The 72,089-nt window shown below is 36.2% G+C and overlaps 1 protein-coding gene across 1 annotated transcript; it reads right to left on the minus strand.

Moving 5' to 3' along the window:
* Window positions 1-19,599: 19,599 nt before the first annotated feature.
* On the minus strand, window positions 19,600-28,819 carry LOC128986840 (cyclin-dependent kinase inhibitor 1). The gene is made up of 2 exons (XM_054407396.1): window positions 28,107-28,819; window positions 19,600-21,412 (listed from the first exon to the last, which is right to left on the minus strand). The coding sequence occupies exons 1-2, from the start codon at window positions 28,555-28,557 to the stop codon at window positions 21,264-21,266; spliced, it is 600 nt and encodes a 199-aa protein (XP_054263371.1). The 5' UTR covers window positions 28,558-28,819; the 3' UTR covers window positions 19,600-21,263.
* Between the last annotated feature and the right edge of the window lie 43,270 nt (window positions 28,820-72,089).

Consider the following 72,089-nt stretch of genomic DNA (forward strand, 5'->3'; position numbering starts at 1 on the left):
TTTACATTTTTTTCGTAACTTTACTCCTTAACCCCTAAAACTTAGGTTTAATGTCAAACTTTGTAGGTTTGTTACCACTTTTACGAGCCACACGTTTTTCTTATGGAGAATAGCTATGAAATTTAAAGACTTTGGTGTGCTCATCTGATTCGTTTAGAAACGTGATAGAGACTTGAAATTTGGTAGTATTGTACTATGGGATCTTAAATTAACGGTGAATTTTGCAAAAGTCCCATTTTCAAATTTTAACCACCCCAAAAATCCAAAATGGCGGACCTCTGAAAACGAGAAAACACGTTTTTTTAAGAGCTATAGCTCGAAAACGGTAAAAGCTAAAAAAGATTTGAAAGAATTTTCATGAACAGGAATTAAATTTTCTACAAAACCCTTTTAGATGTTTTCCGAAAATCGCACTCCTTCGTCTTCAAAAAACGCCCCAATTTCAAAATTTGGTAAATTTCTTTCAAATTTTTACCGGTTTTCGCTATTTTTTCATACTTAAACAATTCCTTTTAGCAAATATTATTATTGCTTTGTGTCCTCCTTACTTTACTTTAAATTTTACTCTTTACATGTTTTTTCGTAACTTTACTCCTTGACCCCTAAAACTTAGGTTTAATGTCAAAATTTTAAAGTTTTTACGAGCCCCATATTATTCTTATGGAGAATAACATTGAAATTTGTTATGGTCATCCGAATCTGTAATTTGGTAGTATTGTAGTATGGGATCCTAATTTAAGGGTGAAATTTGCAAAAGTCACATTTTAAAATTTTAGCTATAGCTCGGAAACGATTTGAAAGTATCTTTACGAACAGGAATTAAATTTTCTACAAAATCCTCTTAGGCGTTTTCAGAAAATCGCACTGCTTCAACTTCAAAAAACGCTCTACTTTCAAAATTTGTTAAATTTCCTGAAAACTTTTACCGGTTTTCGCTATTTTTTCATACTTAATTAATTCCGAAAAGTCGCATTTTCAAATTTTAACGCCCCCAAAATTTTTAATTCCCCCCCCCCATGATATCCTTATGGGAAATAACATTAAAAATGAAAACTTTGGTGTGCCCTTCTGAACCGTTTAGAAACGTGCTAGAGACTTGAAATTTGCGTAGTATTGTACTATGGGATCTTAAATTAACGGTGAATTTCGCAAAAGTCCCATTTTCCAATTTTAACCCCCCAAAAATCCAAAACGGCGGACCTCTGAAAACAAAAAACCACGTTTTTTCAACCGAATGTAGCTCGAAAACGGTAAGAGCTAGAAAAGATTTGAAAGAATCTTAGCGAAAGGAAATTAAATTTTCTACAAAACTTTCTTTTCAAAAATTTCAAAAAAACGCCCTACTTTCAAAATTTAGTAAATTTCTTTCAAATTTTTCACGGTTTTCACAATTTTTTCATATTTAAATAATTCTTTTCTGCAGATATTATTAGTGCTCTGTATTTTCCTTACTTTACTTTAAATTTTACACATTACATGTTTTTTCGTAACTTTACTCCTTAACCCTCAAAATTTAATTTTAATCTCAAAATTTGAAGGTGTTTTGCCATTTTTACGAGCCCCATGTTATTCTTATGGAGAATAAGATTGAAATTTAATTAATTGTGTTATGGTCATATGAATCGTTTAGAAACGTGCTAGAGACTTGTAATTTGGTAGTATTGTAGTAAGGGATCATAAGCTAATGGTGAATTTTGCAAAAGTCCCATTTTCAAATTTTAACTACCCTAAAAATCCAAAATGGCGGACCTCTAAAAACGACAAAACACATTTTATTTTCAATCGCCTATAGCTCGAAAACGGTAGGGATAGAAAAGATTTGAAAGGATTTTCATGAACGGGAATCAACACTCCTTAATCTTCAAAAAACGCCCTACTTTCAAAATTTGGTAAATTTCTTTAAATTTTTACCGGTTTTCGCCATTTTTTCATACTTTAATAATTTGTTTTTGCAAAAATTGATTTTGCTCTGTATTCTGCTTACTTTACTTTAAATTTTACACAGCATGTGTTTTTTCGTAACTTTACTCCTTGACCCCCAAAACTTAGGTTTAATGTCAAAATTTGAAAGTTGTTACGAGCCCCATGTTATTCTTATGGAGAATAACATTTACCCCATAAAAACCACCATAAATCCACGTTCCCATGGTCCGTTCATGCTATAGATTTACTCTGGTTTACTTAAGGTATAATCCCCCTATCGTATTTACACCCCCCCCCCCCCCGCCCCACAATATTAAATTCCCCCAATGTTATTCTTACAGGTGCATAATTCTAAATCACGTTTACCCATTTCTAGATTAACTGGATATCTGAAATTTGGCATGATTGTTGATCTTGCGCCCTTTTCGAAAAGTGACATTTTACAAATATAACTCCCCCCCCACGAAAATTAGAATCCCCCCTCAATGTTATTCCTACAGGTGCATCGGTCTAAATCAATTTTACCCACTTCTAGATTAGCTAAAGATCTGAAATTTGGCTCAATTGCAGGTCTTGCGCCATGGCCCATTTGTATTTACCCCCAACCAAAAAAGGGGGCCTGGGGGCGGAGCCCCCAGCGAGCCAAAGGCGAGTCTCATCTTATACACCCCCAAACCTACAACATCCCCCTCAAAAAAAAAAAACTCAAATCTCATGTAAAAATGTTTCTCATAGTTCTAGATATTTTTAATTTGTGTAGGTTTAATGTTGTGAAACGGGTAGTTGTTTTAATTACAATCAAGTTGAAAGTCGTTGTTTATGTCACCCACCCCCCGTAACCCCTCTTGCAGAAACTTTACAAGTGGCAATAATAATAATGTTTATAATAAAAGTATACTATTTTTTATTTTTTAATGTTTTAGCGAATTTCCCTATAGGGAAGTAGCTATTACCGTAGGTGGCACGGTAAGACCTAGACCTGGGACCGATTTATTTTTTCATTTTGATGTCCCCAGAGGCCAAAAACACCATTCGTTCAAATTTTTATATATGTATATATATATATATATATATATATAGATTTATATATATATATATATATATATATATATATATACGTCCGTGAACGCGATAACTTGAGTAATTTTGGTCCGATTTTGATGAAATTTGGTTTAAAGGTGTAAAGCGAGATAAACTTGAATGAGTTCGCGAACCAGCATGATCGGACCATGGGAACGGGGCTTTAGGGGGGGGTTTTATGGGGTAAAAATTGGTTTTTCTCACTTTTGACCCTCAAAACACAAAATTTCCCAATTTCTTTTTAGACCTTTTTAAAGACCTTAAAAAACAAATAATTTAGTATATAAAAGTATTTTTGTTCGATTATTAGTAACGGAGAAAATTAAAAAAATTTTAAATTTAAAATTCTCATGTTATTCTTATGGAGAATATTGTGAAATGTTGTAATTTGCTTGTTTATGGATATATTTTGATCAAACTTGGCAAATTTATTTATTTTGTACTAAGCTATCAATATTTTACTCAAAAACACACTTTATTAGGTTTCTTGTAGCAGCAAACCTAGGTACTCGTCAAACCTAATGTTATTAAAATATATTTAATTGAAAATCAATTCAGACAAATGGAAATTCGCTTAGTCGGCAGGTTTGCTGCGGCGGGGGTATTATTACAACAGCGTGGCTTGCCCCCGAAGGGGGCCCATTCCCTTCACCGATGATTTGAAGCCCCCACCCCGCCCCCGGTGGGGGCCTAATTTTATTTGTAATATTGTTGCCTCCCTCTTACTCCAAAGATTATAACTTTATTGCAATACTGATTGAACTCTATATAAGTTTTACAGTAAATTACCAAATTTTCAATCTTAAGAGCAGCAACTCCACATCGGGACTGTAACATGTCAAGACGTGTTTGATATTCACCACAAACGACCCTTCTATTAAAACTTTCAACTGCCTTATTTTCATTGGTTTTTTTTAACGCTGACAAAATTTACCGGAAAAATTCTTGTCCCCCGTGGAAATAACTTATGACGGCAAACACAAAAAGGGGGCTTGTGAAATACATCTTAAATTGAAATAATCTAAAATTAAAAAATGAATCAATCCATGCCGATGCTTGATGTTAAATCTTTACGTGCATACCTACAATTTGAGACCTCGATCAAGAAAATCGGTAGGGTAGAAGAGCTAAACGAACTCGGCAAAGAACCAAATTTAACTCCCATAAGAAATACATGGGGTGCAAATTTCGTTTACGTATATGCCGAGTAATATTATAGATACATTTATGCCGATGCTTGATGGCAAATCTGTACGTGCATACCTTCAATTCGAGACCTCAGTCAAGAAAATCGGTCCGGCAGAAGATCCAAACGAACTCGGCAAAGAAAACCCAAATTTAACTCCCATAAGAAATACATGGGGAACAAATTTTGTTTACGTATATGCCGAGTGGGGTTATAGATACATTTATGCCGATGCTTGATGGCAAATCTGTACGTGCATACCTTCAATTCGAGACCTCAATCAAGAAAATCGGTCGGGCAGAAGAGCCAATCGGCAAAGAAATCCCAAATTTAACTCCCATAAGAAATACATGGGGAGCAAAACACGTTTTTTTTTTCAAAGGGCTCGAGAACAGTAAGAACTAGAAAAGATGTGAAAGAATTTTCATGAACAGGAATTAAATTTTCTTCAAAAACCTCTTAGGCGGTTTCCGAAAATCGCACTCCTTCAGCTTCAAAAAACTCCCTACTTTCAAAATTTTGTAAATTTCTTTCACATTTCTTCCGGTTTTTGCTATTTTATCATACTTAAATATTTTTTTTTGCAAACATTATTATTGCTTTGTATTCTCCTTACTTTACTTTAAATTTTACTCACTGCATGTTTTTTCGTAACTTTACTCCTTGACCCCCAAAACTTAATTTTAAAGTCAAAATTTGAAAGTTTTTACGAGCCCCATGTTATTCTTATGGAGAATAACATTGAATTTTATTTACTTTGTTATGATCATCTGAATCGTTTAGAAACGTGCTAGAGACTTGAAATTTGGTAGTAACCCAAATATTAAATCCTCCCCCCCCCAATGTTATTCTTACAGGTGTATTATTAAATCACGTTTACCCACTTCTAGATTAGCTGGAGATCTGTTTTTTTTTGCAATATTGTAGGTGTTGTGCCCTTTTCGAAAAATTAAATTTTACAATGATAACCCCTCCCCCCCACGAAATATAGAATTCCCCCAATGTTATTCCTACAGGTGCATCGGTCTAAATCAATTTTACCCACTTCTAGATTAGCTAAAGATCAGAAATTTGGCTCAATTGTAGGTCTTGCGCCATGGCCCATTTGTATTTACCCCCAACCAAAAAAGGGGGGCTGGGGGCCCCCAGCGAGCCAAAGGCGAGTTGTTTACTACAGCTAGAGTTGGCGTCATACATTCCTACACAGTTTGCTCCTGTTCAGTGACAAACCTCACAGAATGACAGTGAGGCTGTTGGGTGTGTTGTGCTTGTGTAACGTGTCGGTGTCTGTTTGGCCAAATGTTGGCAGAGTTGTTTACTACAGCTAGAGTTGGCGTCACACATTCCTACACAGGTTGCTCCTGTTCAGTGGCAACCTCACAGAATGACAGTGAGGCTGTTGGGTGTGTTGTGCTTGTGTAACGTGTCGGTGTCTGTTTGGCCAAATGTTGGCAGAGTTGTTTACTACAGCTAGAGTTGGCGTCACACATTCCTACACAGGTTGCTCCTGTTCAGTGACAAACCTCACAGAATGACAGTGAGGCTGTTGAGTGTGTTGTGCTTGTGTAACGTGTCGGTGTCTGTTTGGCCAAATGTTGGCAGAGTTGTTTACTACAGCTAGAGTTGGCGTCACACATTCCTACACAGGTTGCTCCTGTTCAGTGGCAACCTCACAGAATGACAGTGAGGCTGTTGGGTGTGTTGTGCTTGTGTAACGTGTCGGTGTCTGTTTGGCCAAATGTTGGCAGAGTTGTTTACTACAGCTAGAGTTGGCGTCACACATTCCTACACAGTTTGCTCCTGTTCAGTGGCAACCTCACAGAATGACAGTGATGTTGTTGAGTGTGTTGTGCTTGTGTAATGTGTCGGTGTCTGTTTGGCCAAATGTTGGTAGAGTTGTTTACTACAGCTAGAGTTGGCGTCACACATTCCTACACAGTTTGCTCCTGTTCAGTGGAAACCTCACAGAATGACAGTGAGGCTGTTGAGTGTGTTGTGCTTGTGTAATGTGTCGGTGTCTGTTTGGCCAAATGTTGGTAGAGTTGTTTACTACAGCTAGAGTTGGCGTCACACATTCCTACACAGTTTGCTCCTGTTCAGTGGCAACCTCACAGAATGGCAGTGAGGCTGTTGAGTGTGTTGTGCTTGTGTAATGTGTCGGTGTCTGTTTGGCCAAATGTTGGCAGAGTTGTTTACTACAGCTAGAGTTGGCGTCACACATTCCTACACAGCAGCGCCTGCTCGTCTCGCAAGTCACCAGCCGTAATTACAACCAGAGGAGAAACTTCAATACGGCGTGGCGATTGATTATTCAACACTTGCTGTTTGATTAAAAAAATACGAGTAACTTTATTAAAAACAACAACTGATATGTTCGGGGAAGTTTCACATCAAGACCTTTTATTCAGTTATGCGGTTGATGGGTTAATGTATTGGTTGTCTCAAAAGTTCAAATCCAACCTAGCTTTATATACAGATGAAATCAGTAAATGTCTCGATAATAGAACATACAGGTAATATGAGGAATAATAGTTCTGTAACTTTGATAGATTATAACATATACAGTCTCAACAGTTAAGACAAGAAATAAGCTGTTTCCTAACTTGACCTTTTCCTAACTTGACCTTAGATAATATTTTGTCGCCACGCAGTCCAAATCAAATCACTTGACGATAAGATAAAGCTAATCCTGTAGTACTGAGAAATTGCGCAGATTGAACTACACTACACAGTACCTAGTGTGGCAAGATTATTAAACTCTACGAGGTAGAATATTCATCATATTTTTGTAAATAAATACCACAATATTTGTATTTTGATGGTTTAGGTACAAATTTTAAAATTTTTAATATTATCATTAATATGTTTTTAAGAATGTGTTGAAATAGTTTGGTGTTGCTTTTCTTTAAACTGTTCTAAATTCTAAATGAATCACCAAATACTAAATAGTAAATTTATCGTCACTATCGTTCTAAAAACACCTCAAAATTCGCCTGAAGGGAATGAGAACTATACAGGGTGAGTTTCTACTAAGTGCGTTAATTTTTACCAGATTCTACTCACGAAAAGGAACAAAAAATGCCAAATAAAAATTTTCCAACCCTACCCGTTAGGCTGTAATGGCCGATTATATGAATTTTTAAAATTACCTGTAGTAGCTTCACTAAAACGAGCATAGAAATCAAACCAATCCACGTACATCATTATAACTTAAACCAATGAAAAGAGCGTTAAATTTCCTACAAAACCATTGCAACATCTTTAACATACAACCATATTGTACACAAATAAAGAAGTTTGTAAATTACTTCTTTACAACTTCCAAGTGGTTTTACAACTATTAACACTAATGTGATGTTTGTCAAATTACGTAAAAAACGTTCGCATTTCATGCCCTTTAAAATGATGTAACCCATAAGGTGATTGCTGTAATTACAAATCGAAAAATTATGTCAAAACTGCGTCAAGGTCGGTGTTTTTTTTTATCAAAACATTGAACCCAATGTAATACTGTATCTGTTAATTTCTTTGCCATCTTTTAATCAGCTAAGATCTGATCAGCTGGGTGTTACACTTTGTTTACAAAACCATCTGATTTCAATTGTTGGCTTGTAAACATTCAAATTATTAACTATTTCATTATTTTATAATTCTATGACAAAAATTCAGAATAAATTTGATAAAAATCGAGGTATAATACATTTGTACATAAAAACAAAGTGAATCATGTAGAGTCTGGTTTTGGGTTTTTAATCAAAGTAAATTTTCAAAATGTCCATCATTTTTGCCCTAATACATGTGCAAATTATTTTCCAAAAGTTTCTTACTGTTGCCTTTAATTTTAGCTCCTCTTGAAGACGGTTGTAAGCTTCAGTCCGATTTCTTAGCTCAGCCGCTGTTTGAACTAGTGTTCGGTAATTTTCCTGTTTGAGGTAACCTCATCGATTTATTTTAATCTATGGTAACCTCAAGCGTAGTTAGTCCATTGGTGACTGTGGTGGCCAAGCAATTGATCCGCCCCTTCCAATCCACATTGGGAAAATATTTCCAATGTAAATTCGCACACCATTATCGGATTGGTGCCATTGGTAAATTACTGATGGCAGTTTTGGTCTAATTTTTCGATTTTTAAATACAGCAATCACCTTGTGGGTTACATCATTTTAAAGGGCATCAAATGTGAACGTTTTTTACGTAATTTGACAAACATCACATTAGTGTTAATAGTTGTAACACCACTTGGAAGTTGTAAAGAAGTAATTTACAAACTTCTTTATTTATGTTATGTGAGACATATGACAGTAAAAATATGGTTGTATGTTAAAGATGTTTTAATGGTTTTGTAGGAAATTAAACGCTCTTTTCATTGGTTTAAGTTATAATGATGTACGTGTATTGGTTTGATGTCTATGCTCGTTTTAGTGAAGCTACTACAGGTAATTTGAAGATTTACATAATCGGCCATTACAGTCTAACGGGTAGGGTTGGAAAATTTTTGTTTGGCATTTTTTGTTCCTTTTAGTGAGTAGAATAGCTGGTAAAAATTAACGCACTTAGTAGAAACTCACCCTATATAGCAAATAATATTAAATATTTTAATATGTTTACTGTTTGAATATTAAATGATCTCTTTTTTATCGTCCTTCCCTAGCTAGTCATACCATGTTTCAAGGCTATGAATGACCATTGTTGTAATAACATATTTTTGTGTAAGGCTTGTAGTGAAATGAAGTGATTGTAAAAATTACACTCAATACAAATTTACAAAAATACGTGAAAATGTATCCTAACCTAATACAGTACTAGATTGGCTTTGGCAGCTGAGTGGTAACAGTGCTCGTCTAACGATCAAAAGGTAGCCGGATAAATCCTGAGAAAAGTCTGGAGCTTTTTTAAGGTTCGAAACTGGACCCAGCTGTTCCTGATCAGTGGGCTTTGAATAAATTGTCCTGGCTAATGAAACAGCTGATCTTAGTCAGTAACGAGGCTACACCGATCATCTCAGTCCATTCTCCACTCATTCTTCACTCATATTTGGGTTAAAATACGCACCTAAATGGCGTCCCCATCTTAATTGATAATTGATAATAATAGATCTGTCTTTCAAAAAGATAGTTTTTCAAGATAGGCTGGGCCTTCGACTCAAATGTGTCCTGAACAACCTATGAACGACGTTGTCACACACCTACAAGCCACTACTAATTTGCGGGGTTTGAATCCTGCACTTCAGGAAAGAAGTCCCGAAGTTTAACGATATAGCCAATACGCACCTATTGATAGCGATGATACAGTGAAAATGTATCTATTATGAGTTATGCAAAAAGATAATTTTCATGACCGTTTTTACAGTTTTTGCTGTTAAGGCCTGAATCGCACGCAGTAAAGACAGATATAATAAATACCAGAGATAGTGAAAGTGATATATTTATTTATTGAAATAAGCAGTTCGAATTTCTATGGATGTAGATGGCAAGGAACGATGGCTGTTCGTATTTACATGATATGAGTAATACATAGAGAATGTTCGATTAATTTCCCATAGTTTGACATTATACAAATTATTACCCATAGGTTGCAGTTTCAAGCGATTTTTGAACCGTTGAACCGTACATTTCCCCAAGAGTTCGTCGCAGTTCTGCCTCTCACATTTACTTTACTATGGTTGTTATTACGTACGAGGAGGTGCGAAACTTAGAGGAGAGATGTTAATTTTTGTTGGTGCTAAAGTAGGCAGAAACGCGTGGCGGAAGTTTGAAACCACAAGAGAAATTACTAGAAGCCATACTTAGCTTGTACATGCAGCAGGTACAAACATATAAATAATCCTAAACACAATAAAATGTAAGCGAATTTCCTTAAAGGTTGGGAATTGTTTTTATAATTCCAATTAGTCAATAATAATATATAGGCCTAATGGAATTTGCTCAGTTGCAGGTTTGCTGCGGCGGTGTATAGTTTTTGTTATAGGTCTATTTCAATGTCAACGAAGAACGAAATGGTTGGTTTTGTGAAATTCGTTGTGGAGGTACAGTAGTTTTATTTCTTTGCCAATATTAGGTAAAAAGGAGTAGATAGGGACAACTGCATATCTTATCTAAACTTAGTTTTCGTCCAGTGAAACATAGTCCGGACCAATAAAAGAATGTTGTACCATTATTATTTCCTTTTAGCGAATTTCCCTATAGGGAAGTAGCTATTACCGTAGGTCTCATGGTAAGACTTAGGCCCGGGACCGATTTACTTTTTCATTTTAATGTCCCCAGAGGCCAAAAACACCATTCGTTCAAATTTTTATATATGTATATATATATATATATATAGATATATATATATATAGATATATATATATATATATAGATAGATTTATATATATATTTATATGTATATGTGTGTGTGTCCGTGAACACGATAACTTGAGTAATTTTTATCCGATTTTGTTGAAATTTGGTTTGAAGGTGTAAGGCGGGATAAACTTGAATGAGTTCACGATCCAGCATGATCGGACCATGGGAACAGGGTTTTATGGGGGGTTTTATGGGGTAAAAATTGGTTTTTCTCACTTTTTACCCTCAAAACACAAAATTCCCCAATTTTTCTCTAAACCTTCTTAAAGAGCTTAAAAAAACAAACAATTCAGTATATCAATGTGTTTTTGTACGGTTATTGGTTACGGAGAAAACTAAAAAAATGGTAAATTTAAAATTCCCATGTTATTCTTATGGAGAATATTGTAAAATGTTGTAGTTTGCTTGTTTATGGATATATTTTGATCAAACTTGGCAAATTTATTTATTTTATAGTAAGCTATCAATATTTTACTAAAAACACACTACTTTATTAGTTTCCTTGTAGCAGCAAACCTAGGTACTCGTTAAACCTAATGTTATTTAAATAGATCAATTGAAAATCAATTCGGCCAAATGGAAATTCGCTTAGGCGGCAGGTTTGCTGCGGCGGGGGTATTTTTATCATCGCGTCACACAGTGTATTTCAGCGCCTTACCAACATTTGGACAAATTTAAAAGTAAAAAAATTCTGTTGTTTGAATATGTATTATTGGGTTGGAAAAGTAATAAATGTTGCATCTAAATAACAGTGAGAAACCCATTTTGAAAGCTAAATCGAACAGGTAAACAATTTCTGAATTTTCTATTCTAAAGAGTCCTTCACCATTAAAGTAAAATAAAATTGACTTTGTCTTTCATATTGCTTGGTAAGGTATTATAATTATTTGGTATTATTATACATTATTTATTACATTACAGAATAGATATTATGTATTTTTATTTAATATAAAAATTAATTAGCTGGAAACCCACGGTCGACCGAAAAATGTCGCTATAGGTTAATCTAATGCTTACAAAATAACATTATCTGGATATCTTTCTAATTAGTTTGACTTACTTGATGTCAAAAATGTTTTCCGATTACAAAAAATAAGGAGTAACCACACAACAAATTAAACTGATTCAGTTTGATTTTTGCTACATATTTTAAATCTTTGCTTATACTTCGTCCCATTAGCCTTCTACTTTATAGAAAAAAATATATTGACTGGACTTTATGGTAACAAATAGCTACGTTTTGATCAAGTTACCAATTTTGTTTTATCAAACAGCTGATTATAAAAACCAAAGACAGTTGGTTGTAGAAGACTAAAAGGTATAGTATAGTTATATTTGATTGTCTGTTGCCTGCGTGGTGGGTTTGTGTCAATTTTCTACGCTGGTTTATGGGAACAAAATTTTGTATCATAAGTTCTCGCTTGGATAAAGCTACTGTATAGCATATGTACCTTGTGGTTGCCAGGTGCTTGAATAATAACAAATGTGGTTCCCTTAGTACATAACATAATTTATTGTTCTTGAAATCTGGAATACTACAAACAATTAAGAGCTACTTCTGTACTTGTGAATAAATAAAACGTGGTACTTATAATGGGTTTATCATTTTGGTCACTGTTACTTATTAAAGGGTTTTAAGATGGAAGTAAAAGGCTTTTCCCCCCTAACAAGTTCATTATGATTAAATAATTAATAAGTTTTTACAAAAAATAATGTATAAAGCTGGAGTATGTTGAGTTCCTGAGGTAAAGCGTTTCGGAATACTGTACTCGGTAGTTACGTCAACTATGCGTGAAAACATATGTCTCTCGGTAGATAATCATCGACACTTGTTGCTAAATAACATCACAATCATGTTGTGCCAGTCTAGTCGGTATAGAATGTCTGCATTTACTCTATATGAAAACAAAGTTAACATTTTTACAATGCTTTGGTTTAACAATGCGTTTGTACACTTTGAAACACCAGGTATTTCAACAACAGGCATAATGTTCTTGTTATTTTAGTTCAATAATTGATTGATCCTACTGAAAATGTAAAAAAAATAAGAAGACACTGATTCAGTGTAATAAAATTATGTAGATAGTTATACTGTTTTACTATGAAACGTCAATACAAAATAACTTAGCAATGTCACATGTATTTTGTTGCACAGTCTATTATAATATACTTTATACTTTATTAACTTATCAGACAAAATATAATTACGAATGAACTTTATTACTTGCATTTTAGGACAGAAGAATAGGGGAAAATAGTAAAAAATAGAATTAGTAATGCATATTAATTATTACGTTCAAATGTGTGATGTAGCTTTTAAACAGATGATGTGTACATAGCATTTACTGGATCATTCTTCTCTTTGTTTATCACATTGGTTTATTACATCGCTTCCTTTCAATCTCTGCAAAAGAATTTGAGCTATATTTCCCTTCCCATAAAAATAGCAACATAACAATCGCTTTGCTATTTATAAACACTACACATACACAGCAATTATACAATCATAGTAGTTTCTGTCAACCTTTGTTATTTCATTGTGTGTATTTGCCTGCATATGCCTTATCCACAGGATTGTCTGTCGTCTGAAAGTTTAGTTTTGAACCTTACACGGTCTTTTAAAAATATATATATTTTGTAATTTGTAATAAATAATTTTCAGTTTGATATTTGAAATTGTTGAATAAGCTTGGTGTTTTGTGAGTATTATGGCGCATTGAATGCTCATTTTCAGTGGAAATGTGTACTTATTTCAAACATACTTTTCTTCTGCGCCTTTAATAATTCATTCTCAATTATTCAGCGACATCACACCTAATCTATTCAGTTATTACACAACCATATTTAAAAAAAGAAAACTAATTTCATCTCAAATATAGACAATACGATATTTTACTCTGTACACCATTGGTTGGCAACACTGACAATGTTGAGTGGGCAACGTGTAACTAACCTAGCCCACTGTCGTCATACAGTACATACACTACACAAGTGTACGTACAGTGGCGCTACCCCCGCCTGCGGACAGATTGGCAACCAAGCGATAATGACAGATAACAGACTGTGGCGTGATCTGTGGTCGCTTCTTGTTGTAACTTGTACAGAGATAAGCTCTTCTATAACTGGCATGGATTGTGGTTTGGTAACCTCATTAAACAATAACCGAGTTAATAAGGTTATGAACGGAAATGGAGTAAAAATATTTGTAAATATAGTTTGACATTGATGCGACCTTAACGACCTTGATATAGACGTGCGTCACTTGAACACACTAGCGAAGTAAACAAGTTGACTAGTCAGTTGAGTGGAGTTGTGTTTCAATAATACGACAACGGTGAAAGTGAGATAAGTCTGTCACAATCAGAGTTACAGGAAACTTGGTTTGGAAACTAAATCTGGTGAAGGTCATGATTTCCAAACACGACTTGGAGACAGAAACTCCGATCAAGGAAATGTAAACAAAGTGCAGTGGCAACTGATATGGTAAACATTCATATTGTTAGCTTTCAGTTTTGAAAACTGAGTTTTATTGACGGTTTTCGTTTAAAAACATGACTCGGAAATGAATGCAAAGACTACCAAGTGCAGCACCAAATTGGTACAGAACATTGTTAGGTACATTTAGATGCTTCATGTTTGGTTCTTCGGTTCAAAGCACGTTTCAGCACAAGCTGTTGATTCAAATGAGGCAATTCCGCTTTTATGGAACAGATTTCAAGTATTTATGCGATGTACCTAGGAATTGACTAGTGGAACTCCAATCATCCGAACTCCAATTAACCGAATCGCCGATTATCCGAATCGCTTATTTCAACAATTTTAATAATGTAAAGCTACAGTAATAATAAGGTTTGGAAAATATCAAAGAATTGTTATTAAGAACAAGTGTAGAACACTTGTGCTAAGAGTATTGTATACTGTAAAAATGTTCTGATTTCATTTATTATTAATTAAAAATTCATTTAGTACCGGAAATGAGGATTTTTCTTGGAAATTCCCGGAATTCCTGTAAAACTCCGATTATCTGAATTTTTGATTATCCGAATGGGGTCTGGTCCCAATTGATTCGGATAATCGGAGTTCTACTGTATTGACGTAGTAGACGGACTCTGTGCGATGTACGGCCTATGCGGGACTATTCTTTCGTGTTTCTTATGTATATATATTGTGAACAATTTTTGAAATAAAGGAGATTTTGATTTTATTTTATTTAAAACTAGAACGTTTCGTCTGCGTCCAAGGTGCTTATGACGCTGATTAATTTCCGTTTTAAATAAATCGATAATATTTGTTGAAAACTGCTTTATTTCCTAGCCAGTTGTCAATTTTGGGCAAAGCTTAAGTTTGCAAATCACTTAACTCAGAGGTAAAAGAGTTAACTCCTACACCAACATCTTCTTACCCAAACCACCCTCAACATGCTAGAAGAATCTTTACCATGACGGTGATATGTTTCACAGAACCATGGTGTATGATCAAAAGTATCTCTAGGGAACACGTAGGTTGGAGTCACAAGCAGATTGCTCTCAGACTTGACAACATAGGATTTAGCAGTCGCGTGATTGCATCAAGGCAAGGTTATCTCTGACATTGCATGCTGCACGTCGTAAATGAACCTCCTGCACCTTGGCGACACGATCTTTAGCGGCACAGCGTCAGCTTCAATGTGTAGGTGTATACATCGATGTATATTGCATGATGTACTCTAGCCAAGCAATGCACTTATCTAGGTGACACTAACTAGTCAGAACCACTTTGCCTGCAGCTTGCTACGTCGAGAGATGTCTTTGACGAGATGCACTCTGCCGTTGTACGTCGTACAATATGTGAACTGCTCAGTGTTGACCTTGGTGACACGACCTAGGCAACACGACCTTGTCACAAACACTCTGCTGATGCATGCAAACTGTCGTTGACGGTCGAAGGCTCGCCGCTGGTCGCTCCCACACGACAATAGTGCTCACTTGCAACAGCAAGGTCACTCACTGCAACTGCAGATGAATCGCTATCATTGAACACCATGACACCGCTCTAGTATCTCGGGAACTGGAAATGTTTCTTCTAAACATAGACTACCGGGAATATGTGAAGAATCAATGATCTTTCGCTAGATTCAGCATTGTCAAGCTTGAGAAATCATCTTTATATGAGAAATCTTTATTGAGAAATCTTCTGTATTGTCCTCTTTTCAAACAACAGGTGATTTAACTTCAGTATTTGCAAATTTACCGGAAAAGGAAGGGACCTGCGACCGGAAGCTTTGATAATCTGTTGCCAGCGCCAGCTGAAAGACGCTGGGAATCAAAAACAGCTGATATGAGTGTTACCTGCCACAACCAGCTGACTACCCCACCCCTCTCCACCTACCACTCATCTAACAGCTGGACTTCTTTTGTCTGCTTGGCTCTTCATTTACAGGTGTTTTTAATACTTTATGTAAGGCGTTATAATAATCATGTACGTACATACCTAGTTGTAGAGTAACCGTGTAAATAGGCGAATACAGGGTGATCTATCCCCATCGCATTATAATCAAAAAGAAGGCCTACAGGCACGGGTAGTGTTGGGTATCTGCGTTGCGTTGAACTAAAGGTTGAAATAAACTTATAATAAAAAATGACTAAATAGCTATGTGGACTGTAAAATTGTGTATATTTGAAAAACAATGAATATAACAGATGTTAATTAAATCAGCACAAAACAAATGTTATAGAGGAAACAAGCAATATGATAATTTGGCAAAGAGTATCAAACAGGTTGTCTTATCAACTACTACCTTGAACGTCTGAGTTTCCCAGGAGATTGTAGGCTATAGTTAGTCAAAAATGTACTGGTTACCCTTTGTGATTGTTTATGCTATTGGACTTGTTTACATTCTCTCTGTTCAAACCCTGGTCTTATTATTGTCTGACGTCAACCTTTTATTAGATATCATCATTAAACAATAGCCCAATCACAAATGGTATTCGGGTCTAGAATCAATCTCGTCAATTTGCTGTATCCAAAGTCAATAACAACCATTGACGAATATACATTACGGCAAACCATCAGATGTGTCTCTGATGTACTATTGTTTGCAGAATTGACAGCTTTGAAGTTACAATCCTTGGAAAGAGTTATATAAACCATTTTAAATATTATAAAGTAATCCAGAAACTAACAACCCTTGAAAATTAATCTTGGAAAAGGTTTTCTAAATACTATAATCCCGGATATGTAAACTGAGGGATACAAATTCTTGACCACTTCTAGATGAGCTAGAGACTTGAAATTTTCGGTGGACGTAGGTCTAGTGCCCAAACCCCCGGGAAAAATCCAAAAAGTCGTATTTTCAAATTTCAACCTCCCTGAAATTTCAAATTCCCCCCCCCCCCATGCTATTCTTTGGGGAAATAACATTGAAAAATACCGACTTTCGTACGCTCATCTGAACCGTTTAGAAACGTGCTAGAGACCTGAAATTTGGTAGTATTGCAGTACGGGATCTTACATTAACGGTGAAATTTGCAAAAGTCCCATTTTCAAATTTTAACCCCACCGAAAATCCAAAATGGCGGACCTCTGAAAACGAAAAAACACGTTTTTTTTCAAACGGCTGTATCTCGAAAACGGTAAGAGCTAGAAAAGATTTGAAAGGATTTTCATGAACAGGAATTACATTTTCTACAAAACCCTCTTGTGCGTTTTCCGAAAATCGTACTCCTTCAGCTTCAAAAAAACGCCCTACTTTCAAAATTTGGTAAATTTCTTTCAAATTTTTACCGGTTTTCGCTATTTTTTTATACTTAAATAATTCCTTTTCGCAAATATTATTATTCCTTTGTATTCTCCTTAGTTTACTTTAAATTTGACACACTACATGTTTTTTCGTAACTTTACTCCTTGACCCCCAAAACTTAATTTTAATGTCGAAATTTGAAAGTGTGTGACCTGTCACAGGCCGGGCAAGGTCATATTTAATTATGAAATATATTAAATGGTTGCTTAGTAAGTCATATTATATTAAAGAAACACAATTATAACCCAGTTGTAAAAATACTTAACTAACATACTCTCTTACCGCAACTTTAAAATTGATTTTTTATGAGGTGTTCCTTAAGGTCGAGCTCGAAGTTAACGCATATAACTTAATATTGGCGGTTTCACTTCTTGCTTTGTTACAAAATTCTAATCTACTAATGACGACTAACAGCTAGCTGTATACTAATGACGACTAACAGCTAGGGGGTCCCCAGCGAGCCAAAGGCGAGTCAGAGATTATAAACTATTCAAGTATCAATATTCTCACTCGTGTCGTCAGATTGTTTCAGTATGTTTCACAACCATTGTCATAATCAAGACAGAAGGCGAAGTTGAAAACACTTTAAACATTAGATCTTAGCTGATTCTTGTTTCGACCAAGATTTAAATAGCGTGAGACTAATATTATCAATCTTGCTTGATTGGGATTATAGTTTTAAATTATTTATAAATAAGTTACATGCTTAATAGAAAAAAAATATTAGAGTTTGTGTGTTGATGAAACTTCTTTTGTCCAAGAATTTCTTTGTATATTAAATAAAGAACCTTCTTGGTGGTGTATGGCTTTGTTGGACTGAATCACTCATTTTGACAATATGAAACAACTAATGACATAATTAACAAACCCTTAGCACAAACATGTGAACAGGTGTCAGAGTCAGAAGGAAAGAAAGAACATAAGGAAGAAGAGGAACAATTTAAATGACAAGAATAAATTACAATTTTTAAAATGGTTATATTACAAAAATTAATTACACTTTTCCATTTGATGTACTTCACCTGATAGGCCTATATATATATATATATATTGGCTACGATTTAATGAATATATTTTTTACTAACGCTTTACAGTCTGAAAAAACTCTTAGTTTACAAGTTCGATCTCCTCGACTCGATTCATTCTACCTCCTCGATTTATACTCTTCCGACCCAATTAGGGAAGTGACTGAAGTGATATTGAAACTTTCTGGGAAATTTAGTGTAGAGGCGAGTATGTTGGCAGCCGTGCAGGGTTACTACAATGAGCAGGTCTACTACGACCACGTGTTTTGTTGGGGGAGGGAAGGTCGTCAGTTTTGGCGGGAGAACACCAGGTGTCTTACAGCAGGTAGATCCTCCCCTAGCTTCAGGCAATTCAAGGGTCAATAGAAAAAAGATTCAGTTCCCGACACGCTCCGCAACCAAATCGAGGTTTACTGAAGTAAAAGAACAGAGAAGAAAAGAATCTGCAAGTTAGACAAGCTGTGAGAAAAATAAAACTGTCAAAAGAAATCATTTACTAGTTCAAATTTAAAGGTTTTTTTTATCGTGAAAGAATGGATTTAAGTTTTCTAAAAAGTTGATGACTTACCAACACTGAATTGTTTAAAGAGTCATCACCATTTATGTTAAAATATGATAGGAAAAATGTATTCGCAAAAAAAGAAATGATTTAAGTTTTGTGCTGTTCCAAAGACTTGATATTCCTTGTAATCGGCTTCATCATTGTTCGAGTTGACTTACCTTACAAAATTGTCTTCTTTATGAGATCACAATGTTGTAATGGTGACAATCTAATGTTTCTTCTATCCATTTCAGTTCTTTGATATTAACAAGTTTTTCTAAAGTCTTTTCAACTTTGGGTAAATAGATTTATTTATTGGTCCAATTATGAATAAAGAGAAAATCACTTTAAACTCACACGTAGATGATAAATTGAGGAATATTATATAAATATCACAACAGGATGATAAGTGATAGCATTGACTATACACCTGTGATAGGCATAAATATGAGATTGCTTTTAGAAGCCTATTAACAAGTAGTCTATTATATTTCATATTAAGAAATAACTGATTCTCTACGGTTACACATTGAGATTAGCTGGCAGAATTACAGTACATCCTTATTTGATACTTTAACACTTAGCATTGTTAGCTGGTGAATGTATTCATGAGGCCGACCTGATTGATGGTCGTAAAAAGGTATTGTACTTCAGTTATATATTAACTATCGGTTTAAAACCTTAAACACAACAAGGATGATGTAGAAATAATAAGATTTGTAATAGTGTTAAACAATTTATTTCATCTCAATATATATTCTACAAGATTTAACAACAGAGATGAAACACCTTCCCCATGGGGGACCCCTTATACTACAAACCATAACATCGTTTCTTTTTACACAAATACAAATAATTATATTTTGAGATCAATATTAATACATCACAGGTGTTACAGTAATTAATCTTAGATATTAACAAAGAAATATATATATTTTATTATTTTTTATTTATTTAGTGCAACGAGATCGAGCAGTCCTTCATTCTAGAGCAGCACCGGAGTAATATGTCGATTGTGATTAGTAATTAGTAATCTGTGATCAGTAATTGTACCAATGGTTGCACACTGGTCGAGAGAAATATGATTTTAAACACGGTATGATGTAAATATTGAATAACTATCTACAATTTGTCAAAGAAACTTGAGAAAATGTAGGAAAAGAATTAAAATAAAGTCACTTAAACGAAAAACAGTCAAACATAAAAAAGTTAACCACATTATAAGTTGTAAAGGGCTAGTACAGATAGATATGAGACGAATTTAAGTGCTCAGTTCAAGTAATATTTGTTGTCGTTACTGTGTAAAAAAAGTACTAATCGAATGTCTTACATTTGTAACTGTTATTTAGGTCCATTAAAACTGAAGAGTTTTCAGCCTGAGGACAATTTTCTTGCAAATTACATTAAGTTGACAAAATGTGTGGAGTTGAGTGAACTGAGCACTTGGTGGAGGTGAAGTGCCTAACTCTACCTTCAGTTGTACAGGACACAAGCCCCCACCGCTTTGGTACAACATCTCTTTGGACACCCAGGTGAGATCTGGGGGCTCATGTCCTGCGCCTTAACTATGTCTAAAGCTTATACACCTGGCGCTGAGTGTGAACAAAATGTAGGTGCAAACCAGACAGAATAAAACACAAGTCTACTCTTAATCATAGAACAGTTAAATGGTACGAATCGAAACATTTTAAAAGTTAAACTACTATTAAGCTACATTCGGAAATAAAACAGAGAGACAGTTAGTACAACAATGTTAAGATTATTAATAAATTCTAGCAGCGTTTTGGTTATAGCTATAAATTTGCACTTACATAAAGATAACGACTAATTTTGTACTTATCGTCTTCTCAATCCCACATACGTGTTACTATGTTCTCGGTGTAAAATTGTAAATCATACACTATTGGTAGAAGAGTAAAAGCCCAAATACAATAACAAAAGCAAGTAAATCGACAGTTAACAGCACTGTGTGAATAAATCTGTTTTAACAGCACAGTAGGCGAAATAATAAACAACTATTTAATTAAACTAAAAAAAACTTTGAAATTCTAAGCTGAATATATATACCACTGCCAGTATAGTATAGTGTAAAATGGTGAACAAAGAATAGTGAAAATAAGTTATATCATAAAATGGAACAAAGAAAATAACAGCAAATAACCCTTCCTAAACCGACGAGCCTGGAGATCAAAGAAAAGATAAAATAATATATTTTTGTATCTAATTACAGTACAAAATAAAACTCTTATAAATTATTCTACATCTCTGGTACTATACATTTATCTCTAAACTATCTACAATATATATTTTGTCTAATATAACTCGTTGTACATAGTAAACTTTGAAACAGTTGAGATGAGATCTTTGAAGGTCGCAGAAGGTGAGGTTATTGCCGCGTCTTGCTGCGCTTGCGCTTGGAGGACTCCGAAGTGGTGCCAACCTTGGACGATGAAATATCCCCGAGCGACGCGCTGCCAACCTTTCTCGATGAAATATCCCCTGCGCTGAACGACCTCTTACGGCATTTCATGAAATCTGTAACAATAACAAGACGTCAGACATCTCTTAGTAATTGTAACATTTACATGACTGTAAACCAAGTGGATAAATATCATTTTAACTATTCGTATGAAATATAATAACTTTCATGCAACAAATCAGAATGTAAAATATACAAAACTGAGCAGAGATTAAAAACCTAATTATTGAGTATATCAGTAGTTTTTACCTCAGGAACCAAGAAATTGTTAGAGCGGACCAAGCTTAGAGTTAAGTGGTGGGCAATCACGAGCAATAGACGCGATTTGATCAGCAATAAAATCCGAAACCACAAAGGAACACCTTCTGGAGGCAAAATTACACTTTTTACCCCGACAGTAGGGGTTGAGGGTTAGGACTGGGAGATAACGAGAAATAAACCACGGACCTCTCAGCAGCCTATAATTCAGGGACCATCTGGCTGGCGAGGGCAATAAATTAGGGATCTCCGGGGCCAACGGGTCACCTGTTTTCAATAAAAAGGTTTACAAGACACGACAAGCGAACACGATTTCTTCGTTACGGAGAATAGAAAATAGTTGATCGTCTAACGAAGTTTAAATCACAAAATTGGGTCATGTACAGTAATGTTTAGTCTAGTTTGTGGTAAATATGTTACAAGTGATAAGGTCATTGCGGTAGATAACACCCGGGATCGTCGAATGCTCAGACATTCGATTGTCGGAAACGGAAAATATGTCAACTTTAGGAGATACACCTAAAGGACTTTTATCACAAGCAAAACTCATGAAATTGCTTCTAAAGTGGCTTAAAACTGAAAATGAGAGCGTTCAAGTGTATTTTGATATCCGTGAGATTATCCTCCCTCTTTTGCAACGAGATTGACATTCAAACGACAAAATGCTTTCCCAACATGCAACCACTGAAGAAGAGGGGAGTTTTATGCCATGAGATATACAATCTCCTTTCAAGAATACAAAGTAACATAAAACTGGCCGTCCAGAAGAGATTTAACTAGGCCGCGACAATAGGCGGATAAGCGAAGGGAGAGCGGGTCTTTCACTAGCCAACCCTTTATTTATGAGGTCGATCCCGGTTATTTATGGGGTTAATTCGACCTGCATTGGTCAGTGCGAATAATTCGTGTGAGAAGTCACCGGAAGGAAGGGTCAGCAGGGGTCAAGCGTCCTCGTGGGGTCAAAACAAGGTGATCAGAGACGAGAAATCGAGCGTGAGTAACTAACAATGGGAGACTAGTGGAGTATGAAGACAAATCTCGGAGAACAGCTGCGAGCTGCGACCAAAGTTTCAAAACAGCCCTTAGACAAAGTGTTATCCGGGCGTCCGGGCGCTGCCCTCATCTTGCGACATTAGACACGTGGTCTTCCGCCCGCTTGCGACATCAGTGGGGATTTGGCAACAACCGTGACAGAAAAAGAACGGGTTACACAAATAAACCGCACCTTTGACGCCGTTTAGCGACTATATTGCCAAGCTGTGTAAAACACAGGGTTACGAGATTGAATAATATTTCGGACAACATTCGCAAACGTATAGAAAACAAAAGACTACTAGATAGTATTATAAAGGTATTATTTACAAGTTGTGTTTTGAGGCGCTGGAATCACAACAAAGTTTCGCTGCTCGTTTCAATCTGCACGCTTCGAACAAGGAGATAACAACCTCTTGAGGAGATATTATCGCGACTCAAGTTAAGGCCTCTAGTAGCTTACACGATTGGTCTACAGATTACATCTCGCAGAATGCGTGTGACGCGCCCACGTGGTTCGCGAGATGCGAGCGGAGCGAACGAGTTAATGATGATGGGGCTTTAATGCCGGGTCACTGACTCGCCGACCCTGGCCCCCCTCTACCAGGAGCACTCAAAAACTACCAGCGTGCGTACTCCTCACAACCAACGGCTTACGTCACCCGCGCATTCGTACTCGCCACGTTCAACTTGTTTTGTTTGTTTTCCTATCAAAGATGACATCATAGCATATTATGCTCTTTTATCATAACTTAGCTCATCAAAGTGAATGTTATTTAATATGATACAAGCAGTACACGAAACACATTATACTAATGAAAAATAGGAAAATACACTAAATACCCTGCATTCGTATCTAAATGGCTTTCATTGTTTTGAAACTGATTTGTCTTATCTTGAGACTTTTCTCGAACTCCTATTTTTACGTCGAAAACAATTTACGCAACAATAAATCGAGGACGTTCTCGGTCGGCTGAACATGAGATAAGATAATCTGGAAAAAACGGATGCCAGATCAAAGGTTTGGATGGGTGATTGATTTACTCACATTGGCGTTATTTACATCATTGCTTGTAATCACTGAATTTGTTGAAATAAGACTATGTGCTCCTACCATGCACGTCAAACATCCATTCTATGATGAGAGTAAGAGCATGTACGGAGTGATGATTAAGTGAGCCTCCGAGTCTGTATATATTTAAGACCTTGTAGCCATGTTATCCGTGTTATCAGTTGCGCGTTCGCTCCACACCGGCATGGCTTATCTCCCCCCCCCCCCCCCACTCCTCAACACCACATACACAGCACAAAGAGAGCAAGTTCAAGGACTTGACGCTCTGTGGACCGATTTGTTCACGAACATTCACTCACCATTTAACTCGGATGTAAATTACAGCCGGTACCTGCCACGTAGACAAACTTATTGCTTTTTCCACCTTCTACAAGCATCGTCACAGCTTTAAAAACTCTCGAGAAATCTTTTTAATTACATAACCGACAAATCTAAGCAGTAAGACAGATTGTAAACACGGATAGGGTCATAAATCAATGAAGGGGCAAAAAGTGCGCAATGATTACACAGCACACGTGCTCTCTCCCCTGGTAGCGGTTTACAAACAGTGGTGACGTCACAGCATCACGTGACTACGCACGTACTACTGTGGCCAGATGTGGCAATCTCCCACGATGCACTTCTGCGTTCCAAAAAACATCAACTGCAGTCACCGTGAAGCTGCTAGCTGTCAGGCCCCCTCGATGACACGGTCACATCGACGTCAACCTCTGGGCTTTGTTTGTTTATGCAGAATATAAGTCAACGTAGAATATAATTTAATTTAAGTAGGACATATAACAACTGTTTTGGTCTATGTGAACATACCCTTGTGAAGTTGGGTTTAATCATAACTTTATAAAATAACGGTGTCCAAAGGACTATCATTTGGATAAAAAAACTTGACCATCTTAAAGGTTTTCGTTTTCCCAACTAATCTCAGCTTCTTGCGTTCCGGATTATTGTCCCAAGCCCAAGAGTTTGTCTATCGGCTACTTGTGTACCACTGACACCCCAGACGATAGAACAGACACTAGCCACCCACCCCTTGTTTTGTTTATAGCCCCACAACATCGTAGTGAAGTGTGTACTACTACTTTATCTCTCGCGGAGTTAAAAGTCCGGGACAGAATTGTAAACATTTCAAATATTATCACCAGCCTACATTTCGTAACCGAGTGTCAGAGTGAGGAACAAGACGACTTCTGACGAAGGTTGGGCTTATTTTCCAACAGATTATCTGATAGAAGTCAAATGTTTACACTACAGATAAGAAGCCAAACACGGCTTCTGGGTTACGCGTCCCAGCCCGAGCCCCAGACTCGGTTGTCTTTCAACATGTACTCGACACTCGTTATGAACACTGACTTGTTATCAATCCGTGTCAAAGCTGCAACGAAACTCATCAACACAAACCATCAATGACCAAACAATGTGTGCGCTAAAGGTCACAAGAGTCCGGCCATTTAAAAAATCACTGCCATTGTATGCAGAACAGGCAGTGATTGGGCTTGGGCCATGACACAATCAACACCTGTGCCGAGGAAAACGGAAGGGCATTCACCTAGTGGTACAGAAATTACACCTCCTGAAAAGTGTAAGTTATTTATTTATGTGACTTTAAAAAAAGCGCGTGCATATAATATATGGCTTAACTATTGGAAAAGGATACACGCAAATTGAGACATTTTCAACCCAAATATAAATGTAAAATGTGTACGATGCCTTTATTTATTTATCCCCCCCCCAACGGCATAACCACTTTGCAACAACATACATTGATTGTTCTATAACTAGTGATAAGATACAATAGTAGGCTAAATATATATAGCAATAAATAGAAGTGCGGAAGTGGGGTATTATTCTGCGGATAATATTGTGTAGCCTTTTTACGGCCTATTATAGTAAACAACTCCCAAAAAAGACTTCTTTATTCGGCTTATCGAGAACGAATTGTATAAAAATGGTCGTTCAAAATGTGTAAGCATATTTTTAGAGTTATATAACAAGGACCAGTTATTTATCTATCTATTTATAAAAGACCTATATTTTTATAATATAACATTATTTAATCCTATCGTAGTGATTGATGGCGATCAGATAAAAAAAGTCCAATTTAAGTGGGATGTTAAAATCTAGGAATTTGCGTTTACGGTAGTTGGAATTTTAGTCATTCGAGATAGCATTTTTACCAACGCGATTCTAGAAATCCTAAACAACAAACCAGCCCCATTCCCCCTACTGGGCTCAAGAGGGGCCATTTGGTATATTAAACAGGCGCGTCCGTCGTCAACAACAATCGACCGTTGTGATGGTACAAAAGTCCCCTTCATCGGGCCACGTGCATGCAGCCTCCCCCGCCACGGGCGTTTAAAATTTAAAACACAACAGCTGGGCGCGGTGGATCGATATCAACGACTTTTAAATCACGCGGCGTAACCTAGTTACCGCTCGTTATCTCTTATCAGCGGGCGTAATGCGTTGTTTACCGCGCTTATCACAACTTCGCGCCAAAAGTGGATGGCCTCGGAATCGCTTCTAACACTATTAACTAAAGTTATCTTCAACATTACAAGTTTCATCTTTGAATTATGTATATCGGCAGTGCGCATGTTTATGGTGTGAACAATGATTTTCATACACAGTATGCCTACTTTATCAGTCTGACGTGTTTATATGCAAGTAAAATCATTATAAAACATTTTGTAGACAAGCCTTTATGGGGCTTATTAAATTCATCCCTACCATATTATCAGAACTTGCTTGTTTATCCTAAAGTTTGTTTTCAATATCACAAAGTGATATGTCTAAAACTGTCAACAGGCGCCCAATTAAGTTGTTTCAGAGTAATAAATAATTGAAATGTTTCAGGTTTTTAGAAATAGTTTTATGTACGTATACTTTCAGTACCAGGGGCTGTACAACGATACAAAATACTAACTAACTCAGTACTTTGACAGCTAAAATAACAAATCATCCTTGTGACCGTGTTACTGAAGTTTATCGCGTAACAACGGGCAAGAAGATTGTTTAGAAACAATGCCACGTCCTTGGGAGGTTGACTTAGCCATATTACAGTCATAAAACGTGCCTCAGCCAAACAACCTTCCTAGGCCGCAACGGTCATAAACCAAACACAAAGCTCCCCTTGGCTACCGGAACTGCAACTCGAGTACAATCACCGAGACATGCGTTTCTCCAGAGCGAAACGTCACATTGATTAGCTCCCAGGGTGTGTTACAATTAACGAAACCAGGGATGTTGATGGTGCCGGTTGGATAAGTTTTTGGCAAAACCAAAATCTCAAAACAATTAGGCCTAGTAAAAGTTGTGGTGAGTCTAATCGTGAGCATAGACCAGTATTATTCTATTTAGCAAGAAAGGGTGATATGTTAAATTTTGAAACATGATAAACTACCGGTACCAAAAGGTTGACATAAACAATAAATTCATATCAATGCAGGCCAAGAAGTAATTAGCCTAATAGTTTATTTCATCACTGGCGCGCAAAGTGACTATTTTCACCCCGAGCGAGGGTTGAAAATACTCTTTTTGCCCGTGTGATATTTCTATATTTCTTTTCTATATTTCTATTTTTTATATTTCTCATCATATTGCACCATTAAAATCAACACCGCGCCAAAAAACACGCCAGCGAAAACAATGATCATGTAAAAAGATAACTTCTCGAAACGACTTCCAGCTTGTTTTCAATTCTGCTAATGTAAGTAAGCAGCTGTTTATAAAATAAATGATTCAATTATTTCATCTATTACGATTGTGTTAGTGAGTACATAATCGCATTGATATGTCGAACTATTGACAGTAGGCTAATGCAACAATTAAGTTAGCTAACCCATAACCTGATAAATCAATCAACAAGTACATTAAATCCATGCGATTGTTTACAATCGAAATTTACAACTGTTTACAACAGCTGATTTTTACTCTTGGGAGTAAAAATGCTTAGCCCCACAAAGCATGATTAAAAACACTTGTTTTTGATGCGGTATGGCGAAAATATATTAAAGCTTATAAGATTTCCTTAAATGTTATGAAAGCTCTAGGCTAATATGTAATTATTGTAAATATTAGAATGAGTAATTGCTGAATAGTATAGTATTTTTGTACTGTTGTGTTCTGACTAATGTAAACTGTGTTATTGTTCCTTTGGCCTAGTAAAATTATTTAATTTGATTTGAATAAACAAAGTATTGAATCACAAACATTGAAAAGTCCCCAGTTAAAAAAACAATGTTCAAAATGTGATATTCAACTCTTTGGAATTAATAGTAAGTTAAGCCTGGCCTAGTTTTAAATAACCACCCTTGGATACTGTTACGATTAGTCTGTTTACTCTGTTTGAAAAAAACGATAAGCTCTACGAGTGACATTATCCGAAGACCAACCTGTTAATTGCGTCTGCTTGTTTGCAGGTTTGGTTCTCTGTGCCGTGTCTTGTGCAGAGCTACTGGAGGTTGTGGTGGCTGTCGTGGACGTGGACACATCTCTCGATCTCACTGTCGCGGCCTCGGTCTGCTGTCCCAGGAACGATAGTCTCCTCAGAGCGTAGGCCTCGGGGATGTTCTCCTCGGGCGTGACACGTTCCCACCGTAGTCTGGAGTTCTCTAAAGGCGCCTCCTTCACAAAGTCAAAGCCCCACCTGTCCGTCTTTAGCTGTCTCATGGCTGCAAGTTCCTTGTCCACGAATGACTGTGCTTCCTCGTGGTTCACAGGACCGAACAGACCTCTCCTGACCCTCGCGATGGCCGCAGGATTCGGGCCCACGTCGCTGTTGCTTCTTCCTATCATTCGTCGCATCTCGGACATCACCAGCGGGTTAAACACACGCGCACTCATAGTCAGTTTACTGGCCACTGTCGAATCACAAACAGGTTTCACAACACAATCTGTAGTCGAAACCACTCCACACAGATAACTACGAGTTCACAGCAACACTCGGCGACAGAGCGGCGCTGTATCGCGGGAGAAATTCAAAATAACCGTCGTTTTGAACGAGCAGCACAAGGATGAAACGGTCCCCAATAACAACAACTGCCGACTGTGATCCGCTTCGGCTGCGGCTCGCGTCGCGTCGCCTCAGTTGACGGGCTCCACTCCCCCCTCCACTCTCCTCGACCAATAGTAAGCGAGCAGTTACGCTTACGCTGCCGCAGGGGGGGCACTCTTGTAGTAGTAAGATATCCCTCCTCCCTCCCTACAATCTCCGTTCTCCCCGTGTCCTCCCTCTTATTCCAGTTACCGAATCTTTCTCCTCAGAATTGATGTTATCATTCAAGAATTAATTAGGGAAAATTGGAATGATTTATGCTTGTTATTCCGAGATATTTTTTAGTTTCCGTTTGCAATGATCCGGCGGATTGAAATAAGCATTTCTTATTCCGAATTCCTTTTAGGCTAACCAAATTATCACTTCGTACCGGTAAATATTATTCCGTCGTAAGCATTATGTTACGCTTTGATCAGTGCGTAGCATTATAATATTAATTCAGTGAAATTTACTCTCTGGATGTAAATCAAGTTGAATCCTTAATTGATACAGGAAGCTTTGACAATTTTATATCTGAGACTATTAACGTCGTCCTGTAACCCAACTACTCGGAGGTCACGAATTGTGGATATTTATAGGCATGCTCTGTGGATGTTCATGTCTTACTCCCTGGTGTGGACTAACGTCCGAACTAGTGAGTACTACAACTATCTGCAGTACTATTCTGATAATCAGACCAATTTGTTTGATTACAAGAACGCGCCACTCATCCTACACTTATCTCCATTTATACTTGGCCTACTTTGTACCTATATATACCTACCTTGTATGGTCGTCATTTCAATGAAAAGAAAAAGTATTTAAGTAATTAGTTTTGCTTTATAACGAATATTTTCTCAAATTAGGAATACAGTTTATAATGTATTTTTGAGAATCGGTTTTTAACTTCTAGAACTATGGAAAAAATCGGATCGACGTTATTCAATGGAATCTATCTAACGTACGATGCTATCAACTAAAGCTCAGATCCTCTTACAGCATTCAACCATAGTTGTTAGTCTAGATTCAACCTTCAACTAAACAATCGTATGTAGTAAAGATAATGCGGGCTACACACACTACACACACCACTGACGACTGGACTGAACAGCGCTGCCACCTCTCGGCAGATCAGGGAACTACTTCTAGCAGCGACAACGTTCTCCACTTCTGATATCTCGTAACGGTCGAAATTTCAAACACTGTGCACTGTGCAGTGCATTTGTGACGTGATGAACGATGAACATGTGACATATACAGTAAATGCACTAATGCAGTTGTCCTTACCTATTTTTTAACCGACTTCCCCACTACCACTCTCAATTTGTCTGTGGCGATGTTTTTTTTTTCTATGTATGTTCACCAAATTTCTCTGTGATTCTTTTACTGATCAGCGTGGTTCCACCACCAAAATAACCAGGAGAGTTTCTATTTGGTACCATATATAGCATTATGTTTAAGAAAAATATTTGTTTGGTGAAAAATGCTGGTGACCTCAAATATTCAACATTTATTGTTTACATTTTTGCAGAGAAGACAATAAATAATAATAACATTCCTACAGCTGTTAGTTAAAACCATTTAAATGAAGCTACAGCTACAGTCTCTTCATGAAACAGTTGCTTCATATTGATTAATAAACTATTTCTTGCCATGAAGCCTAAATAAGTTACATTGAAAAAATGCATTTTGTTTTGGTTACTATAAAAAAGGTATTTCAACGTTTGACCTGATTTGTTATGATTCTGTTTTGAGTATTGAATGTTCTGACTTACAAAAACATAGTGAATAGCTGTATGATATTGACAATTAAAGCTGGGTTTTCCTAGGCGCGGAAGCGGAGAGCGGAGAGAGGAACGCGGAGAGCGGAATTGAAATTAACATGGCATTCCGCTCCGCTTCTAGGAAAACAGTAACATTAAATTACCTAAGACAAGTGGAGTCCGCTCTCCGCGTTCCTCTCTCCGCCGGTGTCCTCCTGATTGCGAACAGTCCTGATTGCGAACAGTCCAGACTGCGAACATGTTTGGGTCTACGAGGTGGAGGGGGTCGTCCGTGGGGTGGGGAGGATTCCTGATTGCGAACACATTTTGAGTGGTTGGGGTTTTCAACCCTTTCATATAACCCTTTCATAAACCCTTAACAGAATGATTTAGCCTAAATCACAACTTAAGACTGGTAATATACATAATGGAAAGGATGAATGTTCTTGAAGACACATATCTTTATGAGACGTAGTATAATTAGGTGGTAAAGCCCCTTATTAACAGACAGATTCTTCCAGACTCACAAATTCGTTCTGATAATAGGTATTTAAATTGGCTGTTTATTTAAAATTAATTATAATATGTTTGACTTGAACAAGCAACTACTAAACAATCTCAGAGTAAAGGAAATAAAACAATCATTTCATATGAACTAGGGTACCTGTTGCTCGAAATCGAGCAACTGTCAAGTGCAGGTATTATAGGTACAGAAGTTATTTTAAAACTACAGTAATAACAGTAATAATTTTCGATGAGTTTAAAAGACCCGACTAAATGCTTATGTGACTAATTGTAATACCCACGCTATTAAATAGCTCTTTGATATAATAAAGGCTTCTTGTATTTTAGAATTTTTTGGACCCGGCCTTATTTTTTAGTGTTTTCTACAAATGTTTCCCGACTTAAAGCTTTTAACCAGTAAACATTTCTTGCATGTATTTATTTGTTCGGACTTTAGGTAGGTTTACTTTATCACTGTGACAACATCTGTTGTATATTCTTCATGTTTTTAAGTTGCTTAGCATAACTGACAAAAATGATTCATCTCCCCAAGTGAGTGTGTACCTGGATTCCTTACTGTGAGACCAGGCCTCTCCTCTACTCTTCTTATTCGTATAAGATTTCCTATTAATTGTCTCCTCCTCCTGTTTTCAACATTTCTCCTTTAAACTCAAGAAATTGTCTGTTCTTCCAACAAAACTGATTGACTGTTTAGATTTGTCTATTACCTCATAAATATTACAAACATCGATATTTACTCCCAAAAAGCTGGTGAGTTTCTTTTTATATACAGTTGTTTTTGTTTTTAAATTTGCTTTCAATGTAATTCTTATGGGGAAGATGCGACCTTTGATAGCGTCTCGTGCCCTTAAGGGTAAGAGTTTTTTAAGTTCTAAAACGTTTATGCAATACTACAAATTGAGACGAATTATTTGACACCTCAAACGTTAAAATCGGTCCAGAAATAACGGAGGAGTTTTGTTCACAAAAATAGCCTCACATATTAATATAAGAGAAACTGACTATAATTAGCCGAAATATCATGCATTTGCCAATATCACATTCCAAACTCAATCATTACCTAAAAAAACATCGTCAACGAGCAATTTAAATAGCAACTAAAATAAATACCATACTTACATACATCTTACATCCGAAATAACATGTATATGCATTACACATTACAACATAAATCATTCAATCACATTCCCAACTCAACAAGCAATTAAATCTCACGTTCAACAACAGCTACTAAACCATCTTTACAGATTCAAAAATATTTGTTCGCAGTCTGGACGACTCATGTTCAGGTAGTCCACAGCATTTTTGAGGTGTTCGCAGTCTGGACGATTTTACCCTTGTTCGCAATCTGGACTGTTCGCAATCAGGACACAACCTCTCCGCCAGCCGACTCCGCGCCTAGGAAAACCCGGCTTTAAGGAGTATTGTGAAAACCAAAGTATTCGTAAAAGAGGTCCAAATATAAACTAGATGCAATTATTCCTTAAACGACATAAGAGGTGTGAGATTGCATAATCGTCAATCGTCTTAAAAGTGTTAAATATTTTAATCACTCATTTTAATCATTTTAATGCATTTGAAGATGTGGAATGTTTATTTATATTCTTCACTGTCAATAATATTGTGCCTGATTCGGAAATGGGAAGCTGATTTGCAATTTCGACCACATCTTGAGCAAACAAAACCACCTACCCCTTACACCACTTTTAGCTGAACTAATCATATACGTATTTTTCAAAGGTAATATACTGTACGTGATGACAACCAATTTTCTACTTTTAAGAGATTTTTTAGTGCTGGTGGCGGAGGAACAACTTTCTTATTGTTCCAAAAGGCTTAGTTGGGACCTTACTGTATTTCGTTTTATAATGTCGTTTTATAATGTGTTTTAGAATGTCGTTTTATAATGTTTTATGTGTATGTGTTTTATAATGTTATTGGTACACCAATTGCAGGAAACGATGATGTCTGGCATTTCAATGTCTCTAGGAAAGACATTTAGTTTTTCATTAGGCCTAATGTAATGGACAACTCATTGTTTTTTTTTTTTATCCAAAAATGTTAGTTTTTAATACCCATTGATTATGTAACCTGAACAGGTGACTCAAGCAGTTTAAAAATAATGATTGTTCTGTGGCACTTTTGATTGTTTCAAACAGTTTTGCTTATCAAAAAACTTCAAGTCACTAAAAATCATGAAATAATTTATTTTTGTAAAAAATACAACCGAATTCAAATGCTCTAAAAAGAATGAAATAATTTCAGTAAAGTAAACTTTTGTATTAGTTAAGCTCACGTATTTCAAGTCGGGCTCTAACTGCAAAAATATGAATAAAATAAAAGATATTGAGAGTGTATTTTGAAAATCAATTAATTGTCGCTGGATAACATAAATATATAAAAAAAACATACTGAACTCTTTTGTTTAAATATATCAAAGGAAGTATTTTCTTGTATTTATGTTTACTTCAGAATGATTGCATAGTGAAAATAACACACACAAATGTTCTATACGAAAAGGAAAATTATTTATTTTGATATTATGATAGGGAAAATAAGCTAGTTTGAAATTAAAACGTTACTTTTCCAAGTTAAAAATATGTAAATGCATTATAATCTTTTTTAAAGATGTTCGATAATACCACTATAAGATTATAATCACCTTTAGTTATAGATAGTCACCTGCAATGTGGACATCCTATTTAAATTGTGTATCAAAAATCATCATAGAGCCGCGCGCGCCGACTTAAAATACAAAAGTTTACTTTACTGAAATTATTTCATTCTTTTTAGAGCATTTGAAGTCGGTTGTATTTTTTTACAAAAATAAATTATCTACGGAACTGGGCATTTATACACCAACAGTACAGCTGTGGATCCGACCTAATAATATCCAGTCGATCAAATAATTCAGAGTTGTTGAAACCGAATAATTATTTTAACAATCAGTGTAGGCCCTACAGTATTATGGTCCCTTTCAACATACTGAGTTAGTTGTAGTTATCGAAAAATTCCACACAATTACTTGTTTGTGGTTGGCACAGGTGTCTCAATCAATATTCTTGCATAGGATGTGGTTGGGACTTTGTTTTGATCGCCGAAATTCCGAATACAAAAACTCATAAATAATTGTCAGATTATTTGACTCCAAGTGTCCCCAAGTGTTTTGGTAATATTTGTTGCGCATTCGCAGGAGCTGAGGGGGTTTGAGCATGCATGAAAGTAGTACGGTAGTACGCAATATTATTGCTGATTATTGTAATATGGACTGTGGTGATCAAAATTACGTATCAAACAGTATTAATACCCCCGCCGCAGCAAACCTGCCGACTAAGCGAATTTCCATTTGTCTGAATTGATTTTCAATTAAATACATTTTATTAACATTAGGTTTAACGAGTGCAGTAGAGTCCCACAAACTCGGCGTAATGTGAACTGGAATTGAGCCGAGTTTGTGAAATGCCGGTTTATCGGGAACTATGGTTAAAAATAAGAACAATACAATTGTTATTCCTTTTAGCTGTCTTATTTATTTATATTTATACTAGCTGACCCGGCGAACTTCGTATCGCCTAAGTTATAGGTTTCCCCTAAGACAGACCGATGGAAAGAAAGTACCGTTACGTTTAATTTTCAAGATGATCTCGTTCGCATCGCTCAATCACGTCCTGGTTGAAGTTCGTTCGCTACGCTCACTCACCTTTGGGTTGGAGCTCGTTCGCTACGCTCACTCACCTTTAGGTTGGAGCTCGTTCGCTGCGCTCACTTGCCTTCAGGTTAGCTCGTTCGCTACGCTAACTCGCCTCCAGGTTGGAGTTCGTTCGCTACGCTCACTCACCTTTGGGTTGGAGCTCGTTCGCTACGCTCACTCACCTTTAGGTTGGAGCTCGTTCGCTGCGCTCACTTGCCTTCAGGTTAGCTCGTTCGCTACGCTAACTCGCCTCCAGGTTGAAGTTCGTTCGCTACGCTCAATCACCTTTTGGTTGCAAATTAGCTGTTGTCATAAATGTAAAAGAAATAATAGTGCTGCACCCTGTTGGTAATCCTTGTAACTTTAATGCTATTGAACATCATAGAACAGAACCAACTTGTTTAATTGAAACAGCTGTTAAGATTCATTAATTCCATTTCTCATAAGGTTAACATGGGAAATACCAGAGCCACTGGGGCGGAGCCCTTTTAAGAATTTCGAAACGGGAAATAGTTTACGTCCGATTCGCATACCTACAGAATTTACACACCAAATTTCATAACGATCGGTGAAGTCGTTCCGGAGGAGTTTGCAGACAAACACTGTGACACGAGAATTTTATATATTAGAAGATTACAAGTCAGTATTAAGTCATCAGATATAGTACAACAAATCCTTGGTACGAGTAGCGAATGATTTGACTTGACCCACGTTTAACTCGGACTCAAAAAAACCACTAATTTTCTGAGCCAGGTGATGGCCGAGTTGAGACCAATCTACCGACACAGAATTGAAACAATAAAGTTTTATACCGTATAGGCTGTGCTGCGTTGTCTGTTGTCTGAGCTACGGCTACCTGGTATATCTGGTTTTAAATCCACCGATCTACTTGAGTCTATCTTTTTTATGGGTATACGTAATCCTGAGACATTTTTAATGGACTTGTGTCTATGATTATTTTTCCATGACTCCATGATGGGGCTATTACTCCATGGTCGAAAGAACCCATCTACAGTACCTACTTCCGGGTAGCATGCTTGTCTATCTGGTCTCATCTACTTGTGTGTGTACCGATGCTTTAGTCAGAATTGTTTCATGATCTGATTTCACTGGTCTAAAGAACCAATATGAGATATCCAGTCCAGTCTCATGTGATCATGTCTATGCTCTTGCTCTACTCGAGGCGCGGCGGCGGCGGATTTAAGACGTAAAGCAAACCGAGGTTGAATCTCCGAGAGAGCGTAAAATGTAATCAATTTGGGCGCCTGGTAGTAGGGGTGGGGGCGGGGCGGGCTATCTGTGAACATCAAAGTGCCGCCGTGGCTACTGCACTACGCGACTGTGAGCTTTGTGTGCTCCATACCAACATTCTCCATGAACATCCATCCACCTTCACCATCTCAACCTAAACCTGTCTTTGAAATGTCTACCTCTACCTCTACCTGTACATCTGTTCATAAAGCAATATAAAATTATATGTATTTATCATAATCATACATATTTAAATAGGCCCTATCTCACATATCTTGTACTCTGCGAATTTTTTAACTTAATACTTTTTTATGTTTAAAATTATGTTGGCAATGGTGCTTCCTTGACAGAGTCTAGAAACGTACTCTTCATAAGTAATGAGTGATTTTGTGTTCTCTTTGAAGTAATCTAAAATGTAGTTTATTGTTTGGTAAAATTCTATTCATTTTTTAATGAGGTATACAGGTTTAACCCCAATAACACCCATCTCTATCACAATCTCAAGCTCCAAAATCTGCACCTAACTCTACCTCTATCGGTTTACCACCAACAACTCTACCATCACCGTCACCACCTCTATCATCACCTCCAGCTCTACCTCAATCGGTTTACTTGTAGGTGGATCCGTACACCTTCACGTAAACCTTCAGCTCTATAACCACCTCTACCACCACCTCTATTATCACCTCCATCTCTACCTCTATTGTTTTACTTGTAGGTGGATCCGCACACTTCACGTGAATCTCCAACTCTATAACCACCACCACCACCTCTATTATTACCTCCATCTCTACCTCTATTGTTTTACTTGTAGTTGGATCCACACACTTCACGTGAACCTCCAACTCTATAACCACCACCACCATCACCTCTATTATCACCTCCATCTCTACCTCTATTGTTTTACTTGTAGGTGGATCCGCACACCTTCACGTAAACCTCCAACTCTATAACCACCTCTACCACCACCTCTATTATCATCTCTACCACCACCTCTATTATCACCTCCATCTCTACCTATATTGTTTTACTTGTAGGTGGATCCACACACTTCACGTGAACCTCCAACTCTATAACCACCACCACCATCACCTCTATTATCACCTCCATCTCTACCTCTATTGTTTTACTTGTAGGTGGATCCGCACACCTTCACGTAAACCTCCAACTCTATAACCACCTTTACCCCCACCTCTATTATCACCTCCATCTCTACCTCTATTGTTTTACTTGTAGTTGGATCCGTACACCTTCACGTAAACCTCCACCTCTATAACCACCACCACCAGTCCACGTCTGTAGGCTAACCACCACCACCACCACGTCTATTATCACCTCCATCCCTACCTCTATCGATTTACTTGTAGTTGGATCCGTACACCTTCACGTAAACCTCTAACTCTATAACCACCACCACCACCTCTATCATCACCTCCATCTCTACCTCTATCGATTTACTTGTAGTTGGATCCGTACACCTTCACGTAAACCTCCACCTCTATAACCACCTCTACCACCACCTCTATCATCACCTCCATCTCTACCTCTATCGATTTACTTGTATTTGGATCCGTACACCTTCACGCAAACCTCTAACTCTATAACCACCACCACCACCTCTATTATCACCTCCATCTCTACCTCTATCGTTTTACTTGTAGGTGGATCCGTACACCTTCACGTAAACCTCCACCTCTATAACCACCTCTACCACCACCTCTATCATCACCTCCATCTCTACCTCTATCGATTTACTTGTATTTGGATCCGTACACCTTCACGCAAACCTCTAACTCTATAACCACCACCACCACCTCTATTATCACCTCCATCTCTACCTCTATCGTTTTACTTGTAGGTGGATCCGTACACCTTCACGTAAGCCTCCAGCTCTATAATCACCACCACCACCACCTCTATCATCACCTCCATCTCTACCTCTATCGATTTACTTGTATTTGGATCCGCACACCTTCACGCAAACCTCTAACTCTATAACCACCACCACCTCTATTATCACCTCCATCTCTACCTCTATCGTTTTACTTGTAGGTGGATCCGTACACCTTCACGTAAACCTCCAGCTCTATAACCATCACCACCACCACCTCTATTATCACCTCCATCTCTACCTCTATCGTTTTACTTGTAGGTGGATCCGTACACCTTCACGTAAACCTCCAGCTCTATAACCACCACCACCACCTCTATCTATTATCACCTCCATCTCCATAGATTTACTTGTAGTTGGATCCGCACACCTTCACGTAAACCTCCAACTCTATAACCACCACCACCAGTCCACGTCTGTAGGCTAACCACCACCACCACCACGTCTATTATCACCTCCATCCCTACCACTATTGTTTTACTTGTAGGCAGTGTTGGGAAGTAGCGCGCTACAAGTAGCGACGCTACAGTAGCGCACTACTTTTTTTGTAGCGTTAGCTGTAGCTACGCTACTTTTAAGATTTTGTAGCTTTAGCTGTAGCTAGCTACATTTTTAAAGTAGTTGTAGCGGAATTTTAGCTACTTTTCTCGCTACAATAACATTGTTTGAGATAGTGATTTTTATCATAACCTCAACCTTACGTGAAACAACCTCTTTCTCAAACTGAGATTTAAAAAAAAAAATTGGGCCTACTTTCTTGGCTTCACACAGCTGGTTGCAGCCGTTTCATTCCCTATTACAACGTTGTGTGGACATGGAGGCCATTAAATGAGTGTTATACACATTTTTGGCTCTCATTTCCTTAATTTACTACTCTATGATTACTGTCAGATAAATAAAATCGCTAGATGCAGACGACGTTTAAACGTTACCGGTGACAAGAGAAGCTATAGAATGCTTGCAAGTGATAGACAGGGAAATTAGTAATAAATTTAGTTTCTTTATTATATCGTTAGTGTTTCAACTTGGGTTTTAATGGAAACCAACCCTAAACCTTAAAATAATGTAAAGCTGGTCTATCAACATTTGCTTCAGCTATTGATTGTGGTTCATCATCACAAGCACTTCCTTGGTTAGATTACGAAGATTTTTCAAAGGTTTACTAAATTAACTAAGAGGAAATTACCTGATGAGATTTAAGATGACATGATAATTGTGACGAAAAAATCTCCATATAACATGAAACTTACATTGAAAAAACAGCTCTTGTATAGGACTATTCCTAGGCTATACTATGGTTTAAGACGAATACCAAGTTCAATTATTAGGAATATATCTGTTTAGTCCTTGCAAGAACAAGCCTACTATAGCCAACTTGATACATAGCCAAGGCCTACATGTTATTTTTACTTTACAAATTTCATGTTTAAATTAAAAGCCGATTTCAGGATAAGTTGCTGAATGCTGTTTTCTGTACCAACTAGGTTGAAGCACAATTTGCCCTATGCATAATGACAATAAAGGACGATTTCTTGACTTGGCATTGAAAAGTGTTATTCATAGAACAAGTAACTTATCACTATGGTTAAAAGTTATAGCAATGTCGTTTTTGACATTAAAAGTAAAGAAATGCAATAAACTCCAATTTCAGTAGGCTAGGCTCTGTAACACAATAAAGTATTTTTAAATAATCGTTTTACACTTAATTGGTCTTAATTGTTAATATAAGACATCTATAAATGAATCTATATTAAAGAAATAATAAAATGAGCTTTTAAAATATTGTTTGGTTGTGGTTGTATGTCCTTTGAACTTAATGAAATTTACATATAAGATGCTTAAAAATAATGCAATATTTAAAAATAAGTACTAAATATGATATGGGACACCCAACTATTTGGTTCTGTTGTTGTAATGTTAGGTTTATTATGCCAACAAATTAAATACAATCTAGGAATAATTTGTTTTCCAAGTAATGTTAGATACAATACTGACATTTTTGTTTAAATGTTTGTTCAATAAAAAATGTAGTTGCAATCAATTTTACATTCACCTAATGTGCGTGGAATAAAAAGTAACGTCTTTGGAAAAGTAGCTAAAATTGTAGCTGTAGCTACATTTCATTGTAGCTGTAGTTGTAGCTAGCTACTTTTTCGGAACTGTAGCTGTAGCTGTAGCTAAGCTACTTTTTTGGAAATGTAGCAGTAGTTGTAGCTAGCTACATTTTAAAAGTAGCTTCCCCAACACTGCTTGTAGGTGGATCCGCACACCTTCACGTAAACCTCCAACTCTATAACCACCACCACCACCACCTCTATCATCACCTCCATCTATATCGATTTACTTGTATTTGGATCCGTACACCTTCACGTAAACCTCCAACTCTATAACCACCACCACCACCACCTCTATTATCACCTCCATCTCTACCTCTATCGGTTTAAGTGTAGGTGGATCCGTACACCTTCACGCAAACCTCTAACTCTATAACCACCGCCACCGCCACCACCGTTTCTATCATCACCTCAATGTATACCTCTACTAGTAGTAGTAGTAGTTCTCCACATCTACTTGTACGTCCACTCCTACCAACACCACAATCTCATGACCACTTCCACTTCTACCTCTACCACGTATACAAGCTCCACAAGACAGTTCAGCAGGCTTCTCACAGCATCCATTGGGGGCTGCAGACATATATGCAGAGCGCCTCTCAAAAGTAGCCAAGCACGAACTCAAAACATGACAGGAACAAAAATTTCGATATTTTGTGCTTTTCATTCCCGTCAATTTGGCACTCTATTACGTTAGTGAGATAGCGGTAAAACTACCGACATCAGTTACAGTTCACAGTTGCTGCTACATCTTAAAAACCCCCCTCAATCCATACAGATCTTTCATCCTGCCAAAGATAGAGCCTGCCTGGTGTGATCAGAAATGGAGATATCTCTTTCAAAAGTAACGCCAAGATTAATTTTCGTTACTATGTACTGTAGTTATTATGCAATGATCTCATCCTCTCATACAGCTTTAGGTACACTGGTACAGTATGTGAAGGTTGGAGATGATAAGTTTAAAAGGCTTGTAGGAAGTGTGTGGGAATGAAGATGGGACAGGTCGTTATCAGTGATAAGTGATAAGGGGTGAACGGCCTCTGATGATGCCACCGACCCCTTATCTGGTAGGCCTACATTCCACATGTGATAACCATGGAACTTAAATATGGCGAAAACAATAATATTTGGTGGAGACCAAAACCCGTTGATTATAATGCAACTGAAAAAGGCATGCAGTTAAAGTAAAAATGTGACATTATACAGTATTCTATTTATTACTTACTCTAAGTATATTTCCTAATAGGTTATTTTAGAACACGTCAATCAAAAACGATTTCACTTCAACACTGTATCCGTCAATTACTACAACATTTCTATTTGTTCTAGGAAATATATGATATTGGCTTAACATTGAATTATAGGTGGCTGTGATTACAGGGTGTTTTGATGTAAGTACAAAGTAAATGAAGTGTGATGATGCATATAAAATGTTCCAAGTCTAAAAATTAGCTTCCCAACAAATTATTTTATGTTTTTCAAAAATAACGATACTTTTAAACTTAATACAGCTATTCCTCAATTACCTGTTTAAGGATTTGAGTAGATAATGTCATTTTTGTGTTCTACATTAAATTTTGAACAAGATTAATAGAAAATGACGGAGGATCAGTTGTAAAAACTTCATTGTAAATACAGTATATTCAAAGTTAAAAATTAAGATGTTTGATAAAAATTTAAACAAAACATTGGTCTATTGTATTTTTCACACCCTGTATACAAGAAAGTGTCGGAATATGTTAAAAACTGCGCCATTTTATAAGCTTTCCAACCATATGCTACACTATTGAGGTTTAGATATTTTTTTTGTCCATTATTCTTATTCAAAATGTAATGTAGAACACGAAAATGACATTATCGACTCAAATCCATTTACAGGTAATGGAGAAATAGCTGTATTAATTTTTAAAACATAGTTATTTTTGATAAATATTAAATAATTTTTGGGAAGCTAATTTTTAGACTTGGAACCTTTTATACGCATCATCACACTGCATTTACTTTGTACTTACACCAACAAATTTTTGTCACACTGAGTACCAATCACCCTGTATTCAATATCCCGTAGTATCTCGTGCGGAGTGTGTTTGGAGGGGGGGGGGGGTGAGGTTACTCTACTCCAATTGTAGATAATTTAGTCCAATTGACCTCAGCCGGTGATCTGCAGCGTGTGGATATGGGTCATACACAACTACACAACACACAACCACAGAATTGTGTATGCTATCTGTACACAACTGTATGGGACATAATGTAAACAACTACAGTACTGTGCGAGACTTTCTGTATACTCTACGCAGCTAAATCGTTATGCATATGACTTGCTATACACTAATACACAACTACATTGTTGTGGACATGAGTTAAGACAAAAAATACCTAAATACAACATTGTGTATGGCCTATACAAGGCGTTGTAATACGCAACATGTATAATATTGTGTATGGGACGTACTATACACAACTGCCGATTGTAGCCTATTGCCAACACGATACACCATCAACAGGATAAAAAGGAAAGAACGCATTGTTTAGGTCAATAAAATAGGTGTTTAAAATAGCCTGTGTAATTCTACATTCTATATCTCTTTTTACAGCAGTGTTTTGGTGTTACTTTACGCACTAGATGAGGTATCTCTTTATTCCCTGGCTCTAGTTACTGATACTACGTTATCTCTAGCAGCACGCGCTTCTGATAACACACTATCTCTTCCTCTCCTCTGCCTCAACTGTTACAATTCATATTATTTCATTTCTTTCCAACTAAAATAACCCTTTGGCATTTTTTATTTACTTTTTTAAACGTTCTGTAAGTATTATTTTAAATTTTAACTTCGAAATATTTTAGTACCGTTAGCTTAGGTTCTAAACACGCTTATTATCAAATAGTTATATTATTATACCAAAACATTGATGTACAATGATGTATGATCATGAAATATATTATTGTATGTCTAGGGCATTGGATTTGGTACAAACGTGTAAACCAACATCTATTCTAACGAGTTCGCGAACCAGCATGCTCTACTATGTGAGCAGGTCTTACAGGAAATGCAGGGTTTATGGGGGATAATTTCCCTCAAAACATAAGCGAAAATACAAACAAATTTACATATAAATTCCTATTTTATTATTATGGAGATTAAATTAACTGTTACATTCTGCTTGTTGATATGATTGAATATGTTTTGATATAATTTAACAAATTTATTTATTTTTTACTAAGCTATTTATTTCACTAAAACCCCTATATATTGCATTCCCTGTAATTTTAAACCTAAGTTGAATATAATTTCATTTACGTAATAAATCTGGGTTAGCACTCATTCGAGTAAAAATCGAAACACAAAAATGGAAATTCGCTATGACTGCTAGTTTGCTGCACCACATACATTATTATATGTGACTGGTGACCTCAAGACATTCCATAACCATTGTTTGTCTTGACATGATTGATCCTTCGCATCCGAGGTGACTTTGACAGGCTGGTAATTAGCAGCCATTGTTTAATTTGACAGTCTTTAATTGGCTCTGTTTGAGATCCGTCGTTTGTTACTTAACAATAACAACATAGCATTCAACTTGAGCACTTAACCACGTGTCAAGTTAAAATACTTAGACATTCGGCCTTCTACTTGATATTTAGGTGGACCCTATCTTACCTACTTGATTGTGTGAGTACTGTAGGTTAAAAATTGAAGTTGACTTCAGAAAAAGAGTTATCCTTATTTTGTTCCTTGGACACATGGAACAGTGCTATATCTCTTATACTATACAGTATCTCGCAATATATAATCATAGAAAGATATCACTACTGCTGTTCTACTACAATAAATTAAAAAAAAAAAAAAACTGTTATGAACATGCATTTGAGTTGCAAAGGGCTCTTCATGTGATAAAATATTGAACAGTTCTTTGTTCTATTCATTATGTTTGAGCCATGTTCGTACATAAAAACACTAGATGTTTTTCCTTACACTTGAATTATTAAATATACCTAGGCAGATTGTAGAACAATCGAACTATATTATTGCCATAGAACGAACATTGTGAAAACAGACAGTGCTACACTTTCCTAGCTGACAATGTTTTAAAACACATATTGCTTATAAAAACTGTACAGACATATCACTTCATTTCTTTGCATTTATATATGCTAAAGCTTCCTGCATTTTATGAGCCCTGTGCTGTTTTGTAGCACAGGGCATATAAAGAATAACGGTTTACATTATTATTTCAAGTGGTTTCAGTACAATAGCCATGCAAATCTGCAATTTATACAGCAGATGTAGAGGAGTTTTGTTTTTATGTTGTTATCTACCTTATACAAAAACACATCATGACCTACAAGCGAATTTTTCAATTCACCGTTTTTACTTCCCATCGTTTGAGGGTAGAGAGTTTTTTTTCCAACGGAAGCTCTTTTTCGGCCACTTTTTGGGCCACTTAAAACGAGGGTGTGGGAGTAAGGAATCCTAGAAGATCGTAAAACGCTATCCCACGGAGCTGACAAAAAGCTCGATAAACGGCCAAAATTTACATATTTATAGGAAAAAACCTAAAAAGAACATCTTTAGGAAATTTAAAACGTCGTAAAAACACGGGGGCGAGAAACTACCCTCGGAATCCGCGCAACCCCGCGACCCCTGACACCTGAACTGTGAGGCGGCGAGGAGGCTCACTACAATGGGGCATTATTGGCCCAGGATCCGGCCTGTAGGGACCATATTTCACTTCTTCCTGCAAGAGCGGACTTCCGGTTGGACAGGTAAGCCGCCCACAGTGCACCATTGTCGGAGACACCTCGCTGCAACAACCTGCAGGAAGTGGAAATCACCTTCCATTCATGCGTCACCTTTGTATCCCGAGATTGTGGAAATGTTCTCTGTTGGGCCAAGAACGGATGCTGAGGACCCGAGGAGAGGACAAGTGCATGGACCAGAGAGAGAACAGGGCGGATCAATAGATGTACCTACTGCAGAGAGGGCTGACATTCAATAAATATAGTAAAACCACAGACAATAGACCACCAACTATTCAGAAGTTGACTTCATAAAATATTCCTTCCGTTTTAGTATCTCAGAAAATCCCCCCTCTCAAGTTTAAGTTCCATACTGCCAGTCCACTGCTAATCAACCAATAAAAGAATCCACCAATAAGAACTTCAGTAAGTGAAATAGTGTGTCTTTTATTTAAGAAAATCAACTCTTTTAGTGCATCGATCACAGTTTAGTTTTATCCTGATATTTCACCGCCAATGAAATAGTATGAAGAGAATCCACCAATAAGAACTCCAGTATAAGAAAGTGTGCCTTTCGTTTAAGTATCTAACTAAACTATCTTATTAGTTGTACTGGTTGTACTGTACTTGTTCCATTACGACATTCCACAGTTAAAGAAACCAGTTCAGACGACCACCGATGAGAACATCAATAAAAATAATGGAACGTTGTAATGTCTCAGAAAATCCTACAAAGCCATTGCCTACTCATCTTCATAAACACGTTAATCAAATGATCTATTTCAGTGAATGATGAAACTAAAATTTTATCTCGTGCTTGACAAACACAAACAGCAACTTGACGCCTAAATACAGCTTCTCAGAGATGGTCGAGGACAGATAGACGTGTTATTGCGTCTCAACAATATTTACACACGATCGTTTCTTCAGCTGGTGACAGCAGACGGACAGACAGTCTGTCAGTATCAAAGAGGCCCTTGTGTCTCGGATGCATCTAGAAGGCATATCTGCGAATCCGTCACTCTCATATCAGTGTTGACAGGCATGCACTCACTGATAAGCTTTGGCATTCCCACTGTGTCTTGACAGAAATAAACATGACATTTGATATAGGCAAAGAAAACGTTGACTAATAGAAGAGGTGCAAAAATGGACCCTTGAGGAACACCTATTTCACGGAGAGTCAAGGACTTCCGTGTACTTCACACAGTTCCTACAGTTATCTAACAATGTATATGTTCTCTCACTGATTTGAGAAAGCAAAGTGGCCAATTCGCTCATCAGTGAGACATGCACTAATTACTTTACTAATTACTTTGTCTCACTCCAGATTTGCAACATGAAGGTACGTTTCTTTACCAATTTATTTGTTTTGTGGTAACTGTAGGAAAAATATAATGTGCAAAGTGCAATTGCCTCATTTGAGAAACCATTCCTCACGAGCCGTCCCTCGAGTGAGGCAATTGCTTAGTTCGCTCACTAGTTGCAAAAATAACTATTTATTTATGGGGACCTACGGAAAAGTTACATTGTTTAAGGATCGCTGATGAATGCATCGGTATAACAGATAATATAACAAGACGGAAGCAATTTTGGTAGTTAACTTATGATGATAACCAATACATAACAGTTGGTTTGTAAATTCGTTAGCTTAAAAAATGGTGCAGTATGACGAAAAAATGGTTCAATTAAGCGGGCCAAAAGTGTCTTTTAAATCCCGCTTATTTGTACGCCGGTCTTAAGCTTTAGTGCATGTCGAAATGGATCACATTAGGCCTTATTGGTGAAATATATTCTATTTTCAGCCTTGAGGTAAAAAGTGAAACATCAATTGTACGTAAGAATAATCCTAAGGAATATCTATTTATTTACATTATGAATTAGGAAGGGGAACTCATCCTAGACTTTTTAATCATTTTTTAACAGCTCCTTAGTTGTGCTAACCATAAAATGAGCTCAATTTATAGTAAGGACTTAGCCTCAATGGTCCTCAAAGTTGCCATGAGGATCACGTCTATGCCAGTAAAGTGAGCATCAAAGTAAAACTCAGAGAAAGAATCAGGAGAGCATATGATGGAATAAATTGTTTCATTATAGGTAGTGTTTGATCCAAACTGGGATTTAGACTTAACTATTTGAGTGCTAATAATGGCAAACACATTGATGCTAGGTAAACTCTTTATCATGTACTAAAACTTAAAATAATTTCCTAGACTTTGATTGTTATTTCATAGCTTTAAGTGGAAAAATGAAGGTTTTATGGTTCTTTGAAGTCGTAAAGTATTTTTTTAACACCCTGTAGTTTGCTTGTTTATTGGATATAGCATTTTTCAAATTTAGCGAATTTGTCTACTTTAGGCCCCCCATACACGATACACGTAACGATCGGCCGGCCGGCAGTACATTAGTAGCATTATTTTTGATTTACGTTCATTTTTAAGGTTAGGCACGGTCATTGATATAACCTAACTTGATTTTCTGTTCAGTCTTTGTGTTGTGCCGTATATCGAGTGCTTTGTATTGTTCAGTAACAGTACCTAGTGTAGAGAGAGTTTGTGATCTAAATACGAGTATGGTTACGTGGACTAATCAGCATGTGCTAGCCTTTATAGAAGAATACAGAGAGCTTAAGCAAGTTAACCAAAACGTTTTTGCCGTACGCAAACTGACTGTACACTTGCCGCTAAAGGTCGATTCACACACATCAGTCCAGTCACAGTTCCGTTACAGTCCAGTTGCAGTCCAGTTACAGTCCAGTCACAGTTGCATCCGCAATTTCTCAGTCAATTGTCCGTCAGTTGTTTTCAGTCAGTCTTCCGTCTCTAAAATTCACAGTAATTTATAGTCAAAATTTTAAAGTTATAAACCTATATTCTATCAAATTATCATTGTCCATCTTGTTGGTTGTTACAAACAGTACTCAAAATACAAACGCAACCATTTAAATAACAATAACACTATTTTCTAACCTCAAACAGTTCCGTCAGGCGTCCGAACAATCAAAAAGTATCGTTGGAAAGAAATCTGAAATTGACTGACGGATGCCAGCAGAGTGACTGACGGGACTGCAACGGATGAGTGTAGATAGCGCAATAGAAAATCCATTAAAGAATATTTTTGTTAACTGTGACGTGCCTGAAGTGACTTTACTGTGACGTGCCGTAACTGATGTGTGTGAATCGACCTTAAGCGGAGAAATTTCAGTCCGGCCGGCAGGCGAATCGTTGCGTGTTTGGGGACCCTCCTTCCACAGGGCCTTCCGGCTCTCGCCGGCCGGCCGATCGTTACAGTACGTGTATGGGGGGCCTTATACTTAGCTTTCAACATTCAACAAAACACATACATTATTCTCTTCGCTGTACCAGCAAACATAAGCATTTATTAAAATTAATGTTATTTAGATGGGAAATAAATCCTGACAACGGGAATGTTTTAGGAGTAATCCAGCCAGCGAGCCAGGTAAGGGAGGCAGGTTCGCTGCGGTAGGGGTAATTATGTAGTCGTAGTCCATCATCAGAGTTTGGTGTTACTGAAGATCACACTGAGCTCTTCATCTCCCTTCACCACCATAGCGAATTTCCCTATAATAAAGTACTGTATACTTGGGAGTACAAGTTGCGTCCCACATCGCGTGATGGCAATTGTTATCTTCTCACTAAAAAACCAACATGGATTTATTTATCAACAACGATTAGATTAGAGTATCGTTCCAACAATCACCTGCGTCACAAAAAAAATAAATATAAAAAAATTTGAACCTGTCTATTGCTTTATCAACACTCGCTTTATCGGGTTTCTAGGAAAAAAACAGATAGCACAAAATAGAGCTCATATTCAATGGCAAAAATTTATAGTTGCACTTTTGTATTCCTCCAAATCCAAGGTGATAAGATTAAACTATAACTAGAAGATAAGAAAATATTAAACTAAATTAGATTTGATATAACTAGAAGATAAGATTGTACTATTGTGTAGAATATCGACAGGCCATCGTTTTGATGTGGTACATGAAGACAAAATAAGACAAATAAGACATTTATTAGACATTCGACAAAATTACAAAATTTTGCAATAGGCATAGTCATATATGATTCACATTGATAACAAGAAACATTAAATTGAGTAACATCACAGAAAAATCATGTTATGTTTAAAATCTAAAACTAGGCTAGGCTTAAAGACTCTATTTTAATATTTAAAAATTCATCTAGAGTATAAAATGGGTTCAGTTGTAACCAATTATACAATCTATTATGAAATGCTTTTAGAGGCAAACTCTGAAAAGTAAATGGTAACTTGTTGAAAAATGTTACACCTAAATTAACATAATAATTCATTGATTTACTTAACCTAAACCTTGGTTGATCTAATTTATGCCTAAATCTGGTCACATGATCATGTATTTCTTCTCTGACAGAAAACATAATTAAATTAATTTTGACAAACATCAATACCTCCAAAATATACAAATGTGCAATAGTCAGTATCCCCGATGAGACAAAAAGTGGCCTAGAGTGGGCTAACCTTTCTGAGTCCGGCAAAACTCTAACAGCTTTTTTTTGTTTGATTAATATTTTTCAATTCCAACTCCGTTACCCCAGATTATCAAACCATACCTGATAACACTTTCAAAAAAAGCAAAATATGCCATTTTCTAGTATTTACTGGAAAAATGTCTTTTTAGATTTATTTACAAATGTACAACTCTGGACAATTTATTATTTACAAAATTAATATGGTCAGACCATGACAGCTTACAGTCTAATTTTATACCAAGTAATGTTACAACATTTTCATAATCATGAACAAATTGATGGTTTTCATGATTCTTTTTCAAGGTCACCAATAGTCTCTGTGTTTTTTGAGAATTTAAAAACAATCCATTTACTGTAAACAATTCTTTACCATCTTTAAAAACAGAATCGGCAACATTTTCCATACAATCTAAATCTCTATGGCTAACAAGTAAAGAAGTGTCATCAGCTAAATTGTTGACTTGCGAGCTAAATTGAAACTATTGCCATTAATTAAAATTAAAAACAAAATGGGGCCCATAACCGAACCCTGTGGTACCCCGACCTTTGACCTTGCTGTTTTTTATCTCCTTCCATTAACCTCAACAATCTGACATCTGTCTTTAAGGTATGACTGAAACATACTAATGGCATTACCTTTGAAACCATAAAATTTCAATTTTTCAATTAAAATATCATGTCTGACACAATCAAATGCCTTACTCAGGTCACAAAGTTAACACAAAGTATGACCTGAGCAAAGCAGTTCTTTTCTAAGCTATGCAAAAGTTGATTTACAATATTGTCTACAGCTTGAGTGGTGGATCTCCCACTTCGATATCCAAATTGACTAAAAAAGAAAACCAATCATGCCGCTCACCACAACAAAAATTTTGAAGGCTGCTATACCCTTAAAGCCCTTAATGCAACCAAACCCTAAATGCAACCAACTGGTTTTTAAGAAATTCTGAATTGGCTCACCAGTTGGTACTGAAAACAAAGTTCCCCTCTGGTTTAAATTTAAGATGGTAAAAAAGTGATTCAACTCAGCTGATTTTATTATTTTCTTTTATCTGTACTCAATCATATGTTCTCAAGATTCAACTATTTGTAAACAGTTCATATTTAGGCCTATCTGTTTTGTTCATTTTTACATTTTAAATTAATTTCTCTTTGCTTGAAAACGTTTGTATTAAACGAAAATTTGCAATGATTCATATTTTATTTATCAAAAACTCTATCAAGATCTCCTCAAGAATATAAAAGTCATTTGGCATCAAAAAATATTTTTTCATCAAATATTTTTTCATCAAGAAATATATAATTTAAATACGTCCATTATTGGCGTTATTGCGATAACTTGAGTATATTTTGAAGGTGGGAAAAGTTGGGAAAAACTTGAATGAGTTTGCGTCCAGCATTATCGGGCTACGGGAACAGGTTGTTTTGGGGTTTTCTCATTTTAGACCCTCAAGACATCAAATTTCACAATTTATCTTTAAACAATTTTAACGATCTTAAAAAAAAACTAAAATAAATAAGTATATTGAATTATCTTTTTACGGTATGTATGGAGAAAACTCAATAAATTAAAAGTCTAAAACTCCCATTTTATTCTTACGGAGAATAAGTAAAGTGTTTAGTTTGTTTGTTTATGGATATATTTTGAGCAAACTGGTCAAATTTATTTCTTTTATACTAAGCTATTCATATTTTACTAGAAAAACTTCATTACCCTTCTTGTAGGCAGCAAACCTAGGTTCTTGTTAAACCTAATGTTATATAAATAGATTTAATTGAAAATCCAATCAGGGAAATGGAAATTAGCCTAGTCTGTAGGTTTACTGCATCGGGGGTGTTTATGACATACATTGGCTTCACAGCTCGGTTTGACCGGGATACTTTTCACTTATCAGTTTCGCGAGTTTCCGTATCACTTCACATGTTCCCCGTAGTCCTCGTGTGTCAGAGTGGGTGTGATAGCGCTTATCACTTATCAGGCAGGACAAAGGGACAAAACAACGCGGGTGTTATCACAAAACTAACACAATACGCAGTTGTCTTACCGGAACTGATAACACGGTATCCTGTCCACTTATGGCGGGAAAATTATCCAGCCTTAAAAGACAGAACAACGAAATACGCTCACAATAAATGATCATTTCTACCACAGCTAAGTTATCCACTAGCTGTTCTGTGGATGAACTACAGAATTTCTTTCCACAATACTTTGATGTGTACCAAAAATAAGTATGGCCATTATACAGTATTGTGTTACCAATCCCTGATTGACTATCGGTATCTAGCTCAATTAATTACTTCTAGCGAGCAATCAAACACTTTTTTGACTAAATTTAAATAAGTTGGATAACTATTCAACACACACACTAACATGTATAGCTATTGTATGGGAAATACCCCTACCGCAGCAAACCTTATTTTCTATTTGTCTGGTTGGATTTTTTACTAAAATATTTCCTAATACATGTCAATTGCATCCTCTATTTAAATAACATTAAGCTCAACGAGTTAATGCTAAAGGTTAGGTTAGCTGCTAAAGAGAAGGAAATAAAGTTTGTTTTATCATAAAAATTTTAATGAAATAAATAAATTTCAAAAATTTTGAAAAAAAGTATCCATTAGCAAGAAAACTACAATTATTCTAACAAAGGAAATTTAGAAACACGGTCTTTTAAAATTGTCTCCGTAACCATTGAGTGCAAAACACCGCTTCAATATTCTAAATTATTTATGTCCTTCATGAAGACATCTCTAGTGACATGCCCAGTTCACAGTCAGCCAAACACAGCCACTTATCAAATTATGAATAATCCCCCCTCCCTCCCCCCCCCCGCCAAGGGGTAGATCCCAGACTGCTTGGCCCCGGGTCACATTCCTCAGCCCCCTCCCACAGTTGAATCCCCCTCACACATACTCTCTAATAAAAAACTTCAATCGATCCTCTCGTTTATTATTCGAGTTAATATTTGTACTTTTAACCGTGCTTTACAGCCGTGTTTGAAAAAAGTTAGTCCTATAAAGCTGCTACCAAAACACACAAATGCTGTATCTATTTGACTTGTGGTTCACTTCGACTATTGGTGGAATTGGACATACTATTACCATTAAGTTTCTAGTCACTTTTAAATACAAATTAACAGAGTTGAGACGAGACTCTGAACTGAATGATTGAAGGTCAAATCAAATCAAATCAAAATCTCTTTATTCCTGAATTAATGTTACATGTTTGTTAAAAAATTGTGTGTGTACAGGAAAAATAATTCCCAAGTAGACTATCCGTCTGTGTTTGGGAATGAGTTGCTAATACAGCTATACACAGGTCCATAAACATTCATGAGTACTTAGACACTTAATGATGATAGTAAATAAAACAATATTAACAAGATCAAGAGAGAAAAAAACCTAATTGCATCGAAACATCCAAAACTCAAATTTAGTGATTGTAAGTGGTATTTAGCAATGAAGGAAAAACAGTGATTTGGTGACGCATGAAACTGCAGAAATTTATGAGTACAACGATTTGAGTAATCCTTCTGATTGCTCCCTGCCGATATTTAAAAGCCAGCTCATGACTCTACGCTTAAACACAGCGACGCTGTCACTCTCCGCCTCTCGAATATGTGAAGGTAAGTTTCTGTACAATGTATGACAAACGTAATAAGGTATAGTTTTAAGGGTTGAATGGGAGAGCCTGGGAAAAGAAAAGCCGTAGTTAATGTTACTTCTAGTCAAATAACGATGTTGAACAGGAGAAAAAACCGAACATTTATTAAGTTTTATGAAAATAAGAAGATTTTTTATGAACAATTGTCGAATATTTAAAACTGGAAAGTCGCAAAACAGTTGCAAGGAAGAAAATCTAGAGTTTTTATTTAAAATTGTTTTGATAACAGATCGTTGAACGACAGAAAGTGGTTCCAGAACAGTAGGAAGGGCACCACCCCAAGCCAGGATACCATACTGCAACACCGACTGCACGTAGGCAAAGTACACGGTCCGCAACTGCTGCCCCGAAAGCACCTCCCGAAGCTGCGTGAATGCGTAAATGAGCTTACGTACTTTGTTTTTGACGTATTGAACATGCGGAGCCCAAGTCAATTTACTATCGATCACAACCCCTAAATACTTATACTGCTCCACACGCTCAATCACTCCACATGCGCAGCCAATTGCGAGTGCATCGCCACAGCAGTGCAGCTTTAAAGATCTCTCACCTAGTCCAAAGTTATTTCTAAGAAAAATAGGAAGACATTTAGTTTTTCCAACATTGACTGTAAGTGTATTATAATCAAACCAAGATTTTAAATTGTGGAGATCTGTCGATGCAGAACCGTACACCCCGTCCCACGTACTGCCGGTGGTCACAACCGCCGTGTCATCAGCGAACAGTATCACCTTGCTATTTAATTTAACTTTAGATATGTCATTTATGTAAGTAGAGAATAATAGAGGTCCGAGAGTACTGCCTTGAACCACACCATATTCTACCGGTGTTACATCACTCACAACTCCATTTATGGAAACTACTTGTTCCCGAGACTTAAAATAGTTCGCAAACCATCTTAGAGTTGGCCCTTCGATACCTATACATTCTAATTTACTTAGTAGCATGTTTCTGTCAATTGAATCAAAGACTTTGGTAAGATTCAAAAAAGTTATAAGAATTTTCTTGTTTTCACTGAATGATTCAAAGATAAATTTTGTAAGACCGAATAGAGCGTCTGAAGTATTTCTGTCGTTTCGAAAACCATATTGTGAACTGGAAACTAAATTTTCTTGATTTAAGTAATTTGACAATTGGATTTTCACACATTTCTCAAGTATTTTGGGAAACACTGTTAGAAGGGAAATAGGTCTATAGTTAGATTTATCAGACTTTGGTCCAGATTTATATAGGGGAATGACTTTAGCTATTTTGAATATATTCGGAAACTCTCCAGTTTTTAAACTACGATTGATAATATAGTAAAGTGGTTCAATAATACAGGTAATAGATTCCTTTACAAATTTTGCTGAAATATTGTCAAGGCCTGGTGCAGAACCGCCTCTAATACTCCTGACGACCTAAGTGATCTGCTCTCTGGTGACCGGCTGGAATCGGAAGACAGACTCCAGGCTGGGATCGGCCTCCACCAACACTGGAGGAGGGCCATCAGGGTGTAAAGCTGTAGCGAGCTCTACTCCAACCGATGCAAAATAGTTGTTGAAAGAATTAGAAATAGATTTGACATGGTCGGGAGTGACAGCGTCGTTTGAATCTGCAAACTCCTGCACAGGGAAAGGTTGTTTTCTAACTGGGCGGCCGGCAGCCTCATTCACAATTCCCCAAAAATGCTTTGCGTCACCATTAGCCTGTTGAATTTGGTCCCTGTAATAGTCATACTTGGCGCGCTTTATAAGTGAATGAACGGTATTCCTGTAAGCTATATAACAATGACGTAATCGTAAATTGAATGGTTGTTTTTTTTATCTTCCTGAATAATTTGTCACGTTCCCTAATTGAATTAATTAAACCTACTGTTATCCATGGCTTAATTTTCTTAGTCTTACACGTTGAGCTAGTCATAGCACGTGTGACAATATCTACCATTTTTGTAGCACAGGTGTCTAGGTCCATAGAATCATCTTGCACAGATTGCCAATTAACTAACACATGATAATAAATTTTGAACTTTTACCCAATCAGTTTTTTCCTTAACAATTGATGTATGTTCACTAGTTAAGCTAAATTTTGAATTTAAAAACAAACAAAAAAATAGTCTGTTAAAATTAGGTTGCCTATCACTCCCCAAAACAAACTAAAAGATGTACCGAGGTAAATTAATTATAATTGAAATGACCAAAACAAAATTAGAATATTAAACCATTGGCAAGATTAACTTAAGAAATAGTGCCCTGCATTTTAAAAGATTTAACTTTGTAGGTTGGTAGTGGTACTAGATAAAATATTCAAGTTTTTGTCAGTTGGTTAAGTTCACTGGAAAAGTTGGTCTATTGAAAGTGTTTGCTGTAGAAATTGTAAGTAGAATATTGTTTTATATTAAGATTTCAGGGAATTATTGTATATAGTATTTGTAGAAATCATTTTTGGATTTATTTGTAATGTAAAGAATAGTTTTCAAATAATTTTTAATTTATTTTAACAAGAGTAGAAAGCAAGTAAAGATCAAACAAACCTGTAGAGTTTTGTTCTTGAGAAGCACATTTTCACAGAGTGTTGTAAGGATCTTAAATCCACATTTAATTATTACAATTTGTAGAGAATAGTATTTATCGCTCTTGTTTGGTGTTTCCAGACAGATATCAACCACTTCTTGGTACAACCACTTCATCTTTCTTCTGGTTTCTTGGTAACCTCTAGTGCCAGTTCTGACCATTAAACCCAAAGTCTCTGATTTAAAGTAAGACCATCCCAATTGTATTATTTTAATACAAAGATTGCAACTAATAAGAGGGAAACTATATTCATTTAGGAAAGTGAATTTTGTGAAATTTTGAAATCAATATATATATTTTTAGCCTATTTTGTCTTTTAATTCATCTCACTTCTACTACCAGTTAAATCGTGATTCATTTTAAATTAAAGTGTACCACCTAATTGCCAACATGGTAAGGGGTATAAAGAACAACTTATACTCTATATTATTTTAAATATCATGACATACTGCACATAATCAAAACCAAGAGAGAAAATCGAATTTTAATAGTAGTCCACTCGACTATATTCTATAAACAAATAGATGCAACTGGTCCACATACAGTAGATAGGATGTTAGCTATAGGATCTTGCAGCCAATAAAAAAAATCAAAAACCAATTTATTCAACACAAAATTATACAGGAAATACATAATCATTGTTAAGTACTGTATAGTATTCCCCCGATTGGACTACAAGTCCGTGCTCGAAGGAAGAGCTCTTAACTTTGAATGCCATGCAACGATATATCGTTTTTCACAACACATCTGAAAAATACTTCACAACGATATATCGTCGTCGGTAGTCTTACCGAAAAATACTTCACAACGATATATCGTCGTCGGCAGTCTTACCGAAAAATACTTCACAACGATATATCGTCGTCGGTAGTCTTACCGAAAAATACTTCACTTCGATATATCGTCGTCGGCAGTCTTACCGAAAAATACTTCACAACGATATATCGTCGTCGGTAGTCTTACCGAAAAATACTTCACAACGATATATCGTCGTCGGCAGTCTTACCGAAAAATACTTCACAACGATATATCGTCATCGGCAGTCTTACCGAAAAATACTTCACAACGATATATCGTCGTCGGTAGTCTTACCGAAAAATACTTCACAACGATATATCGTCGTCGGTAGTCTTACAGAAAAATACTTCACAACGATATATCGTCGTCGGTAGTCTTACCGAAAAATACTTCACAACGATATATCGTCGTCGGCAGTCTTACCGAAAAATACTTCACAACGATATATCGTCGTCGGTAGTCTTACCGAAAAATACATTGCAACGATATATCGGGCCGGCGCTACTTTCGATCATGTGCGTTTTAATGGGCATATCGGTTGACTCGGTTGTTATTTAAAACAACGATGCTTTCAATCGATTTCTCATTCGATCGAGGCACGATATATCGTTTCTTGACACTTTTGGGATGAAAATTTATACTTTTACTGATTTGTACTCTTGCGCACTAAGCTTCGTCCCTAAGTCTGGCAATTTTCGGACATACCTAGTAAAAAACTTAAAAACTCTGGCACTTTTCGGAAAGTAACAAAATAAATTTCTGGCACCCCAGCAGGAAACATGTATTGCTCATTGTTTATAGGTCAAACACAGGTGCACAGTTTATAAATATTGTGTGTGTCTAACTCTTAAATATCAGTAGGTCTTAAATAATATGTAGGCTATACTAGAATATTATTTAACAAAATGATAGTAACCTTAAGAACAACAATAAAAATTTATGTATTTTATTCTATATATTTAATGTTATGAAAGAAAAATCATGAAGGGGTGAATTTTTATGTAATGCGCTTGTAACCTCTGCAGCCTCTCGTCCTAGTCATCAGCCACTCACAGACCTGGCGTTTATTCACGATGATTATAATCAGTAGTATCATTATTAGTTTTATTGAATATATGAAAAAGCGCACAAGAGCCAATATGACCCAATAAAAAAAACAAGACAAGGAAATAATGTGAATAGTAAACAGAAAATATTGTCAAAGCTACATTAATGCTGATGTCCAAAGTCTGTATAAAGTGTGATGGAAATCAGAAACTAATTAAATTAACTTTCATTTTCTGTGTGCATAACATTCTTCATTTATAAGAAGCTAGGAGCTGGATTCCTTTTGTAATAAAAAAGAGTTAATGTGCGAGACACCAGTGTTATATAGCCGTGTGGCAGTGTAAAGTAAAAGTATTAGACAATGTAAACAAAGCATTGCAAGCATTGTTATTTTTAATTCTTTACTGTTTTCACTAACATCAATAACAAAAATAAATCTAATAGGGTAAACATGGTAACTAAAGCTCGAGGAGTTGTAAGATCGGTAACAAGACAGACAACCCCCAGTCAAATAGGTGTGTTATTAGGAAAGCAGCTGTAATAAGACGTAGCAAGCTGATGTCCAAGGTCCTGGGTTCAAATCCCGCAAATCACCAATTGCATGTGATAATACCACGACCCTTAACAGACGAAACCTGAAGTAATATTTAAAACGGTATAGCTAGAGCGAGACAGAAAAATAAGTTATCAACAATATCATACGAATTGTATACTGTTTTATCAGTATCAGACCGCCCAGTTGATTCCTAGTAGCCCACATGTCCGAGCGTGTTTTTGTCAGTTGTAGGCAGTAGCCGTGTAGGCGTGGTCCGTAGTGGTTATCACATTATCATCAGTAGAGGTCATTGACCCCGTTGTTGTACTGTGACGTCACACTGTACATCTGGTCCTCGTGGCGGTCCGTTTGTAAACAACATAGTCACATGCGCTATGATTTAAACGTTTTTTTACTACTGAGCCGGGCTTGTAATTTGTGTTTTACTATGCCAATGGTAACTTTTTTTTCTAGGGAACGGTTTAAACCTTGGTCTAATTACCAACAATAATATTAACGTTTTGTCACATTTTCTTCTAGAACACAACACCGACCACTGGACCACTCATACAGAGGAGTGTGACAGCTGGTTTGTCCAAGATAACAATGGTATCTGGGTCTAGAAACACTACCCCGCAGGATGGAATTAGCGACCTTCTGATTTGAAGGGACTAAACTCGGGGATACCGGAAAAATTCAAACAAAATATTTTAGCTTTACATTTTTTTATTTCGTGTCCATAGTTGCTTCTATGGTTTCTTGGCTTTACTACTACAGTCGAAACATTGGCTTTTGAATATTAGGTGACAAATCCTAGATATATGAAAAAATTGTTGCCAATTTTATCGCTCAAAAGGTTGATTGAGCCGTCCAGATTGTGATGCTTTAAAAATTATATTTTTCTTTTATTTATACAGTCATTGGCATGGGTAGTTCTGTGTGAGGTGGATCCGATCACGGTAACACCTAAGTAAGTGAAAACACTTTTGGTATAAGCACAGTATAAATAACGAGACGGATATATTACAACGGATTCCGTGGTATAAAAAAAAGAAAAAAGAAAGAAAGAAGTAAAAGAAAGATACTTCTGATTACGGTTCAGAAACCTTAACAAGGTAAAGTAAATTGCAAAGGAAACCATTAGGTTGTATTGTCCTTCAACTGTCAAGTAAGAGATCAGGAAATTATAATTTTCCTGAACATCATTTGCAATAACAAATTACAGTACTACCTTTTTAACGAATTGATATACAGGGTGAGTTTTAATTGTCCCCCCCCCAACTTTTTTCTACATTTTATCAAATATCAATCCCAGACCACTTCCAAACATTGTTGAGTAGTAAGTACTTCATTTTGACAAGGTGGTCATTTCCGGCCGCCATCTTGGATCCGCCATATTGGATGCAAAATATTTTTTTCAAATGTAAAGATGGGGTTTTGACCCATTATTTCGAACTAGATTTTTACCTTGATTACAATGCCGCAAACCGTTTTTAAAAATCTTGATTCATTCTAAAGTTATGAGGCCTTTTTAAAACTTTATTTTTAGCCCATTTTAACATTGTGCTTGTACAAACTAAGACCATAATCTCAAAATAGTGCTAGATAAAGATAAGTAAACACTACCAGTCATTGCAACCTATTTCCACTTGGTTATGAATGATGTATTTTTTTCAGCCGCCATCTTGGATCCGCCATTTTGAAATGGGATAAATTATTTTAAATATGAAGGGTGTGTTGTGACCCATCATTTTGAACTACTTTTTAAAGCTTAACTCAATGCCGCAATCCATTTTTTGTTATGAAGTTTTATTTATAAAACATTGCAATATTTTTGTTAAAAATGTTAATATTTCAAAATCAAAATATGAAAATGAAAAATGGACCATGGAATTGAGTTCAGCTTAAAAAATTAATCCGAAATGATGGGTCACAACACCCCTTTTATATTTAAAATAATTTATCACATTTCAAAATGGCGGATCCAAGATGGCGGCCGAAAAAAATACATCATTCATAACCAAGTGGAAATAGGTTGGCAATGACTGGTAGTGTATACTTATCTTTATCTAGCACTATTTTGAGATTATGGTCTTAGTTTGTACAAGCACAATGTTAAAATGGGCTAAAAATAAAGTTTTAAAAAGACCTCATAACTTTAGAATCAATCAAGATTTTTTAAAACGGTTTGCAGCATTGTAATCAGGGTAAAAATCTAGTTCGAAATAATGGGTCAAAACCCCATCTTTACATTTGAAAAAAATATTTTGCATTCAATATGGCGGATCCAAGATGGCGGCCGGAAATGACCATCTTGTCAAAATGAAGTACTTACTACCCAACAATGTTTGGAAGTGGTCTGGGATTGATATTTGAAAAAATGTAGAAAAAAGTTGGGGGGGGACAATTAAAACTCACCCTGTATAAAGAATTATTTCAGAGAATTATTGTAATCTAGCTAGAAACGACTTATTAGTAAATACACCTAAGAAGTAACTATGGATAAGAAATAAAAATAGATAATGAAACACATGTTACTATAGCTCAATGACAGTAGTTTTTGGCTACTGCTAGATTTCTGGTACAAGACCCAGACCGGCTGATAATATAGTATTGATTGTAGACTCTACTCTCTAGGTAGTCATCACTTGCTAGGCCATGTGAATTACACCGTAAATCCACTTATAATAGTACCATTATAAGTTGACTACACAAACCAGTAGTCTATGACGACGGACAGTTTAAGTTTTTATACAAACAAAAAAAAATTAATTGATTCTTGAAGTTGAAAATGATTCTTGTCCTTTTACATTAGCCAAGAAAGATAATAAAATTTAGTTGAATATATTTTTTATTTAGTTTGTTTCTTACCATAGTTACTTTATTTCCTAGTTTTCATCAGTAAATTTGTTTGCTACAAAGTCTAAATTAGTTTTCCTTTTATATTGCATTGCAATTAGAAGTTGGTTTTTTTAAACTTAAATTAGTTTAAGAGAAGAGCCTCCCGCATAAACGTATACACAGTCCAAAAAAGAACGACCAAAAAGTGACAATTTAGGTACACACTTTTTATATTATTACAATAAGTATACCATAAACTTGTTAAAAAAAAACCCAAAAAGTCTACAATGAAAACTATGATTAAAATTCAAAGATTTTAAATATTGAAAATTGAATACTTGTACAAAAATAAAACTGCTTTCATGAAAGATCAGCTTTGGTATGAAACACGTAATTTTTTAAATATATTTCTAGACTAGTCGTTAGATAATAGCTTGAGTTTGAAAACTATTCAAATGAGATAACGTCCAGACATCGAGACATAAAAAATAGCCTACTGTACACGACTTGACCAAACGTGACTTTTGAGTCGGTTGTGTCCTGATTGCGAACAGTCCAGATTGCGAACAAGGGTAAAATCGTCCAGACTGCGAACACCTCAAAAATGCTGTGGACTACCTGAACATGAGTCGTCCAGACTGCGAACAAATATTTTTGAATCTGTAAAGATGGTTTAGTAGCTGTTGTTGAACGTGAGATTTAATTGCTTGTTGAGTTGGGAATGTGATTGAATGATTTATGTTGTAATGTGTAATGCATATACATGTTATTTCGGATGTAAGATGTATGTAAGTATGGTATTTATTTTAGTTGCTATTTAAATTGCTCGTTGACGATGTTTTTTTAGGTAATGATTGAGTTTGGAATGTGATATTGGCAAATGCATGATATTTCGGCTAATTATAGTCAGTTTCTCTTATATTAATATGTGAGGCTATTTTTGTGAACAAAACTCCTCCGTTATTTCTGGACCGATTTTAACGTTTGAGGTGTCAAATAATTCGTCTCAATTTGTAGTATTGCATAAACGTTTTAGAACTTAAAAAACTCTTACCCTTAAGGGCACGAGACGCTATCAAAGGTCGCATCTTCCCCATAAGAATTACATTGAAAGCAAATTTAAAAACAAAAACAACTGTATATAAAAAGAAACTCACCAGCTTTTTGGGAGTAAATATCGATGTTTGTAATATTTATGAGGTAATAGACAAATCTAAACAGTCAATCAGTTTTGTTGGAAGAACAGACAATTTCTTGAGTTTAAAGGAGAAATGTTGAAAACAGGAGGAGGAGACAATTAATAGGAAATCTTATACGAATAAGAAGAGTAGAGGAGAGGCCTGGTCTCACAGTAAGGAATCCAGGTACACACTCACTTGGGGAGATGAATCATTTTTGTCAGTTATGCTAAGCAACTTAAAAACATGAAGAATATACAACAGATGTTGTCACAGTGATAAAGTAAACCTACCTAAAGTCCGAACAAATAAATACATGCAAGAAATGTTTACTGGTTAAAAGCTTTAAGTCGGGAAACATTTGTAGAAAACACTAAAAAATAAGGCCGGGTCCAAAAAATTCTAAAATACAAGAAGCCTTTATTATATCAAAGAGCTATTTAATAGCGTGGGTATTACAATTAGTCACATAAGCATTTAGTCGGGTCTTTTAAACTCATCGAAAATTATTACTGTTATTACTGTAGTTTTAAAATAACTTCTGTACCTATAATACCTGCACTTGACAGTTGCTCGATTTCGAGCAACAGGTACCCTAGTTCATATGAAATGATTGTTTTATTTCCTTTACTCTGAGATTGTTTAGTAGTTGCTTGTTCAAGTCAAACATATTATAATTAATTTTAAATAAACAGCCAATTTAAATACCTATTATCAGAACGAATTTGTGAGTCTGGAAGAATCTGTCTGTTAATAAGGGGCTTTACCACCTAATTATACTACGTCTCATAAAGATATGTGTCTTCAAGAACATTCATCCTTTCCATTATGTATATTACCAGTCTTAAGTTGTGATTTAGGCTAAATCATTCTGTTAAGGGTTTATGAAAGGGTTATATGAAAGGGTTGAAAACCCCAACCACTCAAAATGTGTTCGCAATCAGGAATCCTCCCCACCCCACGGACGACCCCCTCCACCTCGTAGACCCAAACATGTTCGCAGTCTGGACTGTTCGCAATCAGGACTGTTCGCAATCAGGAGGACACCTTTGAGTCTACCACAGCAGAACACTCCAAATGTTCACAAACCTATTCCTGGAAAGGTTCTGTTGGTTTTGTTTGCTGAGTACGTAACTTACGCACCACGTACACCTCGGGCACGTACTGCTGTTGTAGGTAACCAGCTGCAGCTGGTCTAGCGCACAGGTGTGCGATGCTGACGAATATGAATACGACTGCAGTTTAGGAAATTTACCAATACAGTAACGCATCTCCCGACCTGAGAAAAAACCTATACTTTTTTGTTCATCTACAGGGTATGGTGGCCTACGATCTACTGGCATACAGGATATTCCCGTAAAAAACCACACTTATCTGCCAAAGCAACCACCTATGTGTGACTGTGTCGTATGAGTCTAATATTTTTGGTTATTGGTGGTGTTTGAACCTCAGCCTCCAGTATAGAAGTCTCGCCATTGACTATACAGTATAGCCAATGGTATAACGTTTAGGCCTACTTATAAAAAAGATCGACTTCGTAGTGTGAACTGAAAAGTTCTCACTAAAGCACATTAGATCACTACCAGTATCTATAAAATAAGACTTCAGTGGTTAACGATTATAGAATAATGTTATTTGATACCATCATGTTTTTCTAAGACATTTCTAATATTTATATCATAACACCATATATAAAACATACTCCTTGTGTCGTTTAGTCTATGATAAAACGTTTACAAAGCTTATTTAACAGAAACAGAAAATGGGATTCCCTCTCCACAAACTGAAGAATATGAACTTTACATCATAGGCCACGACAACATCCCCCATATTCTGTAAAATGTACACAGCATTGTAAATGATAACCTAGCCTGGCCGTTTGTAAATTGATTTTCATTCATGAAAACCTGATAAGGAAACAGTTGAAAAACATTAACCGACACCCTTGAGATAGTTCGAGTTTATAAAGGATAATTTAAATTATTAACATTACAATGCTATAAAAACTACGACTAAATACCTATGAAAACAACACAGGGTGTTTGGTAGTCAGTGTCAAATATTTTAGGTATTATTATGCACGCAAATTCCGATAAAAATACGCAATTTTGATAGTCATATCTCATTTCTACTTCCGGTAACAGCCATTTTTAGATTTTTCCAAATTTCTTACATTTCCTAATAAATTCTCATATTTCTCAACTTTTAGCCTACATAATGATATCACAGATGAAGTAATGTAATATTACTTCATCTATGATGATATTTTCAATGACATTTTTAGAATCTTCATTCAATTTTCTATCAGAAAACGTATAGGATGGTACGGCTAAACCCATTTACAAGTTTGTAAGTTCTACTTAAATAACAAATTTTGAACAATCAATAGAAGGGCGTTACAACTCTCTTAAGAGATTGTTTTATCAAGTCGTGTTAAAAACTGTAATTTTAAGTTGATGATATGCAAACTTAAATGATATGCAACATGTGACCATCGAAGTATATAACACATTTCGATGCATGTGACACGTTATGTCAGCCTAAGGGTAGAAATATTGCGTTTAACATAAAATTTAATCATTATTTTATTAACTCCAGTCATTAATTACAATAACGCAAAAAGAAAATGGTAAAAAATAGTAAAAGTTGTGCGCAAAAAGTATTTGTATAATTAAGTAGGCTATACCCCAAGTAAACTTGTAAAATCCAATACTGTAATATACTGTAAATTATACTACTTTATTTTATATGCTTAAATATATAGGATGCGTATTTTGTGTTTACTGATTATTATTCTTTAGTACTGTATTTCAGAAACCTTAAAACATAACCAAATATAATGCTTATCCTCTGACATTATAACCTCAGATATTTTTGTAGAGAGTCATATTTATTTGCAACCACCTTAGTCCAAACTCTTTAATTTAACTAACTTCAATTTAACTACAATATAAGCAATTATTAAAATCGTTAAATTTTATCTATCATTTTTTAAATATAGTTAGTGCAATTTCTCTTCAATCCCACCATAATTTGTTCCTACACATTATAATACGGTCCACTAATAATTAATTATCACACAAAGTAATCTTTTCGGTATTAAAAATAGCCTTCAACTATCCAATGCATTTAGCCATGTAAACCAGTGGCGCGGTCTGCGTTGCCACTCATGCGGCGTTCATATTACAACAATATTTACCTATCAGATATTTAATCTTACTGCACTTATAGTTCATTTGTTTTATTTTAATATTTTTTTTGTTTTATTGGTGATTTTTTATGACTCCATTCCCATGTCAAAGTTGTCGTCACTTTCGTTAAAATCAATATGGGCGTAGTCTTATTGCCACCAACATATTGTGCTGAAATCACAGATTTTTTTAGATTTTGTAGACTTTTTATCCAAGTCAAGCAGAAAGGCCACATTTTTTAAAATCCAAACCATAACATCATTTAAGATACGTCAACTATCTCATTAACAAAAAATATATAATTTCAGACCCTAGCGCACTTTATGGCTGGATCATTTAACTACGACCTGTTTTATGAAAAAAAATTGAACAAAATGAAATGTATACTTTGGTATCAAAAAGTTAATGGTTTAAGGCCAAGAATGATACAAGTGTATGACAACTGTGTGTATATTTTATGTTTCTGGGGATGTCACAAGCGTATGAAAGTATGTTTAACTTATGTATATTTTATGTTTCTGGGGATGTCACGAGTGTATGAAAGTATGTTTAACCGATGCAGTTGGATGCCACGAGTGTATGAAAGTACTGCTTGTTTCATCACTATTAAAAGGCATTACTCGAATGCCTATGTAAGGAGTACGTGTAACCTATGTATAGTTATGGGATTTCAATTTGGTAAATCTATATGGAGTAAGTTTACCATATGAATGTTCGCTGCCCTTCAGGTTGATGAGAGACAATAAGGGACCATACTTAACCTATAGTTACACCCAGTTTCAGCTACTGGGCCGGGCCTTGTGCAGCAGCTACCCATCACGCCATCACGCACGTACGGCCGCGGCTTTGTCCCTGGTCATCTCACGGTCCGACGGTCAAACCATCAAACCATCCGTTCTCACCTCACTTCCTCTCTTAATCGCTTTCTGATTTGTCTCTTCCATTTTTTGTCCCTTCCTCTAACGACTTTTTCCAATGATTCGGCCGCAAGGACGTGGTTTGGTCGATAAAGCGTGGCTAGACTGTAGTAATGATAGGTTGCGAAAGTTCTCTCTTTGCAGTTCGCAGAACACCGGTGTTGGTACGACCAGTGACTAAACAACAGTCAGTCACACTTGGCGCGACCGTTGTTGGTACCGTTGGTTCGTCAACTTATGACGTCAGAGGTGCACTCACAAAGGTCAAGTCGACACAAAGTACCCCTTTTAAGTAAGACATAGGGAAATTACTAATTCTCAGTCAACTACAGGTTTATATTCCAGTACCCTGCTGTGCTAAGTATTGCCATTGACATTTGGGTACTGAAGACATCTCATCTATAGTGACCAGCTGTCTCCTACCTATAGTAGATAGCAGAATGAACCACTCACAGAAAATCATGCATGTTTGTATCATGATGTCTGTCAGGCAAAGAGCATGTAGGCCTATCTCAAATAGTTGGGGTTTGTGATACTGGTCCATGGATGGTTGTGAATTTAGAATAGTTCATTTTTGGAACGCAGGTATTCTGTTTTTCGTTTTTGGAGCTTTTTGTCTTATAATTTATAGATTATTTGGCATTTGTCTCGTAAAAAACAACTCAACACACTAATTTATAATTTGATATGAAAATGACCCCAGATTTTCAGATTTTACTAAAGATGAAGGAGCCTACAGTAATAATTGCAGTATGGTGTTTTCTAACGTCATTTAGGTTTAATAAACTACAGTTACTAGGGTTTTAACAAGGTTACTTTGACTCACTGTTCCGCGTCTGTAAGTTTTTGGAGCATCAAAAGCTACAATTTTGGACCAATTAATCGTTCCGTTTGCCATCGAGATGTGGGTGGTCTGATACACATGCGATACAGTCCAGCATCATGTATTATTTTGATTATTATGGTCATGCATGTGAAGTGATGTTGAGAGGAATCGGCTTCTGAAACACGCAACACGAGATGTATATAATTCCATTTCTAAAATATCGTTTAACTCAAACACTACCCATCTCCGTCCCGCACGACATCTTTACCGAGACTTTCAGTCCGTGAAGGAATCCTTACATCTTATCTTCTTGATGAGAAACATTATTTGACTGAATATGGTAATGCGGATGCACTGCGTAATTTAATAATATTTCCTTTTTGGTTCCAAATTGGCTGCATTGTCGAATCCACCTAGGTACTGAAGTACATATTCCATCTAACGTCTACTTATAACCAGATTGGTTAGCTCAAAATAAACAGTAACTGTGTACTATAATATTTACTTCACAAAATTCTATTCAGAAAAACGTAGTACTCTAATTCTTGTGCATTACTTGAACGTGTTGTACGATTCATTACTAGTTATGCAATAATGACACAAAAATTGAAGTTCAGGTAGGATTAAAAAAGGTTTATTGTTTTAAGAATCAGATACGTAGAAAACCCCCATCCACATTACAACAGAAAGTTTATTTCAAAATCACATGTATCATGCGATACCCATGAAGCATTAGATACCTTTGTACATCATATACCTATGAAGCATCAGAGGCATGTGCATAAGATACCTATGAAGCATCAGATGCCTTTACACATGAGATACCTTTGAAGCATCATATGCCTTTTCACATGAGATACCTTTGAAGCATCAGAAGCCTTTGCACATCAGATGCCTAAGAACCATCAGAGGCCTTTGTACATCAGATACCTATGAGGCATCAGAAGCTTTTTCACAACAGATACCACCTTTGGAGTACCAGAGGCCTTTGCACATCAAATACCTATGAACCAACCTTTGTACATCAGATACCTATGAAGCATCGGAAGCTTTTGCACAACAGATACCTTTGAAGTATATATGCCTTTGCACATTCGACACTTTTGATGCATCAGAGGCCTTTGCTCATCTGAGACCAAAGAAATATCAGGGACCTTTGCCTCAGGCCTTTGCACATCATATACCTTTGAAGCATCAGAAGCCTTTGCACATCACATACCTTTGAAGAATCAGAGGCCTTTGCACATCAGATACCTGTGAAGCGTCAGAGGCCTTTGCACATCGGATAACTATAAAGTGTTAGAGGCTTTTGCACATCAGATACATATGAAGCAACAGAGAGTTTGCACATCAGATACCTGTGGAGCATCAGAGGCATTTGTACATCAGATATCTAAGAAGCATCCGAGGCATTTGCACATCAGATACCTATGAAGCATCATATGCCTCTGCTCTGCACATCGGACACCAAAGAAGCCACAGAGTACTCTTTCTCATGAGACGGACAGTTTGCGAAAAAAGACTTTCCATGATAATTGCATTATATACACAGCTAGGTCATATAAGATTAACTTCGATTGAGACTCATCTAATAAGCTTAAGACGATTTTCATAATTAACAATATTCAACACCTAGAAGGTTTTGTAAAAATTCACCATGAACGTAGATTCGTAGATTATTCACGTGAAATTAATTTTTAGAAAGTGAAGATTGTCTAAAAAATTCTGACGCGGTTTTTCAAATTACAGGATTCATAATGTATGCTGAGGAAGGTAAAAATCAAAGTGTCCGCCCTGAGGTGGCGAGGGCAGCTGTGGCTGATGGGCGCCAGATGGACTTATTTTTAGCAGCGTCTGCGGCACGCGCCAGGATCACACCTGCAAGAGAGAGAAGGAAGATGGGAGCTGCAAGATGGAAATAGCCTGGAGGCTCCAGACCTCAGACCCAGCTGCTGGACTCTGGAGAACTGTTACAAATTATAGACTATATGAGATATGAGTTGTGGCCACAAACTAATAGACCTTTCCGTCATACTGCAGCAAAACGGATGTTTGCAATACATTTGTTGAGGACTTTTTGTCCTTTTTATTGTTTAGTTTCTGGGAAGTTTGCGTTCATCCGTGTATGACAATGTTCAGATGAATGTACACTGTAAACGGAATTGTAAAACTGATCGACAAACATATAACGACAAATTTTGATAAGAGGTGAATATATTTTCTGGTAAAAAATTTCATAGACTCTCCAACCCCGATATATTGCAGCGATTTTCCGTCCACCGATCAGATCGATGCGATTTGCAATATATCGTAGCGTGTAGACGGACTTTAAAATATATATGTAGTTGGAAATGTAAAGATGAAAAACAAAAGTTAAAGAAAAGTACAAACCTAAATAATTAGTTTTGAGCAGCTTACGAGCCAACGACTTTCTAATAATCAATGAACTTACGTCAATCTACGGTATAAGCATTGACTATTGAAGTCAAAGGTATAAGCTTCTGTATCCAATAGTCAATGGTATAAGCCAATACTTGATGAACTTCTTCAAACTCATAATAACACCCCTTGTACAGACCAAAAAAGGAAACTATTTTACATCATACTGTCCTACTGTTCCTAGGAAACATAAAAAAACTTGTGATACATTTTTAGGTTGGCTAACCTCAGTGCATTATGAAAATGCTACTAATCACAATGATATTTAAATTTATGTTTGTAAACAACAGAAATGTAAACATTGAGGACGAATTATATAACCTAAAATTATATGGTCTCATTTTGTATCGATCAGAAGGTTATTTCCACAGTATGATGAAAATAGTTGTTCAACACACGGAGCGAAAGTGTCTTTTTGTTACTTAATCATACTTCCTCCTTAGTAAACCAGGAGTTCGTACCAACAAGAGAAACTTTTGCTCCTAGTGATGATAACTACTATTTCATACTTAACTATATTACTTTTTCAAACATTTGTTTACTTCGGTGTTTAGTAATAAATTAACACACAGTATTAGCCATTTTCTTGACCTTACACTTTACACTTATCAGTGTTGCAATATATCAACAGAACCACCCAGTGTCGGCCCCAGGAGTACATGTAACATGTTATCACATCAGCTGTTATCAGTGCCACTGCCACTGCAATCAACAATGGTATCACGTTGCACTCTGGGACCGACCTAGCCTAACATGTTTAAATTATGTGCTTCTGAATCCAGACTCTGTGTTCTGGCCACATACCTAGCCCAGCATTTTAGCTTACTTATATTAGTGCTTGAATCCTTTGTATGCTTTTGAGTATTATACCTGCTTTTGATTCATAATGTAATATCATAGATAAAACATAGTCCCTTAGATTTCCCATCCTTAGAACAGCTGAAGCCTATTTTATTGTTAGTTCTGTCCGGGTTTCTGTAGATGTCGTGTTTGGTTTACAATTTGTTTCTTGTTATTTCAGTAATTTAAAACCTTGTTAAACCAAATAAAACTATCTAATAATAAACAATTACTCGTCCACTAGCTATATAACCAAACAGTGAGACACAAATAATGAGAAACTAACCCCAAAATAATAGAAACAATTTGTAAACAAAACACGACATCTACAGAAAAACGGACAGAACTAACAATAAAATTGGCTTCAGCTGTTTCATAAGGATGGGAAATCTACGAAGGGACTATGTTTTATCGATGGTAATATTTAATTGATTGCACGTTTGGACTTTTATCTGAAGTAAAGGATCTGGTTTTAAACAGGACCAAATTCGGGGAAAAACGAAAATCCATGAAAGATTTGTGAAGGTTTATTGTTTATCTGGAAAATGACTAAACAGTTATACATCTAACTTATATCATCATGAACCATAATGATAGGCGACAAATTACGTTCTGTAGCTAAAAATAACCTTTTCCTACAGTTACCTAACAATGTACATGTTCTCTCACTGATTTGAGAAAGCAAAGTGGCCAATTCGCTCATCAGTGAGACAATGTTAACATTGTCTCACTCTAATTACTTTGTCTCACTCCAGATTTGCAACGTGAAGGCACGAAATAGTGAGCGCGTAACATGCAGGCAACGTCGTATGCGCGCGAAATACGTTGGCAGCACTGGCTGTAAATCAGCTGATCAGCTGTTGTACTGTTGTATTTGTCACTTCACGTTAGATGTTATATTAAAAGTTCACTTCTGTGTAAAAATAGGTTATGTTTCTTCACCAATTTATTTGTTTTATGGTAACTGTAGGAAAAGTATAATGTGCAGCTCGAGTTCAAAGTACAATTGCCTCACTCGAGAAACCATTCCTCACTCGCCTACGGCTCGTGAGTAAGGATTCCTCTCGAGTGAGTCAATTGCTCACTTTTCTCACTAGTTGCACAAATAACTATATTAAACTATTACGCAATTTAGTAAGAATGCATTAGAAAACAGTGTCAACGAATTTAATAAAAATTGTAGAATTTTACTACAAATCCTGTCTTGTTAACCTAATTTTTACTTTTTAAGTTGCCTTTTTACTAAGATTGATTAAACTATTTCAGTTTGAGAAGTTATGTCTTTGTGACTATGCCTTTAGTAACAATTGTTTCTCAATCGATAAAAGATTATTAAGTCATTATGCTCTTCGTATTGTCGGAAGATAACTACGTAGTTAACGTTCTAGTGAACTATAACTTAACCTTAACCTTTGCTTTAGATAAGGCTTTGTTTTCAAACAGATTGTTCCGCAAACATTCAACAGATATAATATGAGGAAAAATAATACCCCCGCCGCAGCAAACCTGCAGACTAAGCGAATTTCCATTTGACTGATTGGATTTACACTGAAATGTCTACTTAAAAATATAACATTTATTCCCGATTTAAATAGAATTAGTTTAACAAGTACTTAGGTTTGCTGCATCAGGGAGGGTAAATTTTTTTTTGTAAAATGTTAATAGTTAGTAAGAAATAAAAACATTTTCCAAATTTGATCAAAATATGTTCATAAACAAGCAAACTACAACAGTTTACTTATTCTCCATAAGAATAACATGGGAATTTTAAATTTACAATAATTTTTTGGAATTTTCTCTGTAACCGTTAGGCGCATAATAACGCTTCAACCAAATTATTTGTTTTTTTAAGCTCTACAAAATGGTTTGGAAATAAATTGCAAAATTTTAAGTTTTTTGGGTCAAAAATGGGAAAACCTATTTTTACCCCATTAAACCCCCCGTAAACACCCGTTCCCATGGTCCGATCATGCTGGATCGCGAACTCGTTCGAATAAACGTAG

The sequence above is a fragment of the Macrosteles quadrilineatus genome, unplaced genomic scaffold, assembly GCF_028750875.1.
Source record: "Macrosteles quadrilineatus isolate MER2022 unplaced genomic scaffold, UCM_ALF_1.0 Scaffold_2__2_contigs__length_208266976, whole genome shotgun sequence".
NCBI lineage: Eukaryota > Metazoa > Arthropoda > Insecta > Hemiptera > Cicadellidae > Macrosteles > Macrosteles quadrilineatus.

Coding starts and splice junctions, on each gene's coding strand:
- LOC128986840 (XM_054407396.1), bottom strand. CDS start 28,557: ATGAGTGCGCGTGTGTTTAACCCGCTGGTGATGTCCGAGATGCGACGA. Junction 21,413..28,106: donor CAAGCAGACGCAATTAACAG/GTTGGTCTTCGG, acceptor TTATTGTTACAG/ATTTCATGAAATGCCGTAAG.